The sequence below is a fragment of the Nelumbo lutea genome, chromosome 1 (assembly GCF_056320005.1).
Source record: "Nelumbo lutea isolate HS-2025 chromosome 1, American lotus-T2T, whole genome shotgun sequence".
Classification (NCBI taxonomy): domain Eukaryota; kingdom Viridiplantae; phylum Streptophyta; class Magnoliopsida; order Proteales; family Nelumbonaceae; genus Nelumbo; species Nelumbo lutea.
This window is the reverse complement of record NC_142684.1, coordinates 98,410,918-98,483,006: the sequence shown is the minus strand read 5'-3', so window position 1 is coordinate 98,483,006 and position 72,089 is coordinate 98,410,918. Positions and strand designations below refer to the sequence as shown.

General features: G+C 39.7%; 2 protein-coding genes across 2 annotated transcripts; both read right to left on the bottom strand.

The window, feature by feature from the left end:
- Window positions 1-2,140: 2,140 nt before the first annotated feature.
- On the bottom strand, window positions 2,141-4,954 carry LOC148876343 (protein WALLS ARE THIN 1-like). The gene is made up of 6 exons (XM_088966653.1): window positions 4,463-4,954; window positions 4,288-4,350; window positions 4,049-4,165; window positions 3,487-3,889; window positions 3,090-3,241; window positions 2,141-2,769 (listed from the first exon to the last, which is right to left on the bottom strand). Exons 1-6 carry the CDS (start codon window positions 4,678-4,680, stop codon window positions 2,577-2,579), a joined length of 1,146 nt encoding a protein of 381 aa, XP_088822779.1. The 5' UTR covers window positions 4,681-4,954; the 3' UTR covers window positions 2,141-2,576.
- Window positions 4,955-23,539: 18,585 nt separating this feature from the next.
- LOC148876342 (uncharacterized) lies at window positions 23,540-50,244 on the bottom strand. Its single transcript, XM_088966652.1, has 6 exons — window positions 49,641-50,244; window positions 45,850-45,958; window positions 29,668-29,798; window positions 29,504-29,578; window positions 29,017-29,166; window positions 23,540-23,976 (listed from the first exon to the last, which is right to left on the bottom strand). Exons 1-6 carry the CDS (start codon window positions 49,818-49,820, stop codon window positions 23,857-23,859), a joined length of 765 nt encoding a protein of 254 aa, XP_088822778.1. The 5' UTR covers window positions 49,821-50,244; the 3' UTR covers window positions 23,540-23,856.
- Between the last annotated feature and the right edge of the window lie 21,845 nt (window positions 50,245-72,089).

The following is a 72,089-nucleotide window of genomic DNA, read 5'->3' as shown; positions in this document are numbered from 1 at the left end:
ACATGGCATTACCTTCTAGGAGACCTAAGATAAATGGAAATCAAAAGAAATAACTGAATTGTTGCAATGGAATAGATATCACCATACTTGGAAAACTAGAGAAGCTTGAGAGTTGTGTATATTTATAGCTAAAGATAGTTGTGTATATTTGGGCAAAACCCAACATATAAGATTAGGTAGCTACTAGAAGTCACTAAGGCTTTATGATGTTTTTAAACAAACAATGAATGTCCAGAATTTTCTCCCCCTCTCCCTCTAAGCCCTTAATTTCTATATAAATTCCATCAATACTCATTGGATTGGAGGAGAGTTTCAAGAAGGGAGCTCTTGCTATCAGAACCAACCATAGAGGAAAATGGTCCCTAGTTTTGAGAGCTTCTAGCTTAAATGCCACGGAAAAAACCCTACATTCAATTACGATATAAAAATCAATGTAAGGTTCCAGGACAAAATTATTAGATAGACAAAGAGAGAGAGAGAGAAATTAAACCAATTGTTTACCAAAAAATAAACAAATATGTTCAGAGAGAAATGTTGGCTTGACCCTAGCTTGGGCAGCCTTGTCCCCTATGAGTTTATGTGGGCTTGATCCCCTACCTTTCGGTATTCAATTGCCCTACAAAACATAAAACTTTTAGCTATCCCAAATGATTCAAGGTAGACATAGTGGATCCCACCTTTAGCAAATGCCAATTGAATAGATTGAGTTATTCGGTACAAGTATTTCACATGCTTTATTCAATAAAATCAACACTGAATGAAATAATATCTCCTTTTCCAATTCAAAAATATTGAAATATTAAAGTAAAATTAAAACAATGATATCATTTGACAATGGAGAGAGATTAAAGTAAACCCATTGGAAACAAATTGCATGAAGTGAAGAGGTTTTGAAGTGGGATATGTTGGAGAGGTGCCAATCAAACTGAACATATCACAATTTTTTAGATTTTGACTATCAATGTATGGAACACTGAAATTCTTATTGTCATCTCTATCACCAACTTAGAACATTGATCATGAGAAGAAATAATAATTTTCCAACTTACATATTAACATAGAAGAGAATCAGCCCTAATAGCCCTAATCCAAACTTGAATCAACCCAACCCAAACTAACTTTTTCTTGTTGTTTCACTCACCCAAGTTGCACTACAATCAAGGTTCAAAATATTGATAGTCTGATACGCTTGATGAGGCGTATCAGCCTATATCAAAATTCTCCTTTTTTTTTCTTTGAAACTAGTTCAGGGGGATTGGTTTAAGGTTTATTTACCGCCTGAAATAGGTGGGACCCTAAAACATTAAGTGTAGGGACATACTGGAGGGGCCTCGATACAATACGTATCGACCTATATGCTCTAATACATTGTGATATTTCGATCCTTGACTACAATTAATCATTTGCATTTCTTGTGCCAAGGCAGATCTTAATAATTTAAATGTCGGATTCACAAAAATATCCTTAGGCCCCGCTCGCTTTTCAGTAAGTTATTTACCTAGGCAAGTGCATTTACCCATGTTCTTTTGTTCTCCACATAAATAAAACAATTATTGTTTTAACCATAAAAGTCCATTATTAAAAAGGGCATTTTTGTCTCATTCAAGTATTATTTATCCACAAATAGGTAAAGGTAAGTGATACCTAGAGAAATAAATTTTCCCCGATCCTCATATAAATATTAAAAAAAAGGCATGAATTTCTTAATTAATAAGAATCAAAATCCTATTTACGGAGTTTTCCCATCTCATAATCCATAAAGTGAACAAACATTAATGGTTTTAAAACTTTTTTTAGTTGTAAAGCCAGCGCAAGCACCAAATTGGAACACTTAATGAATTCCGCTTTTGTTTTACAGCCATTTGATCGTGAAAGCCTACTGAAGGTTGAGGTAAAAATGTAAACTTGTCAAAGGGTTATCTTGATTTTGGGCGTTAATTTTGATAAAATCGAAGTAATAAAAGCTTCCTCTCTTATTCGATCGAAGAAAATAGGGGACCCCCTTTGCTCTCATCCTCAACATCTTCTGCGTTATTCCACTAAAGATGAACAATAACCGCTAGTTCACAACTAATGGGACCTGTATTTGTCAATGTATTTGAGCACAAAGGTGCAAACCAGAACGGCACAAATCGATGCATAAGGATAACCAGCATTGAAATATTACTGAAATCGTTGAAAAACGTGTAATTAAGGTGATAAATGACAAACAAAACCCTAATTACGTACAGGAAAGATGACATGCGTCCCATTGTTGATAATATAAAATAGAAAAAGTGGGGTCCGCTTATTTTCTCAACATCCCTGATGTCTCATCATGATCTCCAAACCAAACGTTACCTTGGATGTGATCAAGCCATTGATAACCCTAACAAGTGGCCCTGCCCAATAACTAATCCTCTTTTCACTTTTAAGATGTGATAATTGATAGGCAGTTTGATCTTCCTTCAAAACATTGACCATCATCTTAGCTTAAGTACAAAGAACTAAGAAATACATAGATCATACACACAGGCTTATAGAGATCAAGATCAACACTGTAGTCCGTAGCTGAAGAAGTTTGCTGGGTTCCCCCGTCAAACCTTCTCGGTAGACGGAGACAGTAAGGGCTGGACGAGGGAGGATTTGGGGTGGCTCGACATCCTGTTGCTTCCTTGCTCGGAGGCTGAGGTGATGATCGCAGCTGTTTCCTTTGCAAACTTTCTCTCCTCGCTTTTCCCCCACAGCACCAGGTACAATCCGATTATAATCAGCACTGCACCGATGATCCTGCACATCACCATCAATTTACAGAAATGTCAAGCCAATTTTAGACTCAGATCACTTGGGTTATCTCGTGATCTAATGGTCAATGAGGATCCACATTGCCCGGCCAGTAACTCAGGCATTTCTTTATCATGCATTCAAGCAATGGAGAGAGCTAAACCAGTAACCCTCTTTCTTAACCATCCATGGAGTAGATTTCTGGCGACCACCGGCCGGCCGGTGACGCCTGAATGTCAGCCATCTGGGTGGCCTGAGAAATTGCTTCACAAAAACAAGAAAGCAAGAAAGTGGAACTGTGGAATTTGCTGCTGAGGAACACCCACCCTCCCAAGTAGAACTGTTCACCCAAAGCGATGGAGGCCATAATGGCGACAACCAAGGTCTGGACAGGTTGATACACTGCCACAAACACAGGGCCACCCCTGTCAATGCACCAGATCTGAACAGCGAAGGCGATCCCTGAAGCTACCACTCCCTGCAACCCGGACGGTCATCGGGTCATTATCAGTAATACAAAGTACACTCAGCTATAATAATACTTTATGCAAACAGTGAAAAGCACCGAGAGAAAACGATTAAAGTATACCCTCTCAGCCTCTCTGCTTTCATTTTTTATTTTTTTTATACGACAGCTTGTGAAGCTGTTGCTACTTCACAAGCAATCCTCCGTAAAAAATTAACAAAATTTTTATCGTTTGGTTCAACGTCTGTTATACGAACCGCGTAGAAAACACTGAAGAGCTCGGCGCCGGAGTGAACTTGCCAAGCTTGAGAGTTTCTCTCGATGAAGGCGGCAATTACTAGGAACTGTATGACGCCGAAGAAGCAAGTATAAGAGGTGACAGACAGTCGAGCTGGGTATTTCTTGAGGACGGGTGCTTGTAAGACGAGCCAGGCTGACCAGGAGAGGCAGTGCCCAATGAGGTAAATGCACCCCAAGGTCCAGTTCTTGCCGCTAGCGTCCCCTAACGAAAGCAGGAGTGGTGTTTGGTGTAGATGTGGGGAGGGCCTAAAGATGGTTGGGCCTTTGTATAGTGTGATGACCGAAGCTCCGGCGACACAGGAGAGAGTTCCGACCACTTTGGCAATGCCGTCTTTTCTATTTAAGCGTACTTGTTCTATCCTGTCAACCCAGTAAACAATGAATGAAAACCGCGAAATTAATTAGTTGTAAATAGACTTATATTTGTAGAAGCAAAGCAGCACCAAATTAAAATGCAGGAATACTTGATGGGTCTCCACGTACCGAACAAAATAAGAATGAACAAATGTGCTTGGTTACCTGAGTATGGCAGCCATAAGAAAGGTTATGGCTGGAACCGAGTTCTGAATGGCAGATGCGAAAGTGGGCGATGTGCTGTCCAAACCCAACAAGTAGAATCCTTGGTTCGCTGTTATTCTGTTGGGAATTGAAATGTGATTCAGTTCATCAGGCAACATATATAGTTAATTATTTTCTCAAAACTTCGTTAGTCTATGATTTAATCAATTCTTTATCTTTGTATTCTGAGATAATCGTACCCGACTACCGCAAGGAGGAAAAACTGAACCATAAAATTAAGAGTCATGGCTGGCCTCTCTTTCCTACAAGCAATTAAGGTATGCACAGGTTAAAAATCATATCTTTCTAGTCTGAAGAAAGGAAGACAAGAGGATAGGTCGTCCATAGAGGTTAATTTTGAAATAGCTAACATACTTCTCTAGAAAATAAGCAAAAGGAACGAGAAGAAGCAAAGCGATGATGTTCCTGTAGACGGGGAACACAATCTTGCTTATGCCCATATTGAGAGCCGCTCGTGAGACGACATGAAACCCAGCATAACCAAACTGCAGGGCCAACATGGCCATGTGCAGCTTGGCCCTTTCAGGCACCGAACACATTCTCTTAGCCCAGCATGAACCAGTATCCGCCATTGAAGCAGCAGGCACCAAATTAAAAGGTTTCGGAGGAAGAAAGAGTGGCAGAAAGCTAGCTAAGAGACGGGATGACTAAGACATAGAAAGTTGGAAACGAAGGTCGAAAAAATGGTGGAGACTTGTAGTCCTAGGGGAAGGGTGAGGGCTGTAAATATAGTCCTAGGCATGGAGAGGGAAAGCGAGTTTGTGTGGAGAAGGGTGTCCCACAGTCAGTCCTAAAAAGACGTCATGTCAACCAGGAGTACCCTTCCATTGTTTTTGGTTGTCTCCCACATTCTTCTCTCCTCACCCCCTCTCAGCTGACAAGACAACTCCCATCGCACTACCGAACAAAAGAGTGGGAGAGAGAGAGACGGTCCACAGTGCAGACTACAGTAACCTAACACTAACAGTTTCTGTTTTGGCTCACAGCCATTAATGATGATAATTGAGGAGGGGCTGAGCCGCCATTGATAGATAGCGCGCACGAGGGGAATGGTTACTCCTTGCGCCCTGGTCCCCATCCAACATACACAGGACCCCACCACCCCACCTTGTACAATTTCCATTTCTTCTGTCTCACAGACACCACTCTATCATCAGTCTTTTAATTTGCCTGTGAAAGCCACTATACTTCATTACCAGTGATACAGTTTATTAATTAATCAGTAAGGTCTCCGCTTTTGAATGTTTTAGTATTAGTTTCTTAGAATAATATTCTCAGTATCCATAGTGCACATTCTCATAACCGATCAAGTGCATTAATTTGGACAACTAACAGTGATAAAGCAGCAGTGGTTGAGCAAAGGAAAGCCCATTATCAAATGGTGAAGGTGGCAGTGGCAGCTCTTGTCTTCTTGACCAGCAGAGCATCTTTCTCCGGTTCCATCATAACCAAACAAATTAATAAGCATGCAGTAAACGAATCCGGGTCAGATGGCAGATGGGTGTGCTTCCCACTGATGCAGTGAATGAAGCTGGCTTGTGTTTGCTGTATTTGTCCATAGCTCCACCCAACAGACTTTACTGAAGAACCCAATTAACACAGATTCCTGATCTTCTAATTCCTCATCAACCCCTAATACCATTATAGAATCTGGTAGAAAGATTTGAATTCCTCATCAATTTGCATTTATGACAAGAAAAAAATAATTAATCCATCTTTTAAATGGGAAGATGGCCTGATCAGACGACTGTGGGTCCATAGACTAATTAGAAAAGGAATGCATTATTTGGGTATGGGCCTCTAGTGGAATGTGTACAAAGTACAGGTCCCAACAACACAAGGAATCCATCCTTCTGCTCATTTAAAACGAAAATCACAGATCCTCATTGGTTTACTTTCTGCAAGTGAATTTGTTTAATGGGTCTCTCCCTTAATTTGTTAACAATTCAATTATTAATTACAAGGTTATAAACTTTCAATCCTCCTCCAGGAAACCCTAATCAAGTTTCTCCCACTAATGACCCCACTCCCAAAGTTGCTCTGCTGTGGCGTGTTTTGGCACCAGCACCCTTGCTTTAGGGGACATGCTGCCCGCTCGACTGAGACCACCATCATTTTAATTTTTCAAAACAGAGGGGCCCGTCCAGGAGAAAATATATCCCACCCTTTTTCTTCTTTTGGACAGAGCCCCAGCCATGCTTTAGAAAAGAATGGTACCATCCGACCCAACCGGTTTGAAACAATCTCGGACACCCATTTTCCTGCCCCTCTCCGTTTTCTTTTGAATAGATAAAAAGTACGTTGCAGACAACCAGAAATGATTCAATACCAGGGTTCTGGATCCGATTGTACAAGCCGAATCTCTCAGGCTCAATTCATTAATTGGGTTTCGGGCCGATTCTTGGAACCAGCTGGTTGAGCCCTTTTCAAGCAATGGTTTTGTTCATAACCAGAAAGCTCACATTGTTCTACTTTCATAGGAAATTTCAAAAGGGTAGAGAAAAAGAAGAATTAAAAAAGGAGTAAGCGCAGCGAGCTTTCATTTCATTTCGATGCCACCATATCTATAATCTACTCTTCTTTAACAAGCACCGCAGAAAGGGAAAAAGATGGAGGAAAAGAAATCTTGCTATATAATGCTAATAAAGAAAGACCTTCCTGGTGTGAATGGGGGTGGTGTCAATCTGGCGTCACCATCTCGATATGACATGTTTGTGGGCAGCATATGTGGTGCATCGTTAGGCCAACAGGGACACATGTGATCACTGTAGCTAAGGCCTGAGGCCCAAACGCCGCATAAGACAGTGACCAACTGATGACCACCTCCTTAGATAAATTAATGAGGTCTTTAATTCATAACACACCAAAAGGAATAACAAAACAAACTCGGAAGAGCCAACTTGAGATGGATTTACAGCCTTGATTGATAATATTTTGAATGCAAGCTGTGCAGATGCAGTAGGATGCTGTGCCTGCGCCAAGAAATTAAAAAGCCTGGCTAAGCATCACTCTTTATGTAACATAGCCAGAGAAGATGTAGATTGTTTTATGTGCCAAATCTGTCACAGTTTGTATTATTAATTTGGGTTTGGTTCCTATCTCCTTCACACTTACCGACCACTAACCCAATTGGCAATTGCCCTCAAAAGCAACAACAAATTATAAGCAATCACAAACATGCAATTTTTTTTAGTAAAAATTGTTGTAACATTTTTTTAAAGAAAGAGAAAAATTTATTAATTAAGGATAAAAAAAAAAAGAGAGGGGCATGAGACCTTACCCTCAAAACAAAAATTAATTAGGAGACGAAACTTGATGTAAAGGCCCCGTTTGGTTTTTGGTAAGTTACTTATTCGGGTAAGTAGGTAAATGTTTTCTAGGAAAGATTTATATACCCGGGTAAGTGCATTTATTCATGTTCTTTTATTTTCCCTGTAAATAAGATAATTACCATTTTAGCCATAAAAATCTATTATTACAAGGGGTATTTTTGTCCCATTCAAGTATTGGCAACTTTCCCCCAAGGTAGGAAAGTTATTTACCCATCTAGGAGATGAGTATCACTTAGGAAAATAAACTTTCTCAGATCCCCACATAAATCTGAAAAAAGAATATGGGATTCTTGGTCAATGAGATTTTGATTCCCATTGACCAATTTTCCCCCTTCTCAAAATCCAGAAAAAGAATGCCCCCCAAAAAAAACTAAAAGCAGAAAAATAAAAACTTATATTAAGAATAATACTGGGGGTGAAAGTAATAACCCTTCTTTATTCTAAAAACAGAATAATCAAAACCAAAAGTGGTTGTGATTTGTGAAGTCATTTTACTCTTATTCTTTCAACCAAAATATTACATTCAAGAGATGTCCATTGTTGGACCCTACCATGCATGACTCTCTCTAGAGGATTTTACTTAGGAGGATCTTATGGAATTACTGCATTTTAAGATTAATGAAACCTCTAGCTTGCTAGCAAGCTATCATCTGCTTGGTAGGGAGACACCATGAAGGAAAATATTTCCTTTTATTAATCCTTTATGGAAACCTATAGCCTAGAGCCTCTCTGCCCTGACCCATGTTGGATCTTTGCGCCTGGAGCAAAGAAATTAAAGGAAACTGCTGGTGGGATATCAACCAAGTAGCTAGCATCAAATACCAATGGCTGGTTCATGCATGCTGGATGAAGCAATTAATGTTCTTTTGGTCCAAGCAGATTATTTTACTTTTCCAGTCGGGAGAAATCAGGCTTAGAGGTTGTGTGGCTTCAATTATTCCATGTGTACGTCTCTGTAGACCAATGCCTTCACTTATTATAACAGCCACCATCAATGATTTAGTGCCTTAGTGTGATGAATGCTAGGCAGCCCTAACCCATCTCTTTGGATTTATTTAACCACATAGGATCAAAGGAAGGAAGGTAGTTCCCCCTTTCCCCGGAGGAACACTTAGAAATCTTGTGGCTGTTTGCTGCCTGCAATGTGGTTAGGTTGTCATTCAATAGACTTTCTATAACATATAGGTGAATCACTAGGGTCAGGGAAGGTTTGGTCCTCTTCATTCTCTTTCCAGTTTTTCCAAACCACCGATGCTTTTTCCTGAAGGAGATCTTGTTGTTAGTGATAAAAACAACAATAACGGTTTGTAGAATCCAATCTCCATAAGATTTGAGACTTCATTTTAGAGCAAACAAACACTCCCCTCCCCTCCTTGGGCATATCCTCCTAACTTTTTGTGGGTTGGCTCTTGTGGATAAATTCTTAGTGGATCAACCTACCAGCCAGACTCTGGAGTGCTTTTGCTTGGCCATTTCGGAGGAAAAGTGATTCCCACAGTAAGATTAAGTGAAGATAGAGAAAGAGAAAAAAAATGGTCACAGATGCTTTTGTTAGTGGGGCCAACTATGATAAGATGGATTAATGCAATTCATTCAAGTGGGTGTGCAATAGTCTACTGAAAAAGATTAATGGTTGGAAAGTTGGTTAAGGAGTTTAGTTCATATGTGGACACCCAACAACCACTCAATAAGATCTAAGGGGTCTAAGAACGACAGAAGGGACTAGAGAGAGATTTTAAAAAGCCAGAGTTGTCCTTTTCTTCTTAATTTCCCCCATTTTGCCTTGGGGTGGGAATCTGGACTAGAAGCTGTTTGGTCCAACTCAATGTGACCATTCTAATCTGTAAGGCTGGAGAACTAGGCCCAACAGGAAAGTATTCTTTGTCCCCTTAGATCAATCTATTATGGACCAACCCTCTAAATAATGAATACAATACAAATACTTCTTCATAAGATTATGATTGACTAATTACAGTAGGGCCCCTAAATAATTTTTTTGGTATTTGGTGGTACTTTCGAGTCCCCTATAGAGGACGTTTAAGTAGCACAGCACCACACTTATAGCCCTCCCCCCTTCCTAAAAAAATTGGTGGCAACGGGATTTGAATCCCTATCGCTATAGGAACGAACCAGCTAACATGCCGAGTCACCCCTCAATTGATGGTTCCCTAAATCTATAGGGTACAAGGAGGACCACTCTTGTTTACCTATCTCATCAATACACTTGAGAAATTTGCAGGGACCCCCTTCAGTTTGCAATTCCCATTGGGTTGGTGGTTTATTGGGTCAAGATCTTAGGGTTCATTTGGGAATAGGGTCTGGAATCGAAATCAATCATCAAAATGGTCCAATCATTTGATTGGGCGGGATGGGATTTCGATTCCCACTCCTAGCAGAATGGCATTCCTCTTTTGAGGGAATGATTTGATCATTCTAATCTCCCCCTTCAAAATGAGAATCTCATTCTAATTCGCCACAAAAAAAAAAAAAAGTAATTCTAATTCCAGTTTGAACCAAACAGGCAGGTAGTGACTATATACTGTGTTTTCAAATATATCCACCTGATGATATTTTTCCGATATTGCGGTGATTGTGTCCAAATTTTTGGCAAATTCAGCTACATCTCTCGAGCACGTAGTGACTATCTCCATTACCATATCTCAAGTTGAAGTAGTGTTAATTACTTTAGAATGAATGCACCATGCCGAAGAGGGGTCCCATAAAAGGGGAACCTCGCCTACCTTCACTAGATAAAGTCGACGTCAACTTGGCCATGCTCATGACAAGATTGGCATTGGAATCTTTGGTGGTTAGCTGATATCCTTCAACGTGACAACGTGAATTATTCTTAGTAAGTCATTGTCACTCCAAGGTCCACCCATGGGCCATGGGTCAGTCATGCGTGCTGCTCATGCATCGATCAGTGGGCGACACTTCATTTACCCATTCGCAATCAGGATTCAGGAGAGTTCATTCAAGCTAAGGCACAACAGTAGAGTTCTATACACAAGAAGGTTGGGTTGGATTGGATTGAAGTTTGAGTTAGGGTTTGGGTTGAAAAGTATGAATGTACTTAATTTTGGGTTGGACTAGGGTTGAGGTCTTGACCAATCTAAGCCAATATAATTTCATATATGTATGTATATACAACTATATATGCTTCCATAAATGTATTTATTTATTTATACCAATGTTTTTAAACTATTGTTGACCCGAACAAATGGATCATTCAGCCCGAGAACTGTCAGGCAACCAGTTCTGTTTTGCCCCAAACCCTATCTCTACCCTATCTCTGTCTAAAAACCATTGAATTGTTTAATGACCCGTTGACCCGGGCAGTCAAGAGATCAACCCATTCAATAGGTTTTGACTATTTTATTATTTTAATTATTGTTTTTTAATTTTTTTGTCAAAACAAGCCATTTATTCGAACCGAACAATTAATCCATCAATGCAAAAATTAGTGGCCAAAACGGTTAAAGTTTCAGGTCAATTTTTAAAATATTAATCTATGCATACATACATACATACATACATATAACCGTGTTCTTTTACACATAACCAGCCTGACTTACACCCTTACTTTGGACAGGTTTAACACTAGTGAATTAATAACTTGTCATTGATAGTGGCTGGACGATTTGGTGAGGAAAGAAAATGATACTCCCTGGACAATAGATAAATTATGTCCAAAAACAGCGTTAATGTATCAAAAAGAATACCCGGCAAGTATAGGTATGATATCTGTATCATTTGGCAATAGATTCAAGAATTCAACATGGGTTTAGGTCTTTAGGGTAAACATAATCTATTAGTAATAGTAGTAGTAGTTAGTCGAAAGGAACGCTGCTAAGATCCCAAGTAGAGCACTACTACTTTATATCCAGATCGAATTGTGCCTAATCATGACTCTCTTGAAAAGGAGCAGAGCTTTGTCCCGTAAAACATGGACTAGTGATGTTACTATGTTTGTGTTATGGCAATCCATTCAATGGCAGCTGATCCCTTTATCATGGACATGGTGACTCATTATACAACTTTTTGTAAGAGGTAGGCCGGCCTCAACTCTCAAGCAAAGCCATCGTTTTCTCTCTTCTCATTACAATGAAGTTAAGGTCTTCTCATGTTATCACAAGTTTGAATATTCTCCAATTTCAGTAATCGATTTTAATTTCTCCCAGCTGACAAGTAGTTTCCATTAACTCTTCAGAAATGTTCAAAACAACGCTCCATGTAATTAAGTAGCTAGTGATCATGTTCTTGACACTACTGCCTTTGATGTTTTATGCAAAGTATAAAAAATTTGGTCTATTCCAAGTAAACATTAATATTCATTCCTATGAAGCAACTAAATATCGGCTGCCCCCATTCAACCAAATTCACACAGCAGCTTATATGTTTTATGTGATATCTTAATCTATTATGTAATTATTATTTCTGTTTGCCAAAATGATCTGAAGTGACTTTAGGCTGTGTTTGGTTTAATAGAAAATAAGAGAAACAGAAAGTTGAGGAAAACTGGTTAAAGAATTTCATATATCAGAAAATCACTTAAAAACTTTCCCTCAACCTTCTTTTTCTCTATTATTTTGTATCAAACCAAACATAGCTTTAATCTTTGATAGTCGTACGTAAAATTAGTTTAGCTAGTGATTCTTTGCAAAGTCAAAGAAATTTTATGTAGTACAAAATCTAGCAAGATGAATGAATAATAATTAATGACTGCATGTAAGCATTATGATCCTTGATCATGTAAAAGTTTTAGATTCATATAGCTGATTTTATCATTCTTAATAAGCTCCTCATATCATAAAACAATTGATTTATTTTACATTTATAATTCTAGATTTATTATTTATCTTTCACCAGAAGTTCTATTGAAGTATAGCTAATGTGTTAATTCTTTGCCATTAATAATTAATGCCTGTTTCGTGCATTTTTTTGCGATCTTTCGGCTGTTTATAAGTTGGGAAGACTGATTTTCGGTTTATTCCCATTTGGTTTATGGAAGATCTAACCGCCAAAAGACAGAACATCAAAAAAACACGAGAAGCCCATTTTGGGCTGATTTTGGGAAGCTTCTAATGAAACTTTTCGCGTCTTTCGCGTTTTAATCTCTCGCAGAAAGACATGCATCTAACAAACGTGCTTTAGGCTATTCAAATTTTCATGCAAAAGCTCAATGAGTCTTTTGCATATCAGAGCTACCAAAAGATATTCCCAAAAAAACACGCTAAGTGGGCCCTAAGTTCATAGTTTGCAGTTATTTTCATTTTTGTGGTTTGTCTATTAATTAAGTAATTTAAGAGACTAAAATAAGGTTCAAGTAAAATCATTTTCAAAAAGGTTACTTACCTAACTTATAATGTAAAGCTGTGTATACTACTGTTATACAAATTGGTTTTCTTATAAGATTTTAATAATGTTATGAACATTATAAGGATAGTTTAATTATTTAAATGAAATTAGAGATTTTAAATATCTATATCCTTGTGTTAAAAGAGATTACAGTGAAGTAACAACCTTTTAACTATTGTTCTCTAATATTTAAGAAAAAAAAAACATATCATTTAGCTTAAGCAACAATAGTTGTGGAAAAACCAAAAAGAAAAAAGAAAAAAGAAAAGAAAATCAATCCACTCCTCTATTCCCATTATACCACCACCCTTACTTCTACCATTGATCTTCTTTGTTCCAATTGATTTGGGAGACAGAGAAATACTTTACATCCAATAAGGCTATGCTTGTTTGAAGGAAAATGTAGGGAAAGGAATGGAAATGTAAGGAAACCTTTACAACCCTTGTATTTGTTTTCCTGTCTTTCCCTTCCTTTCCCTACCTCTTGCTTCAAACCAAATATAGCCTAAAGGCAGGCATTTGTGGATGTATCTGCAGATAATTAAGGATTTGATTGCAGTAATACTCAATAAAAATCATTCATTGTTTCAAAAAGAAAGCAAACGGTTTTCTGTCGCCTAACACCTAGGGATTATTTAATTTCAAAGGTCAACTGGATTTTTAATTATTTGATAAGCTAGCATAAATAACAAGAAAAAAATGAAAACATGGATTGTAATTCACACAAGGACGTAGGGTAAAAAAAAATAGAAAATTAGGGATACAATTACCGATAATATTGGGCTAGTGCATATACTTTATGCTTAGTATTTCTCTAGTGATTCCAATAAGTTATTAAGGAGCTGGTGTTCTCTTTAATGGATGAAAGCTGAAGTTGTTTGGAATATTATCATACCCTTAAATATTTTATTTTTATTTAATTATTAATCTATCAACTAAAAGACAAAAGCAATAAATCATTCAAATTCAGCCACTTCAACCCTCATCGAAAAGCCCTAAGAGAGTAGGATTCATTCGAAGAATGGTAATGGAAATGGATGTCAACAATAAGTGGCAACTGATGAAATCCGATGAGCAAGCACTAAAAGAGAAAAACTTGTGCTCCACAAAATGTTAGCTAGATAATTCCAAGGGAAATGGTCTCCAATTAATTTTATATCAACTAGATAAACCAGAAGATAATTTCATTCCCAAAAAGAAGTATGTGGTCACAACCAAGAAAGTAGTAGCTAGGAAGTGGATTCCTTAGATAATATAACTTGTATTAATTCAACACAAGTTTGGCCTTGATGTATTAATTAGCTGCATGCAACTGCAATCAACCAGGTTCTATATCAAAATCATTGCCATGACTGAATTGTACCCAAACTACACTGTCAATCCCTTGACAGTCAAAATAAGCCAAACAAACAAACAAGTTATTTTCAGATGATGGTGCCAGAACCACTCAAGAAAAAGAGAGGGAGAGAGAGAGAGAGGTGGCTAAAATTAATGAGAATACATACAGAAGGATAATAACTAGAATGAATGATATTCTCCAACCCAGTTGACGCATATCACAGATTGTTTTCAATAATCCAATTAATCTCCTAGTGCGCTACACGTAGTGGGTTCATATACAATAATTTGCAAATCGTAACCTGTCGATTATTTTCTCCCTTAATGTACACAGCAACAAGGGTAGGGGCCAATATTTGCTTGGTGTTATGATCATAAATCTAGGCTACAGGCGTTGGAGAATGTTGGGTTGAGTGTGAGAGTGGGCACCTCCTGTAAGGAAATGCCAAAGGTTAGGTCCGTGTCCCCCCCAAGACCCCAGATATTTGGGATCAACATTGGATAATGACCTTCAACATAACACAATAAGGGTCCCCTCCCCCTGATTAAGGTGATGATATCCCAATTTAAATATATCTAATAAGCAAATGTATACATTTACACAAAGTTAATATGTATTATATTTACTAATTAAGAAAGATGTAAGTTTAAGACTCATAGAAAGTAATTTTTTAAGCCATTTTGTTCATGATATATATTTAATATCAAAAGCATTTCTAGTTCATCTTTATAAATTATAATATTCTGATCATTTAGTTTTAGTTCAATATATTAATGGCATGCAATATCATCCAGATCCAATCTTTCTTTTTTTTTTTGTCTGAAAAGGCAAAGAAATTCATTGCTCAGAGTACATAGTAAGAAAATACAATCAGCAAGAAATAATTTGAAATTAAGGGTGTCAATGGACAGGTTTTGGGTTGAATCCATCCAAATCAAAATCAAATTGAATGAATTGGACAGACCCATATTGAATTCGACCGGTCCAGACTTAATGGTCCAAAGTATTTATTGGATTGGATTGGACCTGATTTATTAATAATGGATTTATATTGGATTGGGCGGGACTAAACCAATATCCAGTCCATAAATAGAAAAATAAGAATACAGGTGACAATTGACCAGATTTGAATTAGAATCAATCTAAATTAAAACTAATTTGAACAGATTGAATGGCCCAAACATCGAATTGGACCAATCCAAAATGGTCCAGAGTATTCATTGGATTGGACTGGGTCCATCTGTAATTTTTTCATATTAGACCAAACCAGGTTGGACCAAATCCAGCCAATTGACATCCCTAGTAGAAACAGATCGCCCCGGCATGAATGTAACAACATAGAAACACCACTCTTAAAGGAAACAGACCAAACTGTTGAAACAAAAGAAGTAGAACTAAGCACCAGGAGAGAGCAACTCATAATACCTCTACATGTGGCACTAACAATATTTTGAGACGCCAAAAAAGACGACTACAGTTTAAACTGATCTGTTTGTTATATCCCCACACTGTCGGGTCACAAGCACCTGATTAGTCATTATAAGAAGGCCATCCTCAGACTGAGCAGATAAGATGGGAAACTAGCCCCCAAATCCTTCTCAAAACCTTCCCTTGCAGACACTGAAATCAAAAGAAAGAGAAGTGTCGCACAACCAATGTGAGAATGATACTTGCATACAGACATGAGAGAGGGAAACTCACAGATAGATGAGAGGAATAGCCATCCATGTGGGGAGGATGAGAAGAATTCCCAAAGGCTGTGTTTGGTTTGAAGGAAAAGGTAGGGAAACATTTACAAACCTTGTATAGGTTTTCCTACCTTTTCCTTTCTTTCCCTACCTTTTCCTTCAAACCAAACATAGCCTAAATGAACAGGATCAGCTTGACAAGCCGCACCCCATCCAAATCAAAAGAGTAAGATTACACTTAAATTTGAATGTTAATCAATCTAATTTGGATTTAAAATGTTAAACGCATCCAATCCATTTACTCCCCTATCCTCAATTGTCAAGACTCGGGATATGGAATTCGTCTTTCATAAGAGAGTGTTTTATCAAAAGTAATAGAGGTGAGCAAATGGGTAGGTTCAATTAGGAACCAAATGGAACCGACTTTATCCCATCTATTACAGGGTAGGGTCTAGTTCCAAATTCTTGGAACCGACCCCCACCCAAGCCCAATTCCAAGGTCTAGGGGTTTATATATCCTTCATGACCCAATAAACCAGCCTTGGTTGGCCCTTGGTGGAACCTGCCTTGGAACCGAACTTTAAACGCAAAAATACTTTTGAATGTGAAGATTTGAACCCAAAGCACCCATGGTTATAAAGGCCATGGTCTCACTTGACCATTGAGTTACTTAAATGGTTTGATCATTTATTTTTATTTTAATATTTAAATGTGTACAATAAGTACTGTAAAAGGTAATATTTAAAAAGTTTAAATCTAAATTATAAGTTTTGACACATATAATGATAATCTACATATAAATCATTTAATTTATTCAATAAAGATAATATAAGTTTTAAACTATATATTATATTTATTAAAAATCAAGTTTTTAAATAACATGTTTTTTTTAATGAGGAGAGTAAAGAAAGTACAAGTTCCATGGGTAGACCGGGAACCGACCCCAGAACCATCATCAAGGCCAAAACCGACCTTTACAGGGTAAGTTCCGGTTCCAAAAAACTGGAATCGACACCCTATAGGGTAAGTTTCAAGTTCTGCCATAGAACCAAACCGAACCGGCCCATACTCACCCCTAAAAAGTAATATTAGATCTTTCTTATTCAAAGGTTAATATATAAATGGGTTCAACCATGATGCCAAAAAAACACGATACCAAAAAAAACTTACAACCAATCAATTGGTGAAAGCCCTTGCTGCATCATGGATTTTCCCTATTTAAATACATTACTTGCAGATTTCTTTTGGAGTTGGATTATGGATGTTGGTTTTCTCTAGTCTAATATCACGAAAACAGATCACTTGCAGTTAAATGGATCCATATTTTTGTTAACTTGTGTCAAGGGTTTTTTCTTTTTTTGAAGGTAACTTGTGTCAAGGTTCAAAGTATCAAAATTCTTGATACGCAAATTAACCAAAATATGCATCCATTTAACTGCAAGTTATTAATTTGTTTTCATGGTATTAGACAGGATCACAAGAAAAAGCTAAAATGTTTTGCTTATCAAGAGATTCCTTCAGTCTAAACTATTATGTTTTCAATTAAAACCTATCAAATGTAAATATATAAATATAAATATACATATATACATATATATATATATATATATATATATAATGTATCAATGGGTCCAAATTTTGATAAGCATTGGCCGATATGCCCCGATACGTTTCAATATTTTGAACCTTGGGTTACAATTATTTGCATAGGACACATGATAGTTCAAAGGGAAAGGATTTTGTAATTTTCCTTGCACAATTCCTTCATTGTAAGAAAAGTGGATCTGGCTGCTACTATTGCTAATCTTCATTGTTCAACCAGAAAGCAAGACCTTTATACAGAATCTTGAGATAAACGATCTAAGTATGGAAAAAGCAGCTTAAAAATATCCAGCTTCTTGCTTTCTATATTCTTTTGTTTAGCCAACCAACCTAAAGGGTTTAGGATTTATTAGAGTGAGAAGGAAAATGGAATCTATCCCATATATTAATACAATTACCTCCAAGTTTTTTATCAAGTACTTGCTTTTTCATTAGGTCAAGTGGCTCACATTTTGATGCAATACGGGATTCAGCCCAACTGAATAGAGATTTACTAGATTGGCTTCTGACGATTCATCTCAGTTGTACTTACCAAGATAGCATCATTGTTGGATTTTTGGATTTATATATCTTAATTTGCATTTACCAAAGTATCATTTCAGCGAGATTTCCGAATTTGTATTCAATTAGGACTTCTTTTTGAAGAGATTTAATAGGATCCTAATAAGGAGTGTTCAATTAAATTAAGAAATTTTCTTGTAGGAGGCATAAAGGTGTAAAGAATTCTATACAAAGAGTATCTAGGCCAAAGCTAGGAGAATTCTGTTGATTTTCTCTTAATTATTCAATGAAGAATTGTTTTTCTTCTTGCTCTTTGACTTTGATTCTTTTCTTTGAAGTTTCTCTGAACATGACTTATTTCTTAACCATACCACATTTGTTGTAGTTTCACAAGGTGTATTTATCATTAAGATTTACCAAATCAGCTGTGGCATGTCATTTTATTTCTGATTCACGTTTTTGGCTTCACGGTATAATTCATGACATCATAGATTTTACCAAGTTTTAATTATGAAACAAAAACCTCATTGAGCTATGCAAATTAATTCACTTCATTACCTACAGCCTTATCCTTTAAGAATGTCTTTGAATTATAACTACGAGGCATAGCCAAGTCAAGGTTTGGAAGAAGAAAAACAGTGTTGTGTTCCTCCATGGAGGTTTGTTTAACAATCGATAATTTTGAGAATTGAGATGAATCAGTGAGAAAGCAGGCTTTTGGTCTAATCTTTGTATTTGGCATGAGATAGGTTGTATAAGGAATCCCATGATAAAGGAGTGTGTAAATAGAGTTGCGCTGCACTCAGAAGTAGGGAGGATGTTGATTTAGGAATATCAAACCGACCTACAGATCTTAACACGTGGCATCGATCGGATGTATCTTGGTCTTTCATCATCAACTACTATCAACAACTCCTAATTGCTCCTCCTCTAAAGTAATTTTGGCTATGAAAGGGGCTCCCACATTGAGGTAAAGACACAGGCTTAAGCTCTTAGTTTTCTCACTTGCTTGGTCTAACCCCTCACAGCCCTCAGCTAACTTGACCGTTGGAGTCTTTGCCCCTAGAATAACTCACAGGGCCTTTGATGTCTTCTTTGTCTCAATAGGTTAGACCCATCGACCTTGAACACCAGAAATTACGTTATTACCCTCCCATATTCAGCAGCAACAAATGTGGTTCCCAATATGTGTAGTGCAATAACTACCACATTAATTACCATGTGCAATGCAATGATTTTTCAGCTTTGAGTTTTTGGGTCCCGTTCACTTTTTGGTAAATTATTTACCCGAGAAAGTGCATTTATCCATGTTCTTTTATTTCTCACGTAAATAAGACAATGACCCTTTTAGCTATAAAAATCCATTATTAACAAGTGTAATTTTATCCCATCCAAATGTTAGCAACTTTCCCCCCAAGTGAGAAAGTTACTTATCCACTTGAGAGATAGGTATCACTTACCCCCTTTCGAAATCTAAAAAAAGAACATGAGTTTATTTGTCAATTATTTGGAACTAATATCACATTGACCAACCTTCCCCCCCCCCCCCTGTCTCTCAAAATCCAAAATATGAATAGACCCCCGGTCTTGTATTCAGGGATTAACTAGTAGAAAAAACTTCAGGGCCATTAGGAACGTTTTGTGGGCATGACACGTTATTATGGGTGTATAGTAAAAGAGTAATTATGCTCAATATTATTTTGACGAAAAAGAAAAGCAAGGGACTGCATGGGTTGATATGTCATGCCCAAGAACATTTACCTACAGTCCAGGCTAATGGAGTTTTCTCCCAGTTGACTAAGGTTAGGAGAGAGAGAAATCTTTGGAATCCATGTTCAACAGGCCCTCTTACAGAGTGTGTGAGGGGAGAACCCTGTTGGAAGCACAAGTTGTCAAATTTAGATAGCCAAATTTTTTCATTAAGGTTATGTTTGGTTTGAAAGAAAAGGTAGGGAAAGAAAGGGAAAGACAGGAAAACCTATACAATGTTTGTAAAAGTTTCCCTACCTTTCCTTTCCTTTCCTTTCCTTTCCTTTTCTTGCATTTTTCTACAAACCAAACATAGCCTAAGGGAATGGATCATAATATGAATGTAAATTTTCTTTTTCATAAAATTAGGAATGCACCTTCGACTTTGAGCATGTAAGGCCTTGTTCGGTTCACTGCTCCGGGCCTCATTTATTTTAGTTCTTGCTCATTCTAGGCAAGAATGAATAACATTAGAGTGTTTGGTTACAAAATTCTTGCCATAGGCCACATTCTTTTTAAAGAAAAATCAGCCCCATAGCACAAAAGTTGAGTAACCTGCAATATGAAAAATAATCATGGCCCATCTTGCTCATTTTCATTCTTCGAGGAAATTCTACCTACAAAACTATTGCCATGGATGTTTGAAGGAATGAGAGATCCATCATATGGATGGCCAAACCCTGTAGGAAGGTAGGGCGAAATTTTAAAAATTTTTCTTTCTCTCATCTGGGAATCACATTCCCTGTTTTAGAAAAACTGCATTTCTCAATGATCAATCTTGAACCAAGAACCGAACCAGATCTGAACCAAAACAGTAGGAGAGGGATATACCTGATACGAAGAAACAGTATCCTCCAATGAAGGTGTTCACACCCAAAGAAGTCTCCAAAGACTGCTCCCACTAAAGATAACACAATGTAGGGTGGAGCAGAATCAACAGTGTTCTTCCCAAGAACCAAATCCTTCAGCAAGAATTCGATGGAGGCAATGAGCACGACTTCAAATCAGTCTTTCTTCAAAGACTGATATCAAGAACTATTCTTGATCGATCCTACAAAACTAGAGATCGAACTAGCAGGTGGTGGCAACTAGAGGAGAATACGGGGAGAAGATGGCGTAGTCACACTATTGTTGTCTTCTCTCTATGTGATCTAAGATCTGATCTCTGAGATGTTGGGATGGCTGAATGGTTTGCCCCCTCCTCATTTTATAGACTTAAAGAGATCAGATCCTAATCCCATTAGGAGTTTCCTGATTCAAATCCTTATTTGAATCTGGACTCTCTTTAAGTGATAAGGATAAGTCATTATCCTATCTGCAGATTAGATCAGCTCTCTCCTAATCTCATTAGGAAGTTTCCATATCTAAATTCAGATTTGCACTCTCTGAGTGGATAGGGTAAAACCCTAGCCTATCTGTTGATCCAATCCCAGATCCGCCCCTCTCTTTAATTAGTCCAACTAAACCAGTTCGAAATGGGCTTTAGGCCCAATAAGTCTAAGTGATTATTAACCTTCTAAATTGCTGCTCAGTTAGACTTCTTTGTATAGCATGGAACCCAAACATTGATCTACACATCAGCCACATGAGTTCAGTCAAACCTTTGTTACAAGGCCTAGCCGAATTCACTGAAAAGACAATGAACCCTTTAAAGCCCATCACATGGGCTCCTAATGGACCCAATACTTACACTAAGTGGTCCCTGGGCCAAGCCACCTTATAAAAACCCAAGGATTGTAAAATGCAAGATTAGCCCATCAGGTATTACCATCGATGATCTTATACTTAACCTCTCGGCCCATAATGATCATACATTGCCCGACAAGAGAAGACATCTCCCTCGGTTACAAGGAATAGTGTTGCACTCTCCACTCAATCGTTGAAATTTGTTTTACAATATATACATATATATATATATATATATATATATATATATATATATATATATATATATATATATATATATATATTACGGTTTCAAAATGTTTACGAAATGTTTTAATTCCCGGAAGCCCATCACATGGACTCCTAATGGACCCAATACTTACACTAAGTGGTCCCTAGGCCAAGCCACCTTATAAAAACCCAAGGATTGTAAAATGCAAGATTAGCCCATCAGGTATTACCATCGATGATCTTATACTTAACCTCTCGGCCCATAATGATCATACATTGCCCGACAAGAGAAGACATCTCCCTCGGTTACAAGGAATAGTATTGCACTCTCCACTCACATGGATACCGGGAATTAAAACATTTCGTAAACATTTTGAAATCGTAATATATATATATATATATATGTATGTATATATTGTAAAACAAATTTCAACGATTGAAATCGGTTGCCGGTAGTCTTGGTTTCCATCTAAGAGTGCAACCCCCGATCATTACCTTTGTCCGACAAAATGGCTGATCCTATCACTATGATCACCCACTCAGATAAATTCTCGGATTGTCCCAACATACCCAGGTTTTGACCCTCGCTAAGGATCTCATTGATTGGCATATCAAAAACAGTCCAATCCGACACGTAGTGCAGTATCATAATCGAGTCTAGGGGTCAGGTGTAACTTTTCAGTTTTGCCCACTAATCTCCAAGGTCCAGGGCAATAGTGGAAATCTAATCCGGTTCAGGGTTTCAAGTAAACCTATACTGCATGTACCTCGAGTTTCACCCTGGCAGCTGAGACATACCACCCCAACACTTTGCGACACATCAGTGTCAGCCTTAGCAGGACAAATCTCCCTAGACTTATCCAACAGCTGTGAACATTCTAAACTAACACGAGTCTCATAAGTGTCCAGTTTAAGAGTATTACACAGAAACACACCACTATAACATGAATCAAATATGTACTTTATTCATTTACAATAAATGTCATAATGCACATCAATCTGATTGGAACTAAGGACATACATTGTCTAGCAATGTTTACTTTTACGAATTTACTTTTATAAAAGTACTTTTACATGAAAGCACTTTATAAAAGCATATATATAAAAGTAAATTTATGAAAGATACTTTTACGAAAGCACTTTTACAAAAGTACTTTTATGAAAGCACTTCTATAAAAGTATTTTTACATTAAAGCATTTTTACAAAAATACTTATATAAAAGCACTTTTATGAATGTACTTTTATAAAAACATTTTTTACGAAAGTACTTTTACAAAACATCTATGCCAACTGGTAAATATTAAATATTGGAAACCTAGACTGGTGGTTTATGAATACCAATGAAAATGAACATTGGGCACTTGTCAGTCTTAAAAGAATTCATTTTTAGAAAAAAAAAATATTTGATTCATAGCAATATTTTCTCATTCTGCCTATTTTTGACCATTCTTGTCTATTTAAAAATTTCATCTTGGATAAGATTTAAAAGAATGAGATTACAAACATCTATGCCAACTGGTAAATATTAAATGGAAACCTAGACTGGTGGTTTATGAATACCAATGAAAATAAACATTGGGCACTTGTCAGTCTTAAAAGAATTCATTTTTAGAAAAAAAAAATATTTGATTCATAACAATATTTTCTCATTCTGCCTATTTTTGACCATTCTTGTCTATTTAAAAATTTCATCTTGGATAAGATTTAAAAGAATGAGAATTGAAGGAAACGTGGCCTAAGTGTGGATAATACGTGCAGACCCAACTCATTCATGTTAAGTGATAAAGAGATGTTACTAATTAAATACTACTCCCCTAGGTAGCCACCTTTACATAGGATCAAAAAAAAAATGGGGGGCGAATGACAAATGCAGTTTTCACTACATGAAAATATTAAATGGGCAGCAATAACTATTTATTCCTTCAATCATGTGACGTTTTTATTCATTTCAAGGCGTGACAAAAATTTAGAGCCAGCAAAGAAGAAGCGCATTTGAAAGTTCTCCATTTGATAAAAATACATGTTTCAAGTTTAATGCTCTTGTCAGGCTATGAGAACAGAGCTAAAACTGGTTTTGAAACGTCTTTATAAAATTTGACCCTATAGACCTCTTGTATGTCGTTATATTACATTGAATTGAACCCCTTCATTGTCTATAACTGGGATCATTATTTTGCCATGGATCTCAGTTGAAGCAGAGGTGTTGCTTCAGTATGAACTTGATGCAGAATGCTTATGAAAATGACTTAACAATCTGATATACAGTAAAGAGAATGTATAATTTATTCAGCATCAGCATCCTCAGCAGATTTCTTATATTCCGGCTTAAGCTCATAAGTTCCTTGGTTTGTTCCTCTCTTATTGTAGACACACAATTCATTCAATATCTCTTTCAAGAATTGCTGCTCAAGAAAAGGGGAAAGAAAGTAAGAATATACCTATATTTGTGAAAAATTAAAGATATATAATCATTAGCGATAAGACTTTCTGGTGGTTCCCAGCTATTTATCTTTTACATGCACAGTATATAATTTGGGAAAAGGAAAGAAAAAAAAAAAAAAAACTTGCAGCGCATAGTGGTCTTATACAATATATTGTACAACAGTTGAATCTTATATACTGTTAGCTATCCTTGGTTAGAGATGATTTTGCCTTGGTCTAGCTGCATTCTGGGCTTAGTATACTGTGATTCCTGTGATTAACATACTGAAAAAGGTCTTGAAAGTGCTTAGGACTAATTGGTAAGAGCTTTAGTCTCTACATTCTGGGGAAACTGGTAGCTCAGAGGGGAAAGGGAGGTTAACTCAAGGGCAGGTGAGGGAAGTAAAGAGGAAATTGAGGAGAAATGAAGTCAGAATGGAAAGATAGCTTGTTTGGTTCTTTAGGTGACAGCTTTTGGAAGCCGAGATATTATAACCAGATTAGAGAATTAGGACACTCGCACAAAACAAAGGTGGGCAGTCAATATTTTCCAATAAGCATCATGCCTCTTCTCATTAAGATGTCAGCTGTTATACATCTTCCTAATGCAGTTTTCCAAGCAAGAAAAGCCATCTTCAATGGTCCATATTTAGTCCAAATTTTAGACCCAAGGGAAAGAGTTCTCCTGGCATCAAGATATCTTGTAATAGAAAATTGCGCAGAGAAATGTCCTGACTTTTCCCAAGCCCATTTCCTGTCCCTTTATTTCTAGCATTTTATTTGTCCTTTTAGGTGTTAGGTGATTTTGCTGATTGAGATCAATAGCCTATTCAGACCAGTGTTGTAAGACTCGGATCAGAACAGACGGTTGGGCCATGAAAACAGAAAACATTGCCTTTCCAGTTCCTGCTTCAGTGACAGCTTTCACCAGTTGAGCAGGCTAATTGCCCAGTTAACCTGCAAAACTGTGACTGTGAGCATTCCAGCTTTTAGTTCAGTTCGGGTCTTATCGAGTCTTACAACATTTACTCAAACTCTTTGTCTATCCTCCTCAAAGTCAACAAGAGAAGTTTAGCAGTAAGAGTAGCACATTGGTTCAGGACAGCAAAAGATTTCCAAGAATTCAGTTTTGATGACATCACTAGGGGATGGAAAATGGTAGCTTCTTGATGCAGGATCTGAAGAGTCAAAATTGGAATTCTATGAAATTTTATGTATTTCTGTATCTTGGAACAATATGGGATATTTTTATCATTTTGCAATTTTCTATGGGGTCTATTGATAGGGTTTAATTTGTCTAGTTATAATTTTTTTTATGTTCAGAATTTCAAAGTCATTGCATAAGTAGGATTAGAGTTATTGAGTCTTCTTTGAATTGAAATAGGATATGACAACTTAGTTTGAGTCCTAAAATTATTGAGTCTAACAGTTTGACTCCTAAGACTATTATAAATCTAACAGTTTGACTCCCAGGATTATTATAAGTTTAAAGTCTATAAATATGTATGGACGTTTTACACAAAGGAAATGAATTATATTGAGTTTTCTTCAGCTTATGCTAGCTATGATGAATGATTCTCATGCCCTAAAGTGATTCTAGGCACCCTGTGAGTGATTCTAGGTACTTTTCTCTCTTCTTTCTCTCCCTATTTTTTCTCTTATTCCTTCAAGAAACCATTACAGCCATCAACAACCATAAAATTCCGATCAAAGAAGACCAGTCAACATTCTCTAAGGACTAGAACTGAGCTGGTCCTACATCAGTTGGTATTAGAGCTAATGGTTTATTCACTATATTCTCACAAACTGACCGATTCTATAGGCCTAGGGTATCTCTAGACAATCTTACAGGTCTAGAATCAATGATAATTGGGTTTTCGAACCATATGAAAGGCTCTCTAGTTGACTTATTTGAGAAGATGGTGGAAGAAAACAGATCTAATAATGTTGACCATGGGAGTAAGGTTTTCAAACATGTTAGAAGAGAAAGGGAAATACAGATTTCAAAGGAGATGATGATCTGCAAACATTCTTTGATTGGGTTGCGGAGCTAGAAGAATATTTTGATTGGCATGACATGTTTGACAAACAAAGGAGTAGATTTGCACGCATAAAGCTGACAGGTCATGCTAAAGTATGGTGGAGAACTCTTGAGCAACAATTAGAAAATAGAGGAGATGATCCAATTAGTAATGGGCAGAGATGAAGAGGTGTTTGCAGGAAATCCCACTAGACTTCCATGATGATCTATATATGGAGCTGACTGATTTTGAGCAAAAGAAAAAGCAACAGGTTACAACAAAGAACTTGAAGTCAACGGGGAAGAAGGTACAAAGTTAAAAAGAAAGTAGATGATTCCTTGCATGTTGATGCCCATCCTAAAGCTGAAGTTGAGGATGAAGCTAAAGAAGAAGAATTTCAAGTTATAGAAGTTGTATATATTAAAAATCAAGAAGGTGCAGGCCAAGAAAAAATAGAAATTGTTGGAGTTTCCAACACCAATGATCAGATTGAGGTTAATGATCAAGAAGAAATAGAAGTGGAGCAAGTTAAAGAAATTCATGTGCAAGATATAAATGTGCTGATTGTAGCAAATCCTAGTACGGAAGTAAGTGAATTTATGTTACAAGATCAACTAGAACTAATTCAAGAATTACAACCTGACATAGCGCAAGTTCCACCAACATCAACAATGGAAGGAGTCCTAGAGTTTGTTGACGAACCAAGGATAGAAGAACACATAGAAATGGTGATTCCTATGCTAGAGATTGAAGGAAAAGTTCCAAATGTTGCAGTTGAGAGCTTTCATAATAGAGGGGAAGATTCATCACAATCGATGGTTAATGAATTAAGTATTCAAGAAACTAATGTTGATAATTATGGAAGGCAATGTTTCAAAAATACATTTCTTTCAAGATCCTTTTCTAGTTTTGTGTGTGGCCTCTACTCTACAATCCAAGCATGTAGTTGTGGGAAGTCCTCCTTTTGTAACTGGGGCATATCAACTTTTCATCCTCAAGTTCTTCAAAACTCGAGGACGAGTTTTTTTGAACCGGGGAAGAATGATGTTGGAGCTTAAGAGTCAAAATTGGAGTTCAATGAAATTTTATGTATTTCTGTATTTTGGGACAATATGGGGTATTTGTCATTTTGCAATTTTCGGTGGGGTCCATTGATAGGGTTTAATTTGTCTAGTTATAGTTTTTTATGTTTAAAATTTCAGAGTCATTGCATAAGTAGGATTAGAGTTATTGAATCTTCTTTGAATTGAAATAGGATATGGCAACTTAGTTTGAATCCTACTAAGATTATTGAGTCTTAACCGTTTGACTCCTAAGACTATTATTAGTCTAACAGTTTGACTCCTAGGATTATTACAAGTTTAGAGTCTATAAATATGTATGGACATTTTACACAAAGGCAATGAATTATATTGAGTTTTCTTCTGTTTATGCTAGCTATGGTGAGTGATTCCCATGCCCTTGAGTGATTCTAGTCACCCTGTGAGTGATTCCAGGTATTTTTCTCTCTTCTTTCTCTCCCTATTTTCTCTCTTATTCCTTCAAGAAGCCATTACAGCCATCAACAATCATAAAATTCTGATCAAAGAAGACTAGTCAACATTCTCTAAGGACTACGAGAACTTTAAAATTAAAAAAAAAAAAATACTATCTCGGTCTCCCCCTCAGCCAATTTTTTTCAAACTTACCCCAGATAGCTGGGACCAACATCGGGTAATGGCCTCTTCAGAAACCGTTAGAAGTAGTTCCAAGGTGATAAAATGACAGAAAGTAGACTAAGATGGTTTGGTTTCATGCATCAAAGACCATATACAATAGCCATAAAAAGAAGTGATCTGCTGCAAGTTGAAGGGGCTAGAAGGGCTAGAGGCAAACTAGAAATGATTTAAGCGCATAAAATTTAACAATAGATATAGCACTAAACAGAACAGAATGGTGAAATAGGAATCATGTAGCCAACCCCGTATGAGTGGGACAAGGATTAGATGATGATGAACTTGGAAATCTGTAATGTTGGATCTTCAGGTATGGGAAGTGCTATTTATACATCACTAAGGCAAGGCCTTACATATCCATTTTAGGGCCACCTGGAAATGGAACTTCAAGATTGTAAATTGAAGGGGACTCTCGAGTGGTTATGATTTATGAAATGGATAGGGAGGAGATATCCCATCCTTGGATGATCTCCATTCCATCAGAAAGGCAAGGGCTTTATTTCCTAGGCTGATCTTGTATTTAGATCGACCCCAAGGTCTGCCAATTCACTTGTAGATTCATTAAGGAAAGAAGTCTACTCTGTACTGAGGTCTGCCAATTCAAGTCAGGGCCAATTTGTTTGTTGGAAGCTACTGGTTTTCCCAGCCAGATTATTTTTTCTGCTTTTCTGATATTAATAAAATTAGTAATAATCTATTTCTGATTACAAATAAAGCTGAAGGTTCATAACACTACATTTCCACAATGTTTGCATTGTTCTTCCGTTAATGATATATAGCATCCAAATCCTATTCAACTCTGATTAAAATCCAACTGATTAGATCCAAATTCAATTCAATTCAATGATTAATTGCATTGGTTTTTGGCACAGGTATACCCAATCCGGATCCACCTATTCAAAAGACCAATCTAGAAATGATTCCTAGGAAACTCTATCCCTCCTAGCCCTAGTTTAACCAAACCTCTTAGTTTTTTCAATTTTCCATTCAATCCTATATTGCTTGTGTCGGTTGCTCATGTCACCCATTTTGCCCAAGCCAATCTTTTCTCCTACTCTATTTCATCACTAAGACCAAGAACCAATACCAACTTCTAGAGCTTAACCAATCAACTCTTTAAGCCAATACTTGACCCTAAATTACTAATTGCTGGAATAGCATTTCTTATAACCAACACATTCTAGTGTAACTGTTTCAGACCCACTTGTCAGACACCATGTTGGTTTTACAGACCAAATATCATATTGATTTGAGAGAGAAATATATGAGCAATCAAAGAACATACCGCTGGTTGATCCGTCTCTTGGACTAGCTGCTTCAGAGCCCAGTTAGGTTGCCTTTCAAAGAGCTTAAACATAATATCCTCCAGTTCTCCACGATCCCTTCTTGTTCTTTTCATGTCTGTTCCCTTTACAGGTGTCGCTTTCTTCTTATCCTGACCACATTGCAGCAGAAAAGCATCACATATGGGATTGCTGACACTAATGACAATGTTATGCACTTATGCTCTTTTGCACACTCTGGCATGATTTGGAAAAAAGATGGAACAAATTGATTTCTTTGAACAACTTAACCTAGTTTTTAATAGGAAAGTTAATACTAGTTGATAAAAAACAAGGAAAAGCATTCAATCATATAAAAAAACTCAAAAATGGATTTATAAGTCACAAGAACAGGACATGCAACTTCTGAGCATCAGCAACACAGAAGAAAAATGAGCAGAAAAGGTGTAACAGAACTAGTGAAAGGGAGAAAAGATAGAAACTGAGCACCTTAGAACCAGATGCCACTAAGCCAACCATCCCAGGCATTGGCCTCATAAGTACTCCACGATCATTGTCAATTACCTATTCAAACCAAGAAAGTATTGAATCAAGGAAAAGGAGAAAACATAGAGATTACAGTGAACACAGGGAATAAAATCTGACACATTAACCTGTATTTGTCTAGTTTTAATCATAGATTTGTTTGTCCTTTCACGGCATAATTTGCCATACTCCTCAATATTTTCATTATGAAGCTTCATGTCAAATTTATGTTCCACCTTGCCTTCAATTGCAACCCTTCCTACAAGATAAAAGTTTCCTCTTCAATTGATTTACTAGCTACAAATGAAGTCCTAAAAGACTAGTCAAACGAGGGTCAGAAAATGGCAGGGATGGCATACATCTTATCATTGATGCAATTCGTCAGATGCACAATATTATTTACGCAGGCAAAGAAACATATAAGTAGATAAATAAAATGTGGACAACCACTTGTAATGCAATCTATATCAATATCCAAAGGCCTATATACCTTGTAACAGATAGTATATGGCACTGAACATAATGGAATGGTGAAACAGGATTCATATAGCCAACCCCATATAGTCAAGACAACGCTTAAATGATGTTGATTTTACCTCATGACAGTAGCACTATGTAGAGAACACTGATGTGGGCCCCACGGCTGTGGTCCCCACTGTGTTCATATGACGGCATGTGTAACCTTTGTTAGTTGGTCAGATTGTTATTTCAGTTCGTTATTTATTTCAGTCTTTTATTTGCTTTATTTTCCATGTAAGTATTAAGGGCAGTTCTGTCCTTTCATACATTTAGTGAACATAACCTATAAATACTAAGAGAGTGGCGGCGGCAGATTCATTCGATCTGTCCCTTCTTTCAAAACCCTTGTGCACTTCTGCTTCTTCTTCTTTCTTCTTCTTCTTTCTTTCTTTCTATTTTTTCTCAATCCGAAATCAGTTGGGATTCAAGACTGATTGTAGTCTTGATCGACTACTTGGTATCAAAGCCTATCTAGGGTTTCTCATGTGATTCTAGTCCAGCCAACCACATGAGAACTATCTAGTGCTGGAAGCTTACAAAGGACTGTTTGGTGGCTGATTCTTGGAGATTACCAGAAAAGGTTTAGCAACTGTTCGAAGACAAGTCGAGGCTTGCAGAGTGTTTTGGTAATCAGGAAGAATCGGAGGAGGTTAGGGTTCAGGCCACGATTGAAGGTAGCGATCAGAATTCTCTGGGTAAGTCTTTATTTTCCCTTGAGATTGCTGTTAGTCAAGATAGGTTGGACCTATCTAGGAGGAGTGGCCGAACTCTCCTATTTTTCTCTCTGAGGTGATCAGTATTTTTTTAGGGTTTGTCATTAACCCTACAGCTAGACTTGACTGTGAATTCTCTTGGAAAGTGCGGCTGTGCACTGTTTATGGTCTCACAAGGGTTTTCCTAACCCTGCGATTGAAACCCTAATTCTACTTCAGCTCTACAGAGTGTTTTCCAAGTGAGTTTCAGACCTGGTTTTGGCTTCCAAGCCTGTTTTGAGAGTGAGAACTGTTGTAGGACTGCATATACTCTGATTTCCGATTGGTTTCAGATCAGATCTGAAGTGATTTCCTACAGTTTTCTGATTGTGATCAATTGTTTCAGTGTTGTTTTCTAGTGTGGTAACCCTAATAGTTCTTAACTACTGATTCTTGACCAAGAATGGAGTTCAAAAATCAGGGAGAAGGTGTGTTTGGGAACAGCAGTTCTGGTAGTATGTCTGAGACTGCGTTTCAGATTACAACTGTGAGATTTGATGGATCCAATTACTTGGAATGGGCCCAATCATCCATGACGGCTATTGGGGGAGGGGAAAACTTAGCTATCTATTGGGAGATTTGGTGGATCCAATTACTGCATTTCAAATTGGAATGGGCCCACTCTGACAAAAAACTTTCATCAGATGATTTTAACCCAGTTTGGGGTCAAAATCAAAGTCCTCAGATCTAATAATGCAAAAGAATACTTTGCTAAGCCACTGGCCTCTTATCTACTTGAGCATGGGGTTATTCACCAGAGAACTTGTCCTCATACACCACAGCAGAATGGGGTTGTCGAGAGAAAGAATAGGCACATTTTGGAGGTGGCTAGAAGCATTATGTTTACCTCCAATGTGCCTATCCGTTTCTAGGGTGATGCTATCCTCACGGCAGTGTATCTCATTAATATGGTTCTTTCACGAGTTCTTGATATGAAGCCTCCGTTTACCCCTCTATACCCAGACAAGGAGTTGTTTACTATTCCTCTTAAAACCTTTGGGTGCACCTATTTTGTTCAGCTTCTTCGACCTCACCATTCCAAATTTGACCCTAAGGCCTCCAAATGCACTTTTCTCGGTTATGCACAAACTCAAAAGGGTTATTGCTACTATTATCCTGTTTCAGGGAGGAGATTTGTCTCGATGGATGTCACCTTCTTTGAGGAGGCACCCTATTATCCTAGGGTTTCTCCTCAGGGGGAGAGTAGTGAGAATGAGAATTTGGGTCTTTTTCCTCTGGGGGAGTGCAGTGAGAGTGGGGTTAACTCATCTGGGGTTGCTCCGGTTGTTCCTTTACCCATTTCATTGAGTGGTGAAGGCTGTACTAGTGAGGGTTGTTAGAGGGATCAGGAGTTGAAAGTCTATCACAGGCGATGTAGGCAGGTTGATCTCGGTCATCAGCAGTCCAGACCAGCTCCAATTCCTTCTGCGGATCCAGATCCAGGTACTACAGTCCCAGGGCCCGCTAAGATGCCTTCCACTGTTGCTACTTCCCCTCCTTTTTCGGATGACCTTGACCTCCCTGTTGCAGTCCGTAAAGGGAAATGGCGCTGCACCACATCCACAGCTCACTGCATTTCCCAGTTTCTATCCTATGATCGCCTATCTCCCTCTTACAGGTCCTATCTCACTTCCATTGCCGATATCCCTACCCCCAGAACTGTGCAAGAAACCTTATCAGTTCCAGAGTGGAAAGATGCAATGAAAGTTGAAATGGGTGCCCTTTTGAAAAATAATACTTGGGAGCTAGTTGACCTACCCAAAGGAAAAAAACCAGTTGGGTGTAGATGGGTATTTACTGTGAAACAGAATGCTGATGGCTCCATTGAAAGGTACAAAGCCCAGTTGGTTGCAAAAGGGTTCACTCAGACTTATGGTATAGACTACTTGGAGACCTTTGCCCCAGTAGCCAAGATGACCACTATTCAAGTTCTATTATCCCTTGCAGCAAGTTACTCTTGGCCCTTATTCCAGATGGATGTTAAAAATGTTTTTCTGAATGGAGACTTACAGGAAGAAGTCTACATGCAGTTGCCCCCTGGATTCTATAATACAGAGATAGGTAAGAAGGTTTGCCGACTGAATAAGGCATTGTATGGATTAAAGCAGTCCCTTAGAGCTTGGTTTGATAGATTCAGACTAGCCCTTGGAAAATTCGGTTATGTATAGGCCCAGTCAGATCATACACTGTTCATTAAAAGGGTGGACTTTTCTTTGACCCTGCTTGCTGTATTTGTGGATGATATTGTAGTGACAGGGAATAATAGTGGTGAATTGAGTCCCTCAAACAGCTCCTTCATCAAGAGTTTGAAGTGAAAGATCTTGGTGCACTGTGGTATTTTTTGGGTATTGAGGTTGCTAGATCTAAATAGGGGATTTTTATCTCTCAGAGGAAATATGTTCTAGATCTATTGGCGGAAGCTGGAAAGTTGGGTGTCGAGCCTACCGATACACCCATTGAACAGAATCACAAGATCAGTGCAGAGGGTGGAGAGCATCTGTAAGACAAAGTTTTATGTTCCAACGGTTGGTTGGAAAGCTCCTATATCTCTGCCTCACTTGGCCAGAGATCAATTATGCAGTCAATGTTGTCAGCCAGTACATGCATTCCCCTAGAACTACTCATCTTCTTGCAGCAGAGAGAATATTAGCATACTTGAAGAGATGCCCAGGTAAAGGTATACTGTTCAAGAACAATAATCATATGAAAGTGGAGGTCTATACAGATGATGATTGGGCTGGGAGTGCTGATGACATGAGGTCTACCTCTGGATATTGTGCCCTTGTATGAGGTAACCTTGTCTCTTGGAGGAGTAAGAAACAAGGTGTTGTTTCCTGGTTTAGTGTCGAAGCTGAATACAGGTCAATGGCTAACGGAGTGGTTGAAATCCTATGGCTGAAATCACTACTTGAAAAGTTGGGTATTGATTATGAGAAGCCCTTGATGTTGTATTGTGATAATCAGGCGTCGATGCAGCATGACAGAACTAAGCATATCGAAGTTGATCAACATTTTGTCAGAGAGAGGATCTCATCACAGGAAGTGTGTCTCCCGTACATCACCTCCAACATGCAACTCGCATATCTTCTCACCAAGGCTGTACCGAGGAAGAAGTTAGCGGCAGACCTATTCAAGTTGAGAATGACAAATATCTATTCCCAACTTGAGGGGGAGTGTAGAGAACACTGATGTGGGCCCCACGGCTGTGGTCCCCACTGTGTTCGTATGACAACATGTGTAACCTTTGTTAGTTGGTCAAATTGTTATTTCAGTTTGTTATTTATTTCAGTCTTTTATTTGCTTTATTTGTCATGTAAGTATTAAGGGCAGTTCTGTCCTTTCATACATTTAGTGAACATAACCTATAAATACTAAGAGAGTGGCGGCGGCAGATTCATTCGATCTGTCCCTTCTTTCAAAACCCTTGTGCACTTCTGCTTCTTCTTTCTTCTTCCTTCTTTCCTTCTTTCTATTTTTTTCTCAATCCGAAATCAGTTGGGATTCAAGACTGATTGTAGTCTTGATCGACTACTCACTATAAGAAATTAGATACCTTTTCTGCTACATGGTTGATGAGATCCTCTAAAGCAATCATAATATAAGGGCAAAAAGAGCAAAACCTGAACCTGACCCAGATTTAGACTAGGTTGATGTCAGTGAACCCCACGAAACAAGTATACCATCCTTATCCATTTGCAGGAATTATACAAGCAAGGTCCAGGGAATGACCAAACTGGAGGCTTCCCAAACTGAAACCAGGTTGGGATTAGACACAGAAGCAAGCTTGCATGTTCACAGGTCAAGGCTAATAATTCACTCATTCATATTCAACTACAGATGGGCACTGCAATTTCTGGACCTACAAAACAAAGCAACTGTAAACTAAGGGTTTATAGGGATGTTAATGAAAAGGTAAAGTGTAAAGGCCAACACTATAAAGCTTTTAATAAAAGAATCCACTAATAGGGGTGAAATAAGGTTTAAAAGGGACTTAAGATTACAGGATGTAGATGACAAACAGAATAGGACCAAACCTCAACATTCAAGAGAGGAAAATGATTAAGCCAGGGTGTATATGCACGGTGCCTTAACTTGTTGGCCACCACTCCAAACCACAATAAATATATTATAAGCAATATTTACAATTACAAAATAAAAAAATCCCTAAAAAGGACTGAACAACAAACACAAACAAAAGCAACAAATAACTGCCTGTAGTACAATATACTATAATACACCATAATGGTATGAGATGTGAGTTTGTCCTTCAAATCTAATATAAAACTGATAAAAGAAATAAGAAAAAAGTGAGAAAGAAAGAAGGGTTAGAGCATAATAGAAGAAGAAGATGGAGAAGAAGAAGAGAAAGAAAAGAGTTCGATGGTTTTCTCTCTCCCTTCACTAATCTTTTATTAAACTCAATTAATCATGTTAATTACAAGTCTACCCTTTAAGTGGGTGGCCAGCAAAGCAGTAACTAAAAAGAACTTTAAAAGAGGTTAACAAGCCCATTGAGAAAATGCCCATTAACACATAAAACAGATATAGCATTACTTAAACATAAAAGAAATATTAGGGCCCATTCGGCCTAGTCTCCCTACACTCCCCCTCAAGCTGAGCATAGATGTCAATCATGCCCAGCTTGCTTATATAGTGTCAGCTTTCCTTTTGGAACACTTGTGGTCAAAACATCAGCCAACTGCTCTTTTGAAGCAATAAATGGCAAGCAGACTTCCCTTGAAGCAACTTTCTCCCTTATGAAATGTCTATCAACCTCTATGTGCTTAGTTCTGTCATGCTGAACAGGATTATGTGCAATGCTAATAGCTGCCTGGTTATCACAGTAAAGCATCATTGGCTTTTCAGCTGAGGATCTGGCAACTACAGACTGTTTCTTACTTCTCTATGAGACAATGTTCCCTACCACCAAGGCACAATATCTTGAGATGGATCTCCTATCATCAATACATCCGGCCCAGTCAACATCAGTGTATAGCTCTAGCCTCATGTGTCCATGCTTGGCAAACTGAATACTTTTCCTTGGAGTACCTTTCAAATAGCACAAAACTCTTTCTGCAGCTGCTAAATGTGCATCCCTGGGAGAACGCATAAACTGACTAATAACACTTACTGCATAAGAAATATCTAGCCAAGTCATGCAAAGATATAACAACTTCCCGAGCAGTATCTGGAACACTCCCTTATCAGTCAACAGTTCACCATCAGTAGCAGATAGCTTATGGTTTAGGTCTATAGGGGTAGAAGCCAATCTAGAACCAAGTTTACCAATCTCTGCAAGGAGATCAAGAACATACTTGCGTTGAGAAAGGAAGATACCATCTTTAGATCTAGCAAATTCAATTCCCAAAAAGTATCTGAGATCCCCCAAATCTTTTATCTCAATTTCAGTGTTAAGAAATCTTTTGAGCTTAATCACTTCCAGAGTTTCATTACTTGCAACCACAATGTCATCAACATAAACAACCAAAAAAGTCACCAATGAGCTACTTCTCTTCACAAACAAAGTATGGTCAGATTGAGTCTATGTATAACCAAAAGAAATAAGGGCAGGTTTGAATCTCTCAAACCAGGCTCTAAGGGACTGTTTGAGACCATAAAGAGACTTCTTCAATTTACACACCTTCCCTTGTTTTTCCTTTCCATGCACCCCTAGAGGTAAAGACATATAGACCTCTTCATGTAGGTCTCCATTCAAGAAGGCATTTTTAACATCAAACTAGTGAAGGGACCAATCAAAAGTATCAGCTAAAGACAACAAAACTCGAACTGAAGTCATTTTAGTCACAGGAGCAAAAGTTTCAAGGTAATCAATACCATACATCTGAGTGTAACCCTTAGCAACCAATCGAGCCTTAAACCTCTCAATAGTGCCATTAGAATGATATTTGATAGTGAATACCCATTTACAACCCATTGGTTCCTTTCCTTCAGGCAAGTCCACAATATCCCAAGTATGGTTCTTATGCAAAGCATTTAGCTTAGTCATCATAGCATCTCTCCATTCAAGTTTGGACAAGGCTTCTGGTACAGACATGAGAATCACATGGGTAGAAACAGAAGCAAGAAAAGAATAATAGGTAGGGGATTGAAGGTTGTAGGACAAATGTTTAGAGATACAATGTGTTGTACATTTCCGCTTGCCTTTGCAAAGGGAAATAGGAAGGTCAAGGTCTAAGAAGGTAGTAGGTGGGTCAAATGAAGGCTGACCTGTTACCTCAGTAGTGATGGGAGGTGCAAGAGGCTCTAATGAAGGAGTGGAAACAACTTGCCCATGCCTAAATCTTTGTCTTTGGTACCACCTTTGGAGAACAAGATGTGAGGAAAATATAGGAGGATGAGCTAGGGGAGGAGGGGGAGCAGGAACATGTGAGGTAGATGCAATGGAAGGAGAGGCAACAGAAGAATATGACTCAACAGAAGACTCAAAAGGAACTGGAAGAGGAATAACTGGAGACATAGTAAATGGTTCCTCAGAATGCTCCCCCTCAGGAGAAATACCAAAAAAAGGAATAAACTCAGCAAAAGTGACATCCCTAGAGACAAAGTATGTGCCACGAACTGGATCAAAATAGCAATATCCCTTCTGTGTGGAGGCATATCCTAGAAAAATGCACTTATGTGCCTTAGGCTCAAATTTGTGTCTCTGATGATTATGAACATGGACATAGTAAGTGCACCCAAAACATGGAAAGAAATGGCTAAATGGGGTCTTGAAACCCAGAACCCGAGAAGGCATACGGTTAATAAAAAAAGTGGCAATAAGGACAACATGCCCCCAAAATTTAATAGGAACATGAGATGCAAAAAGGAGGCATCTAGCAACCTCAACCACATGGCAGTTCTTCCTTTCTGTTGTAGAGTGTAGGAACAAGAACTCTAATGAATAACCCTAAAGGTCTCAAAGTAGGATGAGAGGTTCTTCTCAAAATATTCCTTAGCATCATCATATCGGAATATTTTGATCCGGGTGTTAAATTGGATAAGAATAAGTTCATGAAATTTTTGCACAATAGTTGGTACTTCATTCCAGGATCTCATGAGATAAATCCAGGTGTAGCGAGAATAATCATCAATAAAGAGAATAAAATATTTTTTAACCCCCCATAATAAGCAAATGATATGGCCCCCACACATCAGAGTGCACAATATGAAAAGGAGAATTAGTTCTCTTATTGCTTACTGAATAAGAATGTCTACAATGCTTTGCAAGTTCACAAGACTCACAATGAAGACTCGATAAAGACACTTTCTTAAACATATCAGGGAACAAAAAGAAAAAGGTAAATGACGAAGCTGTAAATGCCATAACATGACTCTATCAATAAACTCTAACAAAACAGACTCCAAAGTAACTCCATTAAATGGTTCGAGACTCCTACCAGGTATGTCCAGCAAGTATATTCCATTCACCTCATGGCCACTCTCAATCGTCCTCTGAGATTTCAGGTCCTTAAAAACACAATGGGTAGGAAAAAAGGTTATGCTACAGTTCATGAATTTAGTCAAGCTACTAATAGATAAAAGGTTGGTATTAAGCTCGGGGACATGAAAAACAAAAGATAAAACAAGGGTGTCAGAGGCCTTGATATCTCCTTTGCCAGAGATGGGAGCAAGAGACCCATCAGCAAGGGATATCTTCTCTCTACCAGAGAGGAGCTGATATGAAAAAAAGAGATTAGATAAACTAGTCATATGGTCCGATGCACTAGAATCAATAATCCAAGGGATTTTATGATTACCTAAAATCATAACATGATTTGTAGAAGCACGAGTACCTGAGTGAGCATATGTGGATGATGAGGTGTTGCTTGAAGGGTTGGATGCTGAAACAGTGGTCTCCAAGTGATTAAGTAACCTCCTGTACCTTTCAAACTTTGCCTTTACTACTGCTAGTTGCTCCATAGCTGATCTTTCTTCACTTGTTTCCACCCTTAGACACTATGGCAACATTACCATTCTTAGGCTTCCCAGTTTGACCATTCTTCTTAAAGTTGTTGTTATTGTTGTTGTTCCGAAACCTATCCAGGAGAAGATCTGGATGAAGTTTCCAACAAGTGTCCTTAGTATGCATCGGCTTCTTGCAATATTCATATATCACATCCTTCTTCTCAGTTGGCCCCTTTGGCTTTATTCCAGGATGTACAAAGTGTTCTGTATATGATCCCTGTAACTGTACTTGCCGCCTACTCTCTTCACTACTTACCATGGAATATGCTTGAGCCAACGTGACCTCATCTTTGGCTAGGATGTTCTACCTAGTAATGTCGAACTCAGGGTTGAGTCCTATGAGAAACTCAAACACCCTATTTCATTTCACCAGTTTTCTAAATGTCTCTACATCTTTAGTACTCTCCCACATAATTGTCTCCATAACATCAACTTCCTGCCATAGTGATTTCAACATGGAGTAGTAAATTGCTACACTCTTCTCTCCTTATCTCAGATTTTTCACATCACTCTTCAACTTATAGGCTTTTGTAAAATTTAACTGTTGTGAATAAGTTTCTATAACACTATCCCAAATCTCCTTGGCTAAGGTCATCCAGAGGTAATGCTGATTTATATGGATCTGCATAAAGTTGACCAACCACTCAATCACTGTGTAGTTCTCTTACATCCATTTCTCATAATGTACGGTTTGTCTTTGTAGGTTTCACCTTACTACCTGTGAGATACCCTAGTTTACCTCTACTACAATCATAAATCCATATGGATTGTGCGCAGGCTAGATAACTAGTTCCATCTAGTTTAACTGTGGTCACACTAGTCAAAAAGGAATCTACCGGACCAACCCCAGATACCGGCATCTTCTTCATTTCACTTCCAAATTACTCCATTGATGAAACAAAAAAAAACTAGTTTTTCAGTCTTTAGGAACCTAACTGAGGTCAGTACAGTACCTGGAGATTAAAAAACTAGGGTTTCACTGCACCCGATTATCGGGGAGAAAGAGAGAAGAAGCAGCCACTCCTACCAAAGCTTCCCAACCTCCTTCAAATCTCAACAGCACACTTCTAGGGATCAAAATACACCTCCAAAGCCCTGAGCGCCACACCCAATCCTTCTCCTTAACCTGTAACTTGAAATCTCTCTAGTCAGATAGGGTTTTGAGCAGAAAAAGTACAGCTTCAATTCCTGGCAATTTTCAACCAGATTCTAACTCTCCAAACCCTCTACCAACTAGGCAAATAGTCCTCTGACTGATCAGAAACTTATCTCTCCATACACTCTTCTAATCGAAGGGTGTATGGGAAAAAAAAAAAAAGAAAAAGAAAAGTGGAGGAAGAACTGCTTTGATACCAAGATGTGAGTCTATCCTTCAAATCTAATATAAAACTGATAAAAAAAATAAGAAAAAGTGAGAGAGAAAGAAAGGTTACAGCAGAATAGAAGAAGAAGAAGATGGAGAAGAAGAGAAAGAAAAGAGTTTGAAGGTTCTCTCTCCCTTCACTAATCTTTTATTAAACTTAACTAATCATGCTAATTACAAGTCTGCCCTTTAAGTGAGCGACCAGCAAAGCAATAACTTAAAAGAACATAAAAAGAGGTTAACAGGCCCATTAACACATAAAACAGATATAACATTACTTAAACATAAAAGAAATATTAGGGCCCATTCGGCCCAGTCTCTCTACAGTATGCATCACCCTCATTTGTTGTACAATAAAAGTCTTATCTACAGGTTTTAGGGTTTGAAATAAGAAGTTTAAAGGGTTTTTTTTTTTTATAAATGAAGTTTAAAGGGTTTATTGATTAAAGATTAAAGAGGGGTTTAAGGACCTGCTACTGCAACTGCAGGCACTACTGCTAAGACACTCTAAGACAGAGGTTAGTGATGGACTAGGGCTGGCCTAAGAACAACATGAGCACAACACAAAAAGCAACAGTATATTAGCAGTATTGTGAGTAAACTAGAGAATATGAGAGTGATGCATAAATGGAAGCAAGGAAAGAATTCATGGAGAATTAAGTCAGTTTTCAATTTTCCAAATCATATACCAATTTCAGAATTTTTGGGTTATAGGATATTGGTACTGTTTCATCTTTTTATTTATTTTCTAGTCATCGGTGTCTAAATAACATGGTTCAGTTTTTTAGACTTTATTTTTGCTTTGAAATTACTATTTATTGTAACTTTTAGACATACTTTTTATTGTAATTCTCATAATTACTATTTTTAGTGAACTCGTGGTTTACTATTTTTAGTAATTTCTGGTCTTTAAATTAAGTTACTTTAAGTGGGATCAGTAAAGTGCCATTAGAGTTGTTTAGGAGATAGAGTCCTTATTTAAGTCATACTGTGGGTTACATATGGAATTTGTCTTAGTTTTAAAGCAATTAGAAGTTGTTTTGGGTCAGTTTCCTAGTCTAAATTGGAAAGAAACATCAAAAGTTAATGAGTCTATAAATAGTCATTGTAATTGGAGTTAAAGGAGAGTTGATTTGATGAAATAAAGTTTGGTTTAGTAAATTCTGGTTGTTGCCAGAAATTTCTCTTTTTTCCCCTCTCAGTGTCTTATTTCTTCTTCTAAGTGACCTATCGCATTTCTGTTTACCCCAATGTTTTAAAAGTGCAAGGCACCAAGGGGCAATTTGCGCCTGAGGCGCAAGGTGCAAGGCGAGGTGTGCGCCTTTTTGAAGCAAGATACAAAAATTTTAAAAAATCCAAAAAAATGTCAGAAAATTAAAAAAAAAAAGCAAAAAATCAAAAACATTAAACATAAGATTAATAAAAAAATATAAACTTAAAATTTTAAAAATGAATGTTTTAAAAAACCTATTATCTAAAATTAAAATACAGAAACATAACATGTAAGCTGTATTCAAATGAAAATTTAAAAATAAAATCAAACATATAAAACATTTTCAAGCATGTAAAACCCACAATCTCATTTTTTTTTCTTTAATTGCATTACTTCAAGTAGCTAATGTGACATAAAACATATTGTATTCTTGATTCAACGAGTCGCCTTTACACCACGCCCCTCAAGGAAAGCCCAAACAAGTCCATGTTAGGGTCTTAATTCTTAATTTTCACACAAAAAATAATGATTTTGTAATTTTAATTGCCTTTTAAGAAGGTATCTTATTAAGATGAATGAGTGAACAACAATATTAGCAAATAGGGGGTTCTCGAAGCTTCAGTGAGCGAGCGAACCGAAGCAGGGCTAAGGCGCAAGGCGTATCAGGCGCACGCCTAGGAGCACCAGGCTTGCGCCTTTTGAAAATGCTGTGCCTAGAACCTGGGTGAGGCGCCTACCCTAAAATGCACCTCGCTCACTGGTTTACCCTAACAGTATGAATTGGTCTTTCTCTCTCTCTTCTGATTTCTTGTTCATTCCTTGGTGGACTGTAAGCACTCTACTTGCTTTTCCATCCATAGTCTTCATCTTTCATCACCCACAGCCCCCCATTCACCCACAAAGGCCACCACCAGATCTTAAATCAGTAGGACCCCTACCCCATCCTACATCAAAGAGACAAAAGAATAGAGCAAGGTAGGAAGTCATCCTTTACAGATTAGGAGTGCAGAACTTAAGACTATTGACTTTTCTAACAAACCTCCTAATTAAAGTAGGAGTATAGAACTGACCCTTAAGATTCCCATGACACTCTTTAATTCCCAGAACACAATTAAATTTTAATCCCTTAATGAAGTGAAACAAAGTACAGAAAATTAAAATAACCAACAAGTAACTTTTGAGGACAAAAAGGTGCCATCCCACAACTAATAACATCAAAAAAAAAAATTTGAAACGGTAAATAGCAAGGTGGAGGCAACAGAAGCACAACATGCAATAGGCATTAGCATGCCACCAATTTCTTGTTTTGGGATTTTTTTTCTTTTTTTTTTCCTTTGATTGGTATCTGAAAAGTTGTGTCTTTAAAAACCCTGACAGGAAAGTTGAAACTCAATGATGTAAGAGCCAAAGAGTCAAAATTGGATGTTTCTGAATTTTTATATTTTTAGACATTAGGTTTATTTTGGTCATTTTACAAATTGTACGTGGCATCCAGACTATTAGCTTGTGATCTATTGTGTTTGAAATTCCATTCATTGATTAAGTAATTTACAAATTTAGTTTTTTCAAGTTGAAGTATGAATGGCACAATTGTAATTTGGAGCTCTCCTAGTTTAGAAAGTAGTCTGGCTGAACCTAGGCAGAGTTGCAAAAATGTGAATAATAAATTTTGGAGATTAATATTTCTGCTTGTATAACTTTTGGTAAGTTATTTCCAAAGCCCTAGAGTGATTCTAAGCACCCCATTGAGTTATTTTGAGTTTTCTCTCTATCTTCTCTTTAATTCTGCGAGTAGCCATTACAACTATTAACAGATAAGAAATTCTTCATTAAAGGAGCTCATTCAATATCCCTATAGGATTGAAATTGGCCCAGGTATATTTTTCTGCAGTTTACATCAAAAACCAAATTTTTCTTTTTGCCACTCATCCCTTTGTGCCAAACCATGCCAATTGCTCTCATATTTCGATGCTGCCATAGATCTTCATAACCTTCCACCAAATCTCATCTCAAATTTCCACTTAGAACCCTATATCCATAGTTTTTGAGTTTTCGTCAGAAAACCAAAATGTTTGTCATTTTCATAAGACAACTTCCAAACCTTACCAAGCTTCCTTTGAAAAATCCAATCTTAAACATATTTTCTTCATTTCAAAGTTTTCACCATTTTGGGACAAATCTGCAATTTTTGAATTAAACTTCAAGACCCTTCCCAACCTAAACAATCTCTGTTTTTAGTCTTAAACTCAACCCTGAATCCTATTCTAGCTAATTAGTACCTTCCTGAACTCAGATCTGGGCCATGCTAATCCTATTTCCTACATTATTTGGTATCAGAGCTATTGGCCGTACTACACTCAGGTTAGAGTAGAGTCAAAATAAGCTGTAACTTAACAATATCATCATTCATTCACTCTCCATTAAGGAAGAAGAACATCATGGAGAATTATGTCGTCATGAAGAATGCAGTGTCCTAGGAGTCCCCAAATCAGTTCCCAACATTATCTTATCAACATCGTTTTTTATTGGTACAGCTTATCAACATCTTTACCTATCCTTCATCCATTGGCTCTGCAGGTGATATGATGCACAATATCGTTCCTTGCCAACTATTATTGCATTTGAAAGGAAAAAATCATAGAATCTTTGAAAGCGAGGAGAATCACTTACATGGCTATGCACCAATCCAGTGGCCTGCTAATGGAATGGTCCTTTGAAATTGAAGACTTCAATACTTATCATACTGATTAGATCATTAAAAGTTTTTGGATGAAACTGACTTTGAGTTTCTAGCTGAATGTCAGCGCATTCATCAAGGGTTAAATTTGTATGGCCTACAGTCCAATACAAGAGAAACCTAATCCCATGTAGGGGAACCCCTAAAGTTGTTACAGAAATTTGATTGAACTTGGTTGTTTCTATTTGTATGATTTTGTCTACATACAGCATAGCATATCACCCAGACTCCCCTGCATATTTATGTAGAATTGAGTTACTCCTGTGCATTGAAATCAGAGATCATGCATCATAGAAGAAAGAAAATTAATCTATCATGATTTCAGGTTTCATGGTGTCAGTGATCAAGAAAGTTTTGGGAGAAGATGGTTGCGGCTGTGGGAAGATCTGTGGTAGAATGGGTATTGATTCTTCCTGAACTCAGTCATCAAAAAAGGGAGGATTTTGGGAGTGGGTTAGGAGAGATTTTGGGATATCAAATATGTAATATAGAGCCTGTTATCTAATTTCGTAGTAGGCTCTTTTGTTTTTCTTTGCTTTTGGGTATTGTCTCATCACCCTGATATGTAATTTCTTTTCATTTAATAAAAATTTTGCCATTTACTTATCAAAAAAAAGAAAATTTAACCTGCCTCTCCGAACAAGTATTGAATCATGGATATTATAAGTGGTCATTTTGGGGGATCTCTTGGAAATAAAACATAATCTCTCATTGTTTAATTATTCTTCACTGATGGTGTATCTTTAACAACAATTTCCAGTATGTAGGCCCTTAGTTTTTTTTTTTTTTGGACAAGTAAGAAAATAAGTCTCATTAATAGAGAATTAATGCAGTTACAGGCCCTTCTTAGTTATTGATAATGCATCACCAAATGATCCTCTTTCTTGATAAAAGAAAAGGAAAAGGAAAAAAAGTGAAGATAGAGAATCATGTTCTGTCATTCTCTGTTGATGCAATTCAAAATATAGAACAAGAAATGCCTGAAACCAGGGACACTAAAGGCAAAAGAAGCAAGACAATGACATAAATGATAAGATGAATGGCAAGTAGCAAAAAGAAAACATGATAAGTTGAATGGATAAACAAATTTATGTGACGCGGATGTGTCTCCACACTATCCATGCCGCCATATATCAGTGTGTTGGTAACATGAATCAACATCTTTGATTTATATTATGTAATTGTTTCTTATCAGTATCTTACTACATAATCTATTCAATCATTCAGGTATCAGTAGCCACTCTTAACTCAAACTCTTGTCAGACCAAAAATTTACCAGTGCACCAAGCAAAGGCCTCTATCCAAAGAACACTAATAGTTCTTTAAAAAAAAATTAGAATAGAAGCTTTTTGGAATTCATTAATATAGACCACCCATAATTTTGTAATTCATCAGTTGTAAGGCACTAGTATGTGGCATTTAATGAATTACAAAACATTGGTCACAAAAGCAGTTTTCTCCACCACTTCATCTTTTTCTTTTTCTTTTTCTTTTTCTTCTTTTTTAAGGGGGGTGAAGGGGAGTGCATTAATGCCTGTTTCAATTTACACTATCTAGCACTGCCTGGAAAAAAGGCACGACCTACCAAGATAAATAAAGAGGTGCAGAGAAGAACACTTCTATAATGGCAATGCACAAAGAAAAAATAAGAATTGAATAAGTAAAGATAATATTAGAATATCAACCAATAACTGCAATTAAAGTAGAAATTCATTGAATTGAATACATAGAAAAGAAGGTATACATCATAATCCTCACCTTGATTTGTCTCAGAAAAAACAGACATTGGAACGAAGTCTTTAAACATATTCATGGAATAACTCTTTGCCATATTCGCAGATTCAGTACCAGCCAATTCCATTGTGAACTGATTAAATTCAAGAAACATGTGAAAACATGGAAAATGCAATTCCCAAGGAGAATGGATATTAATAACGAACATAACTTCAGATTTTTAAGTCAATTGGATAAGTAAAGATTTATTACAATATCAACCAAAAATAGATAAAGATACCCTTACCATCAGAAGAGCATGCATTTACTGTCAAAAATATTTTAAGCACTTAGCAGTGGGAAATTCTTAAATAAAAAGCTCTAAACATCCTATTTGATCAGTTACTGCTATATGAGACATAAATGTACTGATTAGAGGTTACGTCATTTGTAATTTGTAAGAAAAAATTGTTTGGTGAAAAAACAATACTGAAGTGGTCATACTTGGACAGTTTGGATCATATGAGAAATAATGTCAATGAGTCATCTGGCAATGTCATTCTTCCGATTTATGTCAGATTACAAGAGAGAAGTTAACCCAATGATTGTATGATTTGGATGGATAAGCATTGCATTTCAAATATTCTATATTCTCTTGTATCTTGAAAATGAAAAGATACAAAATTTAAATGTAAAAAGCAATGTTTTATGTATTTATAAACTAGTAGCAAAATTATAACATAGAAATGTAGGAGCATAAGTAGCATCAGTCAGGTCCAATGCATTAATTGACAAATTTCTGATATTCTCTTTGCTCATTTAAATTATTGAAGTATTAATAGAAGCAGTAAAGTTCAAAGTTGGCAAGTTTCATGTAGAATTTTTTTTTTTTTCAGAGGAAAAACAATGAATGAAATTAGTAAAGAAATATCCTAGGTAAGAGGTGCATTGAAACATGCCAGCATTATGTTAGCAAGGTGGGATTAGATGGAAACTAAAAATGACCTCAGAATAAAAAAAAAAGGGAAAAAAGTAATAGTAAACATCTGTTCTCTATTTTTTTACACATCTCGCAATCTCTATTTTCTATCTACAAATTTTAGGGATGCAAGTGGAAAATTTAGAAAACTATACAGTTGTCAAGGCGGTCACCTAGGAAACAAGGGATTTTTTAACTTCATTGTTGTTTCATTGACTACTACTAGTTGAACCCTTTTCTTGTATGGTCTTTTCCTATCAAAACTTGCAGGTTTACAAACATCATAGCCCTCTTTTTGTTGGTGAAGATGGACCATTGGGTTCAAAGTGGTGAAAAGTGCACTTGTCAGGGTTGTTTTTTCTTGGATGATATCTGTATAGGCCTATAGGGTATCAGTTTTTTTGGAGGCAGAGGTGTCTACTCCAGGTGTTTTGCACATAGTTGAGAGGGGAAGTTTTTATCAGTAACTGTGATTCTTTATCACTTATATTGAAAAATAATATGTACAATTATGCGTTGAGCATCCCCTGGTTGGCCTAGTATCACTAGCTACCCTTCCTGTTATTTGCAAGTCGTTAAAGGACCACACCCCAGAATATCTGTTCACTATTAGCTCCTTGTTCTGATAAGTGATAACCTATCTGCTAGATAATTAGTAGTCCTTGGTGTCCATTTATAACATGTTCCAATTTCATCCTTTGGTTGTTTTATCCTCTCACAATTCCTCCATAAATTCACAATGCTGTATCAGGTTTCCTTAACCATCCCACAATTGCTTTATAGTCCTCTTCTCCTCCAAACTGTGCCAGTGCATTGACTTAGCTAATCTTAGTCATGTATAGACCCTAGTTCTTCTCTAGTGGAGTTTCCTTAGCCCATTGGCATTGAACATAGTCATCATATCACCTCCTTCATTTCTGAAAGCTCCCCCTATTCCAGATAGACATGGATTCCCAATGCTATAGCCATCAAAGTTGAGCTTGATTGATCCCCTTTGTGGTGGTGACCCAACAAATGGTAGGAATGGATCTAGATGCTGATGATTTAGCCACCTGCCAATGCATTGATTTGGCTAATCTTAGATCATTTTATATAGCCATTAGTTCTTCTCCAATGGAGTTTCCTTGACCCATTGGCATTGAGTATAGAGTCATTGTATAACTTCCTTCATTTCTGAAATCTCCCCCTATTCCAGATAGACCTGAATTCCCAATGCTACAGCCATCAAAGTTGAGCTTGATTCAGCCCCTTTGTGGTGATGAGCAACAAGGGATAGGAATGTATCTAGATGCTCATGATTTAGTGACCTGAATTCCTAATGCTATAGCCATCAAAGTTTAGCTTGATTTAGCCCCTTTGTGGTGATGAGCAACAAGGGATAGGAATGTATCTAGATGCTCATGATTTAGTGACCTTGACCCATTGGCATTGAGTTTAGTCATTATATCACCTCCTTCATTAGGATAACCGTGCCAGAACCGGAGTTTCCATGTTATAGACTTACAGTTACATCAGAGAACTGCCATCCTGTAGCAGATTTTTGGGTTTTTCTCAGCAAATGCATCTTGTTGGATCTTTTTGTTTACAATAAACTCTTTGTATTTCATTTCATTCTTTTTTTCCTTTTGTTCACTTTTAGTAAAATTCTCTCATCCTTGGTCAATCTTGAGATGGAAAGCATGAGAATGGGGGGTTCAAGTCTGAGGGTGGCCACTTTGTCCATAAAAATGCCAAAGGTTAGGACCATAGGACCATACCCAGTCTATCGCTCCCAAGAGCCAGATAGCTGGGGCCAACATGGAGCTAATGGCCTTTTTTTCTCATCCAGTCATCCTTGATCAAAAAAATGTGCACATTCTCAGGGTGAGGCTGAGGAGGGGGAACGACTACAAACTTAAGATACATCATCCACTTCTACACAAAACCAGGAGTTAGATATACTTTCATATGAGGAATATTTAGTACAGAAACCTCAGAAGATCATAACGGATTTGACTGACCATAAGTCAACTTCATACAAGATCTTCTGGTCATATCCTGAAGGAAAATTATCAACTACCAACTCCAACTCAGTAATTAATACCTTGCTCTAAGGAAGTATAGTGTGAAAATAAGGATTTCAAAAACTCATGTTAATAGGGTAACCAGAAAGGATCTACTTCTTACTCAAAAGATTTTTTAGTAGACATTGGCAGTCTGCATAAGTCAAAATATGGGCCTTTGTTGCAAGACAAGAAAAGCAGATGTGAGGATCCTGGATGCAAAAACTTGTAGCTTGCGGTGCTTCTGGATAAACGAAGAAAGTAATCTCTAATAAAACTCAAGCGCAGATCCAAAAGAAAAGTACCAGACAACATACTGGAAATTGTCTCTGCCTCATCTAAATTGAAGATCTATATAGAAATTAAAGAACCGCTTGCAATCCGGGGATTTTTGAACTTCAATTGCCAAGCCATTAGAGAATTCAATCCCTGTACTTCTTCTTTCGGATACTGTTCTGTACACCTTCCCCAGTACCTTAGAGTAGGCCTCTTAACAATTCTAGCACAAAGTCAAGAACCAAGATTGCAGACTCCAATGGATCACCAGTTTTATGCTTATCGCAGTGCTTAAGACGCAGTCACCTGGTTCTCAATTCATTACAATACAAATAGAATGAAGAGAAAAAAAAAAAAAAAAAAAGCTAAATTTGGCCGCGTTAACTCACCAAAACGTGGAATAACGCAGAACTATTATTATACAAACTCCAATTATAAAGAATTATAAATAGATGGATAGATGGAGAAAAACGAACAAATTATTATCAGCAAGAAGATATACTTGAACCCTGTTAATAGATGTGTGAGAGAGAAGGCACCTGGAGAGAAGAAGGGTCGCCGTGGCGGAGAGGGTCAACGGAGAGAACGACCTTGGCAACGGGGTGAGAGTCGGAGGCGTGAACCTGCCAGGACTTAGAGACGACGAGAGGACACTTCATCAGCCACACCGATCTCTCTGCTTTTCCCGTCTCCAAGATGTTGCTACTCTCTTCCTCCATGATAAATTTGACTTCAACGTCGCTACCTCTCTCTTTCTCTCGTCTGTGCTACTTTCGAGTTCGTAAGTCTTCAGAGAGACATTCGAAACGTCAGGTTTGAGATGGTGTAGAGATTGAAGTCATTGTTCAACTGGAACTCCACAGTTCGGACAACCAGCCAGGTGTTCCACTGACTGCAACTGGAACGAGGAGAAACTTCAGATCCCTACAGGAGCCCCTTGATGAAATGATTATGACCGTCGGATTAATGGATGACTTCTGACATTACTTAAGCGATAAAGAGATTCAAGACGAATCTTCGCTTACCAAAAGGAAACCTATAGGTTTGATGGCCAATGTTATTTTGCCTGTCCAAAAACAAAAATAAGAACAAAAAAGGTCAATGTCTAGTTCGGTTTCTTCGTGCGCGCCCCACAATGTCCCACAGTACATCCCGATTTTGAATTGGGAACATTCTGGATAATGTTTCATTCTTTCCCGTACTATTATTGGGAGATGTTCCTAATGCAAGGTCGGGATGTAATGTGGGGCACCTCTTAGTGGGGCGCAGATATTAACTCGCCGGATCCGTTGATGACAGGATTGTCGAGAATGTCAATGTGGTGGGCGAACCGAACCTGTTAGCCTATTACCATGGGTGGATGATTAAAAACCCGTTTGGGAGGAGACCCGGATCTCCTTCCAACAGATAAGACTGACCCAACACGATCTCTGACCGCGCATTTCCAGTCTCAAGGTGAGATGTACACACTAATTGGAGGGCAATTGAGTGAGCCCCTTCAGAAAAGCCACATGAGATAGCTTTTCCAACGAAAAAAACTGATCCAACATGTTACAAAATGATCTCTGACCGCACATCTCATATATGATGGATCCCGGTTTCATGGTGGTACAGACCTGTTGGAAGGCAATTGAGGAGTTCAGATCTTCTGCCAACACCATTTCTACCAACCTCCTACTAATAAGATCAAATGCGGACGCGTGTCCCTTACATGCTTTATGCCCTCTTATGTGTGAATTAACGGGACAGACGTATACTCTATCCCGCTGAGTTCAAATCTGTGCCCCCACCCGATTTCGCCCTTACAAATGCCCCACACGCTCAATGTGCGTCACTTGTCCCTTCACACGGTTCCGCTAATAGTGCATGCGGGGCTAATGGGACATCCATTAGCCCTTCCGTTACCCCCCAAAAGTCTCAAACCATTTCATCTGAAAGACTACTATTTCATTCAAAAGACTAGGGTATCTCAAAGTTCCCTTCTCCTTCTCCGGCATCGGCAACCTACAACAACAACTGACAGTACTCTCCAGCTCACCTTTTCACGCATTTTTTATTTTTTTCTGATATTTTCGTTTTCCAAAAATTAGAGAAACTGGCAACAGAGTTCTCTTCTCCTTCTCCGGTTATCCACAGGTTATACCTCATTCATTGGCAATTTTCTGAGTGATATCAATCCTTCGGACCATGTTGCCAAGTGGAAATTCAAGGTCATTTGGGGTTAATTTGATTTAATTTGGTTCATTCCATGAAAGAAGCAAGAACTATTTCGATCTCCCAGGGATGGACACAGGACTAGGCCTAAACATCATACCCGAAAGAGAGTATTTAGGCCTCAAGGAAATCCTAATTTTGTATGTGATGGAGCGCGATCCGGCCGGTATTAGCTGTCCGCGGCCTTGCTTCCGAACGGGGTAGCAGGGAACCTGAAACGGAGGAGATGGGGAAGCTCCGGGGGGAACCCGGTGTAGAGGCTCCGAAGCTCAAGTTAGAATCCTTCAAAAGCAAGGTAATACCAGATAGCGCAAAGTTTTTGCATACCTCTGTTGTCGGGGGGCAGGGGGCTCTTATAATCACTTCATGCACTCGTCCCGGGGCCCTTGTCAGGTCAGGTATGATTACCCTTGTGCTTGTCAATTCGGCCGTCGTCCTTTCTGCTGAGACAGAACCGTCACTGCCTAACCGTCATCTAACTGGAGATGGCGGTGTCAGTGGCGGTGGCAGGTGGCCGTTCAGGGTGCTGCCGCCAATGTCAGATCCCAAGTCAGTCAGGCGCAGTGCCCTTGGGCACGAACTTCCTTAGTGTCAGGCGTGGTACGACTTGTTTGGTTTCGGTGCCAAGCGATGCGAAGTGCTGAGCGAAGCGGTCTTGAGCTCGGAGGTATCTATAGGGCAGGTCAGTTCGGCGAAGTGTATCCCGAGCTGTTACAAGGTGGGTCAGTTCGGCGAAGTGTATCCTGAGCTGTTACAAGGTGGGTCAGTTCGGCGAAGTGTATCCCGAGCTGTTACAAGGTGGGTCAGTTCGGCGAAGTGTATCCCGAGCTGTTACAAGGTCAGTTCGGCGAAGTGTATCCTGAGCTATTACAAGGGGTGAGTTCGGGCCCCCGGTAGGGAGTTCAGTCCGCTCGTGTCCCCTTGTTCCCGCCTAGGCTTGGCCCCTTTTGTCGAGCTGTTGTTTCTGCCACGTGTCACGTAATAGAGATGTCGGGCCAAATCTTCCTTCATCAATTGCCCCCCACTCCTTGCGTCGGGGGTCTTGCCATGGTGCGGGGAGTTTCGCGAGGTAGCAGGTGGATTTGTCCCATCCTTCAAACCTTCACTGCGCGAGATGCTTTTGCTAGGGTACTTTCGGTTTTCGAGAAGGCTGGAAACATGCTTACTCAAGAACGCTGGTGGTTGTGACAGCGCACATTTTAAATTTCAAACCAATTCGCGCCGCTGGGACGTGACAGCGGGTCATTTCAAAAAGGCACGCCACTGCTGTACGTGCGCGGGCGACTGTCAGGGAGACGTGTGGCGCGTCAGTTTCGGAAAAGCCGCGTGTCGAAGCGACGTCGGTTTCAAAAAGACGTGCGCTGACGTTTCGCTTTTTTTGGAAAGACGTGCGCCAATCACGTCTCAACCTTAAGGGTTGTGCGGTCGGTAAGAACGTGGGCCGTCGGATCGCCTTCGGTCTGCACAGTCAATTCTGGGTTACTGTAGCTATAAATAGTGGGGGACCCCGGTTGGTTTGTCACTTCTGCGGTTTGTCTACTGAGTTCGCGTCCAACCTTTCAGCTCGCGTCCAAGTCTTTTCCAGGTCACGTCAAGGCTGGTTATACAGTCTTCACGGTTCTTTGGCTTGTTCTTCAAACTTTCCGGTGAGTACTTTCTTGAATCCATCTTTTCCCCAATGTCTAGCTTTGATAGCTCAGACGATTCTTCGAGTAGGACCGACGTAGGTTCCACCAACCGAGCCGTGTCCCCAGACTGCCTCAGTGATCCTGAGGTGGAGCTTGAGGACTATGAACCAGTAGGCCGAGTCGCTTCGGGCAGTTTGGCGTCTACCTCCCGCTGAGGTCGGATGCTAGACAGGTTTGGTCCTTCGACCATGACGCCTGAGGGGCTTCAATCCATACTTCTGTCTTACAATCTTTCTGGGGGGTACACATATTTTATTCCTTCGGGCAGCTTTCCTTGGGAACACGGTCCTGACGAGATCGTGATTTTTCGAGAGCAGCTCGCTGCGGGGTTGCGACTTCCTTTCCATCCCCTTCTCGTCGAAGTCATAAACCACTTCGGTGTCACCATTGGTCAGCTTCATCTGAACTCTATTTGGAACCTGGTGGGGACAGTTTCCCTTTTTTGCGAGCAGAACTTCCCCTTGGACTTAGAGATATTCTCCTCTATCTTGATGCTCAAGAGATAGGCGGGTTCTCTTCCTGGGGGGAGACGGGCGTATTACCTTTCTCCTCGCCAAGGTTTTAAGCTTCTGCACGATCTTCCTAATAAGGTCCCAGCTTGGAAGCAGGACTACTTCGGCGTGCGAAGTGCACAAGGATGGCCCTTTTAGACCGGGTGGGGTGAGGCCGCTCCCGATTTAGGCATAACTCTCGATAAAGAGATGGTGAAGGGCCTCCGGCAATGGGCACGGCAAGGCTTAAAGTGCCACCACTACTTAACGGAGGCCAAGCTTATTGCAGCCGGCCTGAGTTCGGGTAGGTTTCTAGCTATGCGGTTCTTACTTGCTCTGTTCTTTTCATTTTTTTTTTCTGATGTCGAACTCGTTTCTACAGGTGTCATGGACGCGGAGAAAACTCGTGGGGGGCGTTTGTTTCAAGGTATGAAGAGGAGGAAGCGGGTCGCCAAGCGATCTCATACCGAGCTGCCCCTGGATGAGGAGCCCCAAGTTCCAGACCATACGCCGGAGGATCTGCCCAGGGAGCCCGAAGTGACTCCACCGGTGCACGAAACTGCCGGGGCGCCTTACGCTGAGTCCACTCATACGGGCGCTCCTGCGTACTCAAGTGCTCCTGCTCACTCCGGGTCTGCTCATACGCGGGCTGGGCCCTCAGGCTCGGGAGCTCAAGGGGAGTTTAGGAGCGTGTTGACGCCGAACTACGCTCTTCAGAAGAGTAGGGACGCTACTTTCCCTGAGGAGGTCGCGGTGTGGACCGATCTTCCCTTGAATCAGGTCGCTTGCCGCGCCGTAACACATGCCATGGTGGTAAGTTAGATTCCGTCTTCCTTTTTTATTCTGTTGCTTCTGCTGTCATTTGCTCACTTGTTTCTTTTGGTAGGTGAATTCTTCAATTCATGCCGTGGCGGCCCAAGTGGAGAGGAGCTCGCGACAGGCACGAGCTGCTGAGGCTGCCGCTCATGCTGCTGAAGAAGTTTTCCGTGCTGCAGAGGCAAATACCCAGGCTGTTGAGGCGGCTGCTTATGCTGCTGAAGAGGTTGCTCGCGTCGCGATGGCCAGGCAGGCGAGGTCTCAGCGTGACGCCGAGGCCATGGAGGTAGTTGTCAAGCATATGGCGGACTTGAAGTTGGATTTGCAACATCAAGTCGAATATCTTCAAGAGGACATCAGAGAGAGAACACAGATTTTTTCCCAAGGCATTGAAGACGCCAAGAAGAACGCAGTTGAAGACTACATTGCCTCTCCGCGTTTTGACGATCTGATGGTGGACTCTTACAGGAGTGGGTTCAAGTTGAGCCGGTGGATGATCCGGAATACGTACCCCCACCTCGATGTAAGTGCCATAACCACTTCACATATAACTCAGGAGATGGCCAATGCTGCCAATAGCGAGCCGGACTCTGAAGGAGAGGCAGGGCCTACGGGTGTTGTTGAAGTGCCTTCCGATGGCGAAGAAGTGGCTCCAGGCATGTAAAATTTTTTTTTTTGTCAATGTAATGTTTCTTGCAATGGAATGTCTTTTTCCCCTTGCTCATCTTCCCCGAACTGTTTCTTTGTCTGCCACTATCTGGGTTATTAAATTTTTGTGGTCTTTTATGCCGCGAACTGGTTTTTTGCCGAGCTGATAATATGCTCTTCTTTGTTTGTCTACGTCGAAGTTCATCTTGGCTTGCCTCGTGGCACCTAGGACCTGATTTCGTCCACTTCGCTTGGTGGTTTATAGGTAGTATCGCCTTAAATTCACAACGTTCCACGCTCGAGGTACTCGTTTGCCTTCCAAGGTTTCGAGTTTGTATGCGCCCCCGAACGCTCTTTTTACTTTATAGGGCCCTTCCCAATTAGGTCCAAGCTTGCCCATGCCGGGTTCGGGCACCATAATCTTACGAAGGACCAGGTCACTGACTCGGAAGCTTCGTTGCTTTACTCTGTTATTGTAGTAGCGAGCTACCTGCTGCTGGTATGCCGTTGTTCGGATGTGCGCGAGGTCCTTTACCTCGTCCAGTAGGTCAAGGTTGGTACGTAACTCATCTCCGTTCGTCTGATCGTCGTATGTTTCTAATCGCAATGTTGGTATTTCGATTTCTGCTGGGATCACTGCTTCAGTGCCGTAGGTGAGGTTGAAGGGGGTTTCTCCCGTGGCTGCTTTTTCGGTAGTTCGGTGAGCCCATAAGACACTTGGTAGCTCTTCGGCCCACAATCCCTTAGCTCGATCCAGACGTGCTTTCAGTCCGCGCAAGATGGCTCTGTTCATTACTTTCGTCTGACCGTTTGCCTGCGGGTGCGCGACTGACGTGAAATTTTGCCGAATCCCCATGTTCTGGCACCATTCTTCGAACTGGATATCCTCGAACTATTTGTCGTTGTCGGAGATTAGTACCCGAGGTAACCCGAACCGACATACTATGTTCTTCCAAAAGAAGTTATGTATGTTTCGAGTCGTAACAGTTGCTAGAGGTTCGGCTTCTATCCACTTCGTAAAGTAATCTACTACAACAACTAAGAATTTTCTTCCGCCTATTGCTGGTGGGAATGGCCCTAGGAGGTCGATGCCCCATTGTGCAAAGGGCCACGGGCTGGCGAGGTATTTGAGGTCGGAGGCAGGTTGATGGTGGATATTAGCGTGATTCTGACACTTGTCGCATTTTCTGACGAGCTCGACAACTTCTACCTTCATCGTTGGCCAGTAGTATCCTTGTCGAAGTGCCTTTTGGGCGAGTGCTCTGCCCCCCAAGTGTCCACCGCACAGGCCTTCATGAGTGTCGCGGAGTACGAACTCGGCTTCGGCAGGTCGCAGGCAACGCAAATAGGGGAGTGTGTACGATCGTCGGTACAACCGTTCATCTATTATGACGTATTTGGTTGCCTGGCGCTGCACCCTCTTGGCCGCATTGCGTTCTGCAGGGAGGGTTCCGTCTATCAAGAAGCTCGCGAGTGGATCGATCCAGCTCGTCTCTGCCTCCAAGACGGGAGCGGCCTCCTCTGTCCCCCCGAGAAAACTAGGCCGAGGTAAGTCCTCTATGTACACAGTTCTCATATTGTTGTGACTTGTACTGGCTAACCGGGACAGGGCGTCGGCCTCAGTGTTTTCTGACCTCGGGATTTGCCTGATGATGTGTGACTGGAAGTTGAGCAGGGCTTCTTTTACTTTGGCCAAATATGCGATCATGGAGAGATCGCGTGCTTTGTACTCGCCGGTAACTTGGTTCACCACGAGCTGAGAATCGCTGCAGATGACCAAGTGTTTTGCCTTTACCTTTCATGCTAGGTCCAGCTCGGCGATCAGTGCTTCGTACTCTGCCTCGTTGTTGGATGCCGCGAACTCAAAGCGTAGTGCGTATTCTAATTTTGTGCCGCTCGGGCCGCACAAGACTATTCCAGCTCCGCTGCCACACTGGCTGCTACTTCATGGGGTTCGGACTCTATGGGCTCAGGAGCTCTGGGTTCGCCCGAACTGGGGACCTCGGGCTCGACCTGTGGGGCTTCGTGGCTGAAAGTGCACTCGACGATAAAATCTGCCAAAGCTTGGGCCTTGATAGCGGTTCTCGGTTTGTACTGGAGGTCGTACTCGCTGAGTTCGATGGCCCATTTCGTTAGTCGACCGGAAACTTCGGGTTTGAGTAAAACTTGTCTAAGAGGTTTGTCAGTCAGGACGATGACGGTGTGAGCCTGGAAGTATGGGCGGAGTTTCCGAGCTGCTATTACTAGGGCGTATGCTAGTTTTTCTATCTCCGGGTACTTTGCCTCTGCTCCCTGCAAAATTTTACTAACATAATAGATGGGTCGCTGGACCCGGTCTGTTTCTTTTATTAGTACCGAACTGAACGCCTCGTCGCTTGCCGAGAGGTACAGTTCTAAGACCTCGCCCACTTCGGGCCGGGCTATGGTTGGCACACTAGCGAGGTAACCTTTTAGTTCGTCGAACGCGAACTGGCAGTCCTGGGTCCACTCGAACCCTTTGCCTTCGATTGCCTTGAAGAAGGGTAGGCAGCGGTCTGCTGATTTGGACAAGAAGCGGCTTAGAGCAGCTATGCGGCCATTTAGCCTCTGAACCTCTTTTACTTTTCCGAGGTGGTCTCATATCTAGAATGGCTTTTATTTTGTCCGGGTTGGCCTCAATACCGCGCAGATTGACAATGTAGCCTAGGAACTTTCCCGAGGTGATGCTGAAGACACATTTGTTGGGGTTCAACTTCATGCTAAACTGACGCAGGATTTGGAAAACAGAATCTAAGTCTTGTATTAATTCTTGTGAAAACTGAGTCTTCACGACCATGTCGTCTACATAGCACTCTATCTTCGTACCAATCAGGGGCTGAAATAGCCTATTCACAAGTCTTTGGAAAGTCGCTCCGGCATTTTTTAGTCCGAAGGGCATGACTTTGTAGCAATACAGGCCGAACTCGGTTATGAAGCTGGTTTTTTCCTCATCGGATGGGTCCATCCTAACTTGGTTGTAGCCCGAGTAGGCGTCTAGGAAGCTTAGCAACTCGTTTCCCGAGGTCGCGTCCACTACACCGAAGTCCGTAGGGAACTTCATGGCCAAATAGTAGGTGGAGACCGCCGCCCGTAGGATATGCGTGATCGGCCGCCCTATTATGGCATTGTATGGGGAGGGGGTCGCGACTACCAGGAAATCATGGTTGAGTCTGACCGCACAAGGCCATGTGCCAACTTCCACAGGGACAGTTACTTTTCCGAGGGGCCTAACTTTCTCTCCGCTGAAACCCACCAGGGGAGTGTTCGCGGGCTTCAGCTCGCTCCTCTGTAACTGCAACTAGTCAAATGCTGATTTGAAGAGGATGTTCGTTGAGTTGCCCGAATCTACGAGTACGCGCCTGACCTCGAAGTTGCCGATCCTTAGTTTAATGACAAGCGTGTCATCATGGGGGTAGTGGACTCCTCGCGCGTCGTCCTCCGTGAAGAAGATTGGTTCTTCGGTCTTTGGTCTCTTTGGGGGGTTCCGTTCTTTGAGGGCCGTTTCGCGAAGTGAAGTCCGGGCTGCTGCCGAGGTACACCCCGTTACCACCGAACCTCCCACTATTACATGGATGGTTCCTCGAACGGGCCTCTCTTCCGGAGCTTGCTTCTGCAACGGTTCGGCAGGTCTGTTGCTAGACTCGGGGGCATCCTTTTCGTGCTCCCCTTGCCGATCTGCCTTATTGTTATTATTGTTGTGCTGTACAAAGTTTCTCAAGTATCTGCGATAGATGAGCCCCTCTATCTCGTCCCGGAGGTTATTACACTATTCGGTGCTATGATCATGGTCTCTATGGAAACTACAATACAAATTCTTATTTCTCTCGTTCAGATTTCCCTTTAGGTGAGGTGGCCACTTAACGTACGGGGCGTCTTTGATCGTCATTAAGATCTCCGTCCGCCTCGTGTTTAACGGCGTGTAGTCCGTCCGAACTGCTAGGAGGGCCCAGAACGACTAGTTCGGCTTCGGCTCCTGGGTCGGGTTTTTTCTATTCACCGGGTTGGAGAGCTCGCCTTCTCTCTTTCTTTTCTCGTTCCCGCCTTCGGTTCGTTGGTTGATTTCTTCCTTTCTCCTCATGAACTTATCCACGAGTTTGAGGAATTCGGCCACGGTTGCGGCCTGGTTGGCCACCATGTGCCATTTGAATTCTTTGTGCGTCACCCCTCTTTTGGCCGCCGCGAGCTGCACTGCGGGGTCCAACCGCGGTATCTGCAGGCATGCTTCGTTGAATCGCTTGATGTAGCCCCGAATGGATTCTCCTTCTCTTTGGACTACTCCGAAGATGCTTTCCTCTGTTCTGGGGCACCGTTGGCTGGTGACGAAGTGTGCGGTGAAGACCTGCACGAACTGGGCCCAACACTTTATCGACCCGGGGGCCAGGTTCCTGTACCAAGTGCGGGCTACCCCCCTGAGGGTAGTGGTAAAAGCCACGCACATGCACGATTCGCTGGCCCTGGCGAGGTGCATTTGGGACTGAAAGGTGTCAACGTGGTCGTTGGGGTTGAAGGACCCGTCGTACTTGTCTAGAGGTGGGAGTTTAAAGTCTCTGGGTAAGGGGACTGCCAGGAATTCCGATGCGAGGGGGGAAGGAACCGAGAGAACCGGGGAAGCCCCTACCTCGTCCGAGCTCGTGTCTTTGCCTCTGGATTCCGATAAGGCACAGGTGGCGGTTCGGCAACTTCGTCGGCGCCTTCGCCGTTGAGCGGGCCTTGTACTGGCGCTGCTGGCCTCCGTGTTACCGAGCTCGATGGGCCCAGAATGCTGGTAGTCCGGCGCCAGGGTGCTGAATCGGTTTTTAGTGAGCGGGAGCTCGGGCTTGGAGCGCCGGGGTGCCGACCTCGCGGGTGAGTTTCCCAACCCGCCTGCGGGTTGCGAGGCAGGGATGACACTTTTCTCTCTTCGGCCTGGGGACGAGGCCTGGCTGTTAGGGTGGTTCTGGGGCCGAGAGGCCTTCGCCTGGTGGGGGCGTCCATCCTGCGGGGAGGCCTTGACCAGCCTCAGAGCGGGGTGGCGAGGTGGAAGTAGTGGTTGGTTCAGTGGCAGTTGGGGGAATTGTTGTTGATAGTGATACTGGAAGATGTTGTGCAGCACTTGGTGCTGGTGAAGCTGGTGCTGCTGGAACTGTTGCATTTTGGCTTGCATTGCCCGCATGCACTGCACCAAGTCCTCCAACCGGTTTTGGCTGGCTGCCAGGGGACGACAGTCGGTTCAGTGAAGGTTGTCTCAATGGGGGGAGGAAAGGGGATGCTTGTGGTAGGAGGGTTTACGGGTGCCACTGCTTGTGGCGCGTTCAAGCTGGGGATCCCATCCGCCGAAAGGGGGATGGTGAACTGTCCAACGCACACCACAGGGACTTGAAATTGTTCCCCGGTGGCGTTTGTCTCCGTGCCACATCCGGTGTTGCTGGAGGAGGCCATGAGAGTTGGGTTTTTTTTTTTTGAAGAAAAGGGGTTATCGAAGTTTGGAGGGAGGCTTTTTGAAGCGTGTTCCCACAGACGACGCCAATTGATGGGGGGAACCCGGTGTAGAGGCTCCGAAGCTCAAGTTAGAATCCTTCAAAAGCATGGTAATACCAGATAGCGCAAAGTTTTTGCATACCTCTGTTGTCGGGGGGCAGGGGGCTCTTACAATCACTTTGTGCACTCGCCCCGGGGCCCTTGTCAAGTTAGGTATGATTACCCTTATGCTTGTCAATTCGGTCATCGTCTTTTCTGCTGAGACAGAACCGTCACTGCCTAACCGTCATCTAACTGGAGATGGCGGTGTCAGTAGCGGTGGCAGGTGGCCGTTCAGGGTGCTGCCGCCAAACGTCAGATCCCAAGTCAGTCAGGCGCAGCGCCCTTGGGCACGAACTTCCTTAGTGTCAGGCGTGGTACGACTTGTTTGGTTTCGGTGCCAAGTGATGCGAAGTGCTGAGCGAGGCGGTCTTGAGCTCGGAGGTATCTATAGGGCAGGTCAGTTCGGCGAAGTGTATCCCGAGCTGTTACAAGGTGGGTCAGTTCGTCGGTGTATCCCGAGCTGTTACAAGGTGGGTCAGTTTGGCGAAGTGTATCTCGAGCTGTTACAAGGTGGGTCAGTTCGGCGAAGTGTATCCCGAGCTGTTACAAGGTGGGTCAGTTCGGCGAAGTGTATCCCGAGCTGTTACAAAGTCAATTTGGCGAAGTGTATCCCGAGCTGTTACAAGGGGTGAGTTCGGGCCCCCAGTAGGGAGTTCAGTCCGCTCGTGTCCCCTTGTTCCCGCCTAGGCTTGGCCCCTTTTGCCGAGCTGTTGTTTCTGCCACGTGTCACGTAATAGAGAGGTCGGGCCAAATCTTCCTTCATCAGTATCCATTTCCTCCAAAGGATGTTTGCACCCATGAAATAATGACCAAAACGTAAACTCTTTGGGATCATTCTCAAGAGCCCCATGGGAAGAGAGAGAGAGAAAGAAAGAAAGAAAGAAAGAGACCTGAAAGTCATTGTTGACCAGCATTCCAACGATGCAGAAAACATTGGAGAAGATGGAAGTTACAATCTAAATCTCCATTACCAGAGAATAGGTTATGCCCTACTTCAATTTCTTGTACATGAGCTCAATCAGAGGAGGTGTCAATCCATTAATCAAAGCTGCGCTGACTGTCACAGTGAAACCCACGTAATATTGTGTATTGGATTCATTAGCAGGGCGGTCAGAGCTTGCATGGAGGGCAATAACTATTGCACCCATGGTCGAAAAAACAACTGAGTTTATGGAGTAAAACATGAACCTTTGCCTAACCAGAAGGAATGAAAACACTGTTGTGAAGATCAGTTGAATCAAACCTATCAAACCACCGGTTGAGACAGGTAAACGAGACAAACCAAAGCCATATAAGTAGTTGGCGAAGCCATTGACGAGGCCAAGAATTGTGCAGGCAACAAATAGATATATTCATGAAGAAGAGCTTGGCATCTTTATTGCTTTTAACTCTACCGCCGATTTCTTTGATTTCTAGAAAACGATAATATCAGAAAAAAAATGTGTGAAAAGGTGAGCTGGAGAGTACTGCCGGTTGTCGTTGTAGGTCGCCGGTGCTGAAGAAGGAGAAGGGAACTTTGAGATACCCTAGCCTTTCGAATGAAATGGTTTGAGACTTTTGGGGGCTAATGGAAGGGACTAATGGACGTCCCGTGTGAAAGGATAGGTGGTGCACATTGAGCATGTGGGGCATTTGTGGAGCGTGTGGGACATTTCTTCTATTCCATTTTAATCTTCTGCCCGAACGCCAAAAACCTTAACACTTGGAACTCTCCTCTTATCGCTACGGCGGTGATCATTTTCACCGGCGACAACAGTAGTGATTCTAGCAACCAAGAGCGACCCTCTCTGGTTTACAACTTTTATTACCCCTGCACGGTCTTCGACGTTCCTTTCAAAATCTCTTAAGCTCCCATTTCGGCCAAGGAATACAGAGCAACGATTGCATTTGCAACAAAAACAAATCTACAATGACAACAAAAATATGCTTATCTATTAGCTCATTCAAAAGCAAATGCAAGAGATGGAGAGAGCAATGGGGCAATGGGGATGGCGGGGGCACCTAAAAGCATCAAAAGCATGCCAATTAGGCGAATTGGAGCCATGAGAATTAGTGACCATAAAAACCGCAGAGGCAAGACAGAATACAAGTATCATCGTGTTGAACTGTTGGAGCTTTTGTTTGGTCATGGTGGAATGGAAAGGAGGAGCCAGCATTCGAGGTGGGGTTTTGCCATTTTCGGAGTGATTGTAGAGATCGCGTTGTTGCTGTTGTGGTCATTGTAGACAGGTAGAATAGGACCCAGAGAAGGATAAGTCATGAGAATTGGAGAGAGAACCCTGAAAAGAAAAAGGTTTTTTTTCTTCCCCTCTCTCAGTCTCCTATTTCCTTTCCCTGTACTATTTCTCTTTTCCATCCTTTTCTTTAATTCTCAAGAAATTGATTTTTTGGGGGATGGCAAGGTTGCACATGAGAGACAGAGATGAAAAAGGAAAGAGGAGAAAAGGAGATAGAGGAAAAAATGAAGCTCATAAAAAATGTGAAGCAGAGAGGATCGTTGTCAGCTGCTAGAGTCGTTGTCGCCATCGCCGGTGAAAATGATCACCACCGGCGGTGCAGTGATAACTAGAGAAGTCCAAGCGATAGGATGGACTAAACATCCTGCTATTCTTGAAATATTTTATGAAAATAAAATTTGACCAATCAAGCTTAGATATAAGCAAAAATTATTGATTATATCCAACATAACTATTGATTGTCGCTAATCGCAAGACTGGTTGTTGTTGGTGGGTTTTGGAGTCCTCTATACTAGGAAGACATGAGAATACAAAGAGGAATGAAAGGAATTAAAAAATAGGGAAGCAGAGAGGACCACCATCAGGTTGCTAAAGTCGTCATTATCGTTGCCATCGCTGGTGAGAATGGTTGCCGCAGCGGAATGCTGAGAGGAAAACCACATTTTAGACGGGAGATTAAAATGGGGATAGGAAATCCATCACATGGACGCCCAAAGATTGCAAAATAAGGGGGCGAATTTCAAAATTTTTCTCTCTCTTCAATTGGGAATCGAATTCCCTATTTAGAAAATCATATTTTCAATGATCATTCTTGAACCATAAATTGAACCAGATCTTAACTAAAAGAAGTAGAGAGAGATAATACCTGATATAGAAACTAATATCTCCCAATAGAGGTGTTCACGCCCAAGGAATGATCCAAAATCTGCCCCCACTGAAGATGGTGCAATGTAGGGTGGAGCATAATCAGCAGTGCTCTTCCAAAAGAACTTGATCCTTCTCAAGAATCACCTAGACGGCTTGTGAATACAACTCCCACCAATATTTTCTCCAAAAGATTGGAATCAAGATCCAATCTTAATTTCTCCCAAGAACTGGAGATTGAACTGCTGTAGGCGGCGGCTGCAGGAAGGAGGCGGCAAGACTACCTATTGCTTGCTTGTGATGTCTAAAGGCTACCGCCCCCTCTTCCTTTTATAGACTTAAAGGGATCAACTTCTAATCCCATTAGGAGTTGCTAACCCAAATCATATATGGATTACAAGTCCCTTTAAGATAAGAGATATCTGCAAATTATATCAGTCATCTCCTAATTTAATTAGGAAGTTTCCATATCTAAATCTTATTTAGATCTTGGACTCTCTAAGTGGATAGGGTGTGGGCCCAATCCTATTATCTGATTCATATCAGAATTCACCCCTTAAGTGACTAATCAAATTAGCTCAGTTCGAAATGATCTTAAGGCCCATTTAAGGTTATGTATTCATTTAGCCTTCCAAACTGCTGCCCAGTTTGGCTTCCTTGTATGGCATGGTACACAAACATTGATCTACACATCAGCCACATGGGTTTGGCCCAGCCTTTGTTACAAGGCCTGGCCGAATACACTGTTATGGACAATGCACCCCCTGAAACCCATCAGATGGGCTCTATGGGCCCAACAATTACGCTAAGTGGTCCCTGGGCCAAGCCACCTTGTAACACCCAGGGACTGTGGGCAGATGCAAGATTAGCCCATCAGGTATTATCATCAATGACCTTACACTTAAACTCTCAGCCCATAATGAACATACATTGCCCGACAATAGAGAGGACCTCTCCCTCGACTGCAAGGAACAGTGTTGCACTCTCTCTTCTATGGATCCCGAGAGTTAAAACCTTTTGCAAATCATTTTGAAACCATAATTTATATACTTTTATATCTCATATAAAATATATTTTGCAAAACAAATCTCAACGATTGAAATCGGCTGCCGACAGTCTTGGTTTCCATCAGTGAGAGTGCATCCCCGATCATTACCTTTGTCCGAAAAAGGGGCTGATCCTGTCACTATGATCACCCACTGAGATGAATTCTCAAACTATCCCAACATACCCAGGTTTTGACCCCCGCTAAGTATCTCACCGATTGATACATCAAAGACAGCCTAATCCAACACCTAGTGTAGTATCATAATCGAGTCTAGGGGTCGGGTGTAATTTTCCAGTTTTGCCCATCAATCTCCAAGGTCTAGGGTAATACTGGAAATCTGGTCCAGTTCAAAGATTCAATTAATCCTACAATGTATGTGCCTAGGGTCTCACCCCGGTAGGTGAGACAAGCCATCCCAACCGACTTGGTGGCACCACAGTGTCAGCCTTGTCAGGATAGGTCTCCCCAGACCGACCCACTGGCTGTGAACATTCTAAACTAACACGAGTCTCATTAAGTGTCCAATTTAAGGGTATTACAGATAAACATACAAAGGGAACATGAATCAAATATGCACTTTTATTCATTTACAATAAACTCATAAAGTACATCATTTTGATTGAAGCTAAGGGCATACAAAACTATCAAACAGCTCCCACTTGCACTTAGGTCCAATCAGGTACTAGCCGGAGTCCCATTCTTTCCACGTGTTTCTCAAATACTTTCTGTGATAGTGGCTTTGTCAATGGGTCTGCTACATTTTCCGCTGACGCTACCTTCTGAATCAGGACGTCCCCTCTACCAACAATCTCCCTTAGTACATGGTACTTCCTCTCGATGTGCTTCAACTTCGAGTGGGCTCGTGGCTCCTTAGCCTGAGCAATAGCTCCATTGTTGTCACACAACAATGGGATGGGTGATGTGCTGGACAGAATTACTCCCAACTCGTGAACGAACTTCTTCATCCACACGGCTTCTTTGGCAGCCTCACTTGCAGCAATGTACTCGGCCTCGGTCATGGAATCTGCAATGGACTCCTGTTTGTTGCTTTTCTAACAAACAAAACACGATCCTATCATGAAAACATATCCAGATGTAGACTTTCTATCATTTGGATCCGATTAGAAATCGGCATCTGTATACCCTTTGATCTGTAGTGAATTATCATCAAATACTAGACAAAACTCTTTTGTCCTTCGAATGTACTTAAATATGTTTTTCACAGTAGTCCAGTGCTCTTGCCCTGGGTTGGCCTGAAATCTGCTTACTACACTCATTGCCTAAGCAATGTCAGGACGAGTGCACAGTAGTGTATACATGATGCTCCCTACGGCAGAGGCATAGGGAATGTCTTTCATGCCATCAATCTCCTCATAAGTCTTGGAAGACATCTTCTTGGAGAGAGTGACTCCATGCCTGAAATGAACATTTCCTTTCTTGGAGTTTTCCATGCTATATCTTTTGGCTATTTTGTCAATGTAGGCAGATTGGGATAACCCTATTATCCGCTTCGATCTATCTCTATAGAGTCGAAGACCTAGTATATAGGAGGCTTCTCCAAGATCTTTCAAGGAGAATTGCTGTGAAAGCCATATTTTCACCATAGTTAACATTCTTACATCATTCCCAATGAGTAGAATATCATCTATATATATAACCAAAAAGGTAACCTTATCTCCACTATACTTCCTGTAAACACAGGGTTCATCCGGGTTATGTTCGAAGTCAAATGATTTGACAGCAAAGTCAAAAACTTCTACAGCTTGTTTAAGTCCATAAATGGATCTATTGAGTTTACATACCATGTTTTCCTGACCCGCAGCTATGAAGCCCTACGGCTGTTGCATATAGATATCTTCAGTAAGATCTCCATTCAGAAATGCAGTTTTGACATCCATCTGTCAAATCTCATAATCATGGTATGCTGCTACAGCTAGCAGGATCCTAATGGATTTAAGCATGGCCAAAGGCGAAAAGGTTTCCTCATAATCGATGCCCTCTTTCTGAGTGTACCCTTTCGCCACCAGACGAGTTTCGAAGGTCTCAACCCTACCATTGGGGCCCTTCTTCCTCTTGTAAATCCATTTGCAACCGATTGCTTTTACCCCGGAGGGCAGATATACTAGAGTCCAGACTCCATTGGTCTCCATTGAGCCCATTTCTGCTCTCATAGCCTCCACCCACTTCTGGGAATATATGTCCAACATAATTTCCGCGTAAGTCATGGGATCCTCCTCACTAGTCAAGGTTTTCACTATGTAACTATCCTGGTCATAACCATAACGGACTGGTGGCCTGGATACCCGAGTGGATCTTCTAGGTTGGTCACTACCTGGAACTTGTGGGACATCTCCCACTGCTCCTGAACTCTCCTCATCAAGAACAATTTCCTGATGATGGGTGTCCAGGATGTAATCGGTTCCAAGAATTGGGCATTTCCACTGCAGAACACTTTCTGCTCACTTGAGTCATAGAATATGTAACCTGCAGAGCCTTTTGGGTAGCCTACAAATAGGCAACAACTGGTTTTGGATTCCAACTTGTCTACACTCACTCTTTTAACGTGTGCTGGACAACCCCAAATCTTCAAGTGTCTAACACTTGGTTTCTTTCCGGTCCAAAGTTCATATGGAATGTTCGGAACCGATTTGATTAGAACCGGATTCAGCACATATATCGCAGTCTCTAATGAAATTATATCATTCATATGCTAACAAAAAAAATTGAATTGCACAAACAAATGAATTATGTTCACACATATTAACATCCATTAATTCCTTAAGTATGTTAAATTGAGCGGTGGGCTAAACCCAGGAATATTGCCACTTTCTTGAATAAAAATAAATAAATCAATTTTAATTAAGATATTGATAACATGACATAACCAAGATTAGCATGGATCATAGGCTTGGAATTAAATAAAAACATGACCCATAAAGCACTTCATAAGTTATAACGCAGTAAAACTATATCATTAAATGTAATTTGTTTTTTCAACAAACCCACTACTCATAAGTTAGTTACCTATAAATAATTTGTTAGGAATAAAATAAACAAAAATAACTAAAATCAATAAAAATAAAACAAAATAAGATAACTAAAATCCAAAGAAGATAACATCAATGAAGTGTTGTCCATTTTTATTCATATGGTATTCTCACTAACATTTTTTATGTCCAATGCTCTAAAGCATATTGCTAAAATGTACTCAGACTAAAATCATCCTTATCAATTTTAGATACACACGCACATAGTTTATCAAAACAATAATTTATTCCAAAAAGAAATTGTGAAAATAAAAAGTTGTTTGAAATAATTAAAGTCAAAATGCAGATTACAATAGTTTAAGCTGTCTCTTATGTCAGCGTTAAAAGAACTAATAAGATTTGCTAGCATTGACAACTTTTCATATAAAGGAAATATTTAGAAGATGTACAATTCCAATCATACTTAGGGGAGATAACAACTACCCTTTGCTTGGATTCTTGGGAAGCCAGTCATGATACAATATATCTCCCTCATTTTCTCATTTAATGCCAACTTCATTAAGTAAATCTAAAACAAAATCCGCTTATTAATTTATATGATTTGTTATAATTTGTTAATATTTTAATTCTAAATAAGCCAATGATGTGAGTTTATGTTAATAAAAAAATACAAATTTATCATTATCAAGTAGTGCAATATATTCTTCTTCTTTTTTATTTATTTTTGGATAGAAAAGAAAACAATAACATATTCAAAGGCTACCAAGCAAGAGAAAGCAAAAAATTAGGTCCATCCAAAATTCACCCAATTGGGTTAAAATTAGGGAAAATTCCCGATTAGTACCTTGTACTTTGAGCTTAGTGCCACTTTGGTTCCCAAACTTTAAAACATGATAATTCTGTACTCGAACTTTCAAAATGTGCTAATTTAGTACTTATCATTAACCAGTCATTATTCAGTTGTTAAGTGCCATTTGAAAAGATAAAAATGCCCTAGTGTCATCTAATTTTTTTATCAACCATCTAAACATTAACAAGAAATGAACAATACCAAATTATTTTTTCTTCTATTCAAGAAAGTTAGGGTAATGTCTCAGTGGGCACTCTAGTGACTCCAACATTCTTGAATAGAAGAGTCAAGGATTTAGGACTTTTCATTTTTTGTTAATATTTGGATGGTTGATAATGAAAACTAGATGACACTCGAAGGGCTTTTGTGTTTTTTCAAAAGGCACTTAACAACTAGTTAACGACTGGTTAATGGTAGGTACTAAATTGGCACATTTTGAAAGTTTAGGTACTGAATTATCACGTTTTAAAGTTTGGGGACTAAAGTGGCACTAAGCCAAAGTACAGGATACTAATTGGGAAATTTTCCTTAAAGTTAAGTATTGCACAACCAAAGTTTCAATTCTTATCATATGATACTTAGAGATCTTTTGCCACTTTATGATATTGGTATTCAAGATTTCAATATTAGAATTAGTCCTTTATACAATTAAAGTAAGAGATGTTGTCATACCGTTCATGATACCAATTAAAAATAGGGTTAATTACTTATATATATATATATATATATATATATATATATATATATATATATATATATTATATATATATCCTCGAACTTTCAAATATTGGTTAGCCCCACATAACATAAAGAGAAGTACTACTCTACTGGTTAAAACTATTAACAACTCACTCCAAATGGTTTTAAAATACCAATTTTGCCCATACATTTTCAAAACACTAGATTCTCTTGTCTGTCTGAAACCATATTTTCTCCGACCTCTCATCTTCAATCTCATAAATAAACAAAGAATATCAATAAACATGTAACTATAACAAGGCAGCCCAACTTTGTTAACCACACATGAAGACTATTGAACAATTAAGAAACCCACTTTTCCTAGGGAATGAATTAAAGATACCTGATATTATTACAATTGATCATTGTAGAATTGATGATTGTAATGATTGGATTAAGTATCGAGAATGATTATGGCTAGATAATGCCATAGATCCATATAGCTTTCCATTTAGTAGAAGCAAAAGGAAGGTTGGACTCATGGGACCGTTAGTTTGTTGAATGCAAGGCTAGAGGGTATTGTATTGACTATCACACCCCAAAGTAATGGAAATTCAAGGTGACCAAGTTTCAAAGTAATGGAAGTTCAAGGTGTATCGGAAAGACAATTTTAAGAGACATATCGGGATACGTTTTGGATACACATGGATATAAACGAAAAATTAAGATACTATAAATATGAGAGAAAACTCAAATAAATCATAAAAAATATATTATTAATCATACTTACAAGTTTTATAAGATTGTGAACAAGTCATTTAAATGTAAAAAACCACAACTTAATGTTTATATAAAATGTGACATATCAAGATATAATTAGTCTGTTGAAAAATGATGGAATAACTAAAATGTGAATGTATATACATCAATTTTAGAATAACCAATATAATTTATTTTAATATTTATTCGTATATAAATTTTAATAATTAATTTCATTATTTATTAATAAGCACCACTAAGAAAAGATAAAATTTACTTGAAACTAAAAATGCATATACTTACAATAAACAAATTGGAGTGCCTTAGTGGTGAAATTATGGGTGTTAAAATCTAGTGACCAGGGGTTAAGTCTTGTTGTTGTTAACATGTGTAGTTTTTATACTAACAAAGTGAAATTAATGAGAGAGAGGATCATTAATCAATGGAATTAATGAGATAATTGGAATTAGGCGCTAAAAATGGAATTAGTGAGATAATTGCATTTAGGCACTAAAATTCAAATTTGAATTTAAATTTGCCTTAAATATGGGAGTAAGAAACTAATTAGTGAAGAAGAAGTTAGACTTTTTTAAGGCAAAACATCGTATTTCATTCAACTATGAAACTTGTATGAATATAGAGTAGTGGTCACAGTACCAAGTAAGAAAGTACAGAAAAATTGTACGAAAATAGAATAGTGGTAAAGGTAACAAGCAAGAATACAAATCTCTAGAAAGAACAAAATTTTCACAGTGAATAAAGGAGAAAGTGAAAAAACTTCTGCAATAGATAAAAGGAGAGGCATTATCACCAATAAAAGAGATAAATGAGCACATCTCCAACCACTGAAAGAGAGGGATAAATACAATAGCGACTCATCATAATTTTAACCGTCCAAAACCAGAACCGCTATAACTTTAATGAACTACAACTAACTAGAACTTTAAAAGTCTAAAACCATAACTGTCGTAACTACTATCGCCAAAACTAGAACCAATTGGAAACTTAACCACTCGGAAAAAGTAACCGCTAAAACTATTATCACTAGAAGTGAAACCAATTGGAACTTTAATCACTCGGAACTGAGACTATGAGAACTATTACCGTTGGAAGTGGAATCAACTGAAACTTTAACCACCCAAAACTGAAACTGTCGGAATTGTTGTCACCTGAACTAAAACCAACTAGAACGTTAACCACCTAGAATTGTAATCGTCAAATTTGTTAATATCAAAACTGGATCCACCCAGAATTGTAAGTTCCAGTGAAATAAAGTAGTGATTAAGGCCACCGCCCAACATTCTACCTCCTGTACTAAAATCCTTGCAAAAAAGAATAAAAGAAAAAATGTGAAGAAACGAAAGAGAGTGGGGGATTGGACCGAGTCAATCAAGAAGAAGAAAGAGGAGTGAGGGAAGGGAGAAGGGAAGAAACAAACAGAGAAAAAGGGAGAGAGTGGGAAGAAAAGGAATGATTGAAATGGAAAGAAGAGAAGAACCTGAGGACGACCCCGAGATGGATACTCTATCAGAGAAGAGAAGAGAGAGAGAGAGAGAGAGAGGAACCTCGGAATATAGGAGTAACAAACGACATTAATGAGAAAGATTTAGTATTAAATATAAATTAACAAAATTAATGGAAGAAGGTGAACTGATTTAGTTTGTATCGACCTATTTCGGGCTCATATCAATTGATACATATCTAATACATCCTGATATGGCCCGACATGTCCCGATATTTTAAACCTTGCCTATGAGAACCTAGGTGATCGATTAGCTCTTCTTCTATTTTGATCCTTTCAACAAGCTAGGTTTTTTATTATTTGAGATGGGAAGAAGAGAAGAGGAAAGGAAGGGAGAAGGAAAAAAAAGAAAATGACATATTTTGAAAATTTAATGAATAATTATGGAAATTTGTCTTTTATATATTATCTATTAGATTTAACTTTTAAAAGGTCAACAAGGCGTTTAAATTGGTTTTGAAAGTTTAAGGTGTATATAAGTAGTTTCTCAAATATAAAAGGTATACATAACTAATTAACCCTTAATAATAAATATGCATCTAGCTATAATGAACCCCTGATCAAGTCATAACGGTTTAGACATTAGTGAATTTTGTATTTAATAGTCCC

Excerpts from the sequence above, each read along its gene's own strand:
- LOC148876343 (XM_088966653.1), bottom strand. The coding sequence starts at position 4,680 with ATGGCGGATACTGGTTCATGCTGGGCTAAGAGAATGTGTTCGGTGCCT. Across the intron at positions 4,351-4,462 it reads TTTGCTTATTTTCTAGAGAA|GAAAGAGAGGCCAGCCATGA; the intron begins GTATGTTAGCTA and ends AATTGCTTGTAG. Across the intron at positions 4,166-4,287 it reads TTCCTCCTTGCGGTAGTCGG|AATAACAGCGAACCAAGGAT; the intron begins GTACGATTATCT and ends AATTCCCAACAG.
- LOC148876342 (XM_088966652.1), bottom strand. The coding sequence starts at position 49,820 with ATGGAGGAAGAGAGTAGCAACATCTTGGAGACGGGAAAAGCAGAGAGA. Across the intron at positions 29,799-45,849 it reads TTTTTCTGAGACAAATCAAG|GAAGGGTTGCAATTGAAGGC; the intron begins GTGAGGATTATG and ends TTTATCTTGTAG. Across the intron at positions 23,977-29,016 it reads AAGAGACGGATCAACCAGCG|CAATTCTTGAAAGAGATATT; the intron begins GTATGTTCTTTG and ends TTTCTTGAGCAG.